General features: G+C 41.3%; 1 protein-coding gene across 1 annotated transcript; it reads right to left on the reverse strand.

The window, feature by feature from the left end:
* Window positions 1–3,221: 3,221 nt before the first annotated feature.
* On the reverse strand, window positions 3,222–59,414 carry LOC149447892 (protein phosphatase 1 regulatory subunit 14A-like). The gene is made up of 5 exons (XM_089652018.1): window positions 59,186–59,414; window positions 58,674–58,908; window positions 31,521–31,601; window positions 23,945–23,977; window positions 3,222–8,432 (listed from the first exon to the last, which is right to left on the reverse strand). Exons 2-5 carry the CDS (start codon window positions 58,863–58,865, stop codon window positions 8,322–8,324), a joined length of 417 nt encoding a protein of 138 aa, XP_089508144.1. The 5' UTR covers window positions 58,866–58,908; window positions 59,186–59,414; the 3' UTR covers window positions 3,222–8,321.
* Between the last annotated feature and the right edge of the window lie 12,675 nt (window positions 59,415–72,089).

Raw genomic sequence — 72,089 nt, forward strand, 5'->3', positions numbered from 1 at the left:
ATGGCTGCAACAGGTGATGTCATTGATTGATAGGATGCCAGCAACTAGAAGTTTGTAATGGTGCACAATGAAAACCTGTGGCTTTGTGTAACTGAAAGACAGACTCCCAGATTCTACTGCTGGGAAAAGCTGATTATTTAGAGGCAAATCAATATGTTAAGCTATTCATCTTCTATGCACAAAGGGGAATCTTGCTTCCCTGGAAATTGGCCAACCTTCCTACCCTAGCTGCTTGGAAAACCACCATCAGTAGAGTCCTCCCCCCCTATATAAATTGACCTATGAGGGTAGGAATTGCCCAATTATTATTATTATTATTATACAGGATTTATATAGCGCCAGCAGTTTACTCAATGAAATGCAATAAAATTTGATCAGCATGTATAGTCCAGAATACTTAGATATGTGACATAGGAGCATCCTTTGGGATATTCATCAGTCGTCCTTTTGCTGTACTCTGGTCAATTCCTTTGGGCCTGGCTCAGTGGATTCACCAGAGTATATTTTCAAAATATTCTCTTTCTCCTATCGCCTCTGCTCCCCCCTTATTCATAGTACATTTCTCTTTACGTAAATGATTGAGATCTCCTTAGTCCTACTGAGATCACCCGAATGTGCCTTAGCCCCCTTCATGAACTAAAACTTTGATGAAATGTCATAACAAGCTGTTTTCCCTTGATCTATGGTACATTGTTACACTCAGCATGCAGTATTGTTTGTATACTTTGCTGTACATATCAATAAATTTTTTTCTGGGGGTAAAAAAAAAAAAAGCAAAAGGGGACACAATGCTGGATGAAATCATTTCCCAAAATATGTCAGTGCCTGATGGGGAACCAGTCTCAGTGCTCCCTATCAGACTTCACCAACCCAACTCCACACTCGCCCACTACCATGCACTGTCAATCACAGGCAAATTGGATCTGTTTGAAAATTACTTGCTTAGTTTCCAATCAGGTTCTGCCTATCCCACTACTAAACCCCTCAACTATAAGCCTGTGTGATGGGCACAGTAGCTGGGGATAGAGCCTAGTCATACACTCCAGCCTGAGTGTCACCACTTAAGACATATTCATGTACCTGTTCCTGGTACATGCAGTGTGTCTATGACACTCTTTTTGAATTAATTCCACTATGTTCTTTCTGCAATAAAGTATTCTTTATTTTACACTGTACACTGAACTGCACATGCACATGGACATGTACTGGGAACAAGGATGAATTCTCATACGCATGCATTGGAGTTACATCATCCCAACATCACCAATCTAGATGGCCTAAGAGCCTGAACCTGAAGGAAGCAGGTGAAAAGATGTTGATGTGATCAAGGGACTTTGCGAATGTTGCATCGCTAGAGCAGAGTTGAATATACTGATTTTAAGTGGAACTAAATCCTCCAATCCTTTACAGCTAAAGAAGCTGCCATCTTATCCTTTTTATGATCTGCAGTTGCCATGGTTTTGCACATGTGATCACCAGCCATTTGATGGTTTAGCAGATCAGTTGAAAGCGAACATAAGCACACTAGTCACTGTGACAATTATCATTCAAAGCATTGTCTTGAATGTACGTAACTGTTTTGGGAAGTGGTAACATTGGTGGGACTAGTTTCTCTCTAAACAAACTTTCAAGCACTCAAATGGTTTGCTGTTGTAGCGGTTCATGCAGCCTAATAGTACATTCAGATCTAAACAGAGGCCAAGATGGTTCTGTATTAAACTGTAAAGGATAGGGAGTTTAGTTCTGCTTTAAGATTGTTCAGTAACTAATTTCCTGGATTTGTCCAGCAAACCGATTTTCTGCACTCAGATTATGGATAAGGGTTAATAAATATAATGCCACAATAAATCAGAATTCAGTTACACAACTGTTCATGGCTATTCAATGCAATGATCTATTGTCTATGGGGCACTATCAGGCACTGTTGGCCAAGTATTGAAGTGCAAAGCAAGCCAGCAAAAGAATGTGTTCTCAGGACCCTTGGGGAAAAAAAAAAAAAGAAATGTCCCTCGGTCCAGCAGTGTCCTCACCACCGCTGGTTTCACCGGCCATCTTCTCTCCCTGGTGCCGGCATCTTCAATGTGGGCACCTGACTGTGACAGCTTGCGGCTTTCTTCATAGCCGGGTGCCCACTGCACATGCGTTTGAAGTGCTGTGATTTGTGAATGGTCCTGTAGTGTTCTGGGACCTGCAACGTGTCCCAGAAGACTACGGGAAAGGAGGGGGCAGGACAACTTCTGATTGCCTAGGCAATTGCAGTGGAAGTGGGAACGGGTACCTGTCAAACTCGGGTAACCACTCCCCCCCGCTCCCCAAAGGTGCCAATTCTTAATGGGGAGCGGGGGACAAAGGCTTAAAGCGGAACTTTTGTGTAGAGCTCTGCTTTAAAGGAGTTCTATGGTCAAAGCATAAAGGTTTCATTTTATAACACCAGTATTGTAATAACAATACAAACAATAATTGCCATTGACAGTTTAATATCATTTTATTTGAAAATCTCCTTTCAATGTTGAGTTCTGCCTGTCTGCTGGCCATCTCTTTCCACAATCTCTTGGATTCCCTGCATGCTTTGCAGCTTCTCCTCTTAAGTTTTCTTTCAATTTCTAAGGACTACATATCCCATGGTACCTTGCTGCCTGCAAGCAATGATTCTTGTACTAACTCTGCCTCCTGAAACTCCTCTCAGCACCTCTGTAGTTCAGAAGGCAGGCTCTGTTTGACACAGCAGTGCCTATTTACAGGGTATAGTGAATACATGTCACAAAATTCAAGACTGTTCTGATGGGGCAAGACTATGTCTCAATTAGCAGGGGATCTACTCAGAGATCCCCTACAGATCAGAGCATAGTGGGTGGATGACACATCCGTTTCTGCACAGTTTATGCAGAGTGGACACGGACAGAGCCTGCTCTGCTCTATGGGAGTATATGGACTTGGCTGTTAATTTACAACCAACTACTACCCTCCGATCCAATCCGCCTAAATAAAACATGTTTTTATTTTAGTGGACTGGATCGGACCTGGAGGTAGGCAGGTGTAAATGGATGCCAGTCTGTTTCCACCTGCATGTCCATTGGAAAAACTGGCAGGTGGAACTGATCGGACCCGCCGTGTAAATGGGGCCTAAAGGGAGTAGGCACGAAATAACTGAAACTCAATGTGGAAATGAATGTAATGGTTTTACATGTTGACCATTGAAACACTTTAACAAACTAAACATGTAACAAGTAAAACATTTTTATTAAGTAAAGCAACAGCATAGCATCCAAGTTATTTCTCACATGAAAAAGTAACAAATGTTATAAATAGTCTGAAAGCTTCAAAGCTGTGTAACAAAACAAGGTGGCAGTATCAGTATGATAAGAACCCTTTGTAATCATGGAACATGCAGATTGGGTGGTGTTCTTATTTTACAAGCTGTCACAAGGTGAGCAAAATAGACAGATAATATTTTACTGCTCAGATGTGAAACTGTGAATTATAAGTGTCTTTAAAAAATGCCAAGATGGTTTAATAACCTTGTTCAAACTTATTTGTATATACAAGTCTGTAAAAAAGAAATGTACAAAAACCTAAAAAAAAGTCAATATAACCTGTTTCTTTAGCTCAGAAAGCCAGAGGGTAAAAGGGGAAATGCCCTCTGGGCCAACACTGGGGTGAAGACAATGCCCTTCAAGATCCACTTGCTTAATAAAGAAGTAATTTAATTGATGTCACTGTCCCTATAGATATCATTTCACTGTTACAGTTCTCACAAAAAGGAATAGTAGACTACCTTCCTTGTGGAAGATAAAACTGATGAATTCTTGCTTCAACCTCTGCATTCTTGCCATATGTTCCTCTTACAAGAAAAATCAGATACACTGCTACTGTGAAGCATTCAGCATTCCTAAAGAAGACTGTTCTACACTGGATTTTATTAGGACTGGTTCATATTAGGAAGTAATTGAGACTTGATGTAAAGAAAACTGTGTATTACATCCATTGATTCGATTGGATGACCTAATCCCTAACCAACTTTACATTTACCTACTGGCATCCAAGCTAGCTGTTGTCGGAAACCTGCTCTGGAAGAAATAAAGAGGCTGCTACTGCTGATCACTTTCTGAGAATGCTAGCTGCCCGGCTGTCTTGCTTTAAGGAATGGTCAGCAATAGAAACCTACATACTTCTCTTAGTGCCTTACAAAAAAGAAACATATTGTAATACTTACTCCCCAACAGCAGCTTTATTAGTTTCCTGCCTATTTCCCCCTTTTTGTCTGGACAAAGCCACTGGCTGTCCTTGCCTGGAAACCAATGCTAGGTTCACATCTGTGTGGGTGATTACTGCTGCACGACCACCCACACAGAAAAATGCAGGAAATGTGTGGCTGCCATTAATCTAAATGGCAGGCCGCACACACTGGAAATCTCTCCTGCACTGGGAGCAGCACTGCACTTGCACTCCTGATTCAATTACTAATTGAATGGATTGTTTATGTTTGTCCTCAAATTTATATAGTTTTTGTAAAACTAAAAGGGGATTGTAAAAGCAGATTGAAGAGAGTATGGCCAGCATAAAGTAGTATTAAACCCTCAGAATTTTTTTTAGTTTAACACACTGAGCACAATAAATCAAACATTCCCCAGCAAACTTTTTGTTGAAATTGTTACCCTGACACTTGCAATTTCAATACTGCTAGCTCCTGCTTATTCAGTGCTGCGTCGCTGAACTTCTGCTCTTCACAGGAAAGAGTTAACTGTGGACAGAGCGGTCTTGTGCCAATCTGTTAGTTTGGAAAATGAAAGGGGGGGGGGGGGGAGCAGGGGGTATCTTGCCATCTAAGGTTACAGGGCTGTGTGTTTCTATTGATGCACACAGTGTAGGGTGACACAGCTCTAGTACCAGCTTAAACAATAACATAGGTGAGGATTAAAAAATAAAGAAGCTTGCCGAAATTGTTATATTATTTTCGCACCCTCCCAGTGCGGGTTCCCCCTCATTTTCTTCGGTTGCTTCAGGCGAAGTTTATGCGTTTTATCTGGGCCAATAAGCATCCCAGAGTTTCTAGAAATACGCTCTTTGCTCATAGACTCCAAGGTGGTCTTGGGGTACCCAATGTAACTAAGTATTATCAGGCGAGCCAAATTGCCCCGCTGTCTATGTTGCACGCTTCCTCCGACGTTCCTCTCTGGGTCCTGCTGGAACTACCTAATTGTGCCCCTATCGCACTATCGACACTTCTATGGCTTCCCCCTGCCCTGCGTCCTACGGCGCTGAGTCCGATGTTGCTCCATGGCCTACGAGTCTGGGACTCAGTACGTTACTCCAGTGGTCTGATGTCGCCTTTCTTGCCCTTGCTTCCAATCGTTAATAACCCTCTTTTCCCGCCGGGTCTAGATCACCCGAGGGCATTTTCTTGGTGGGTGGCTCAAGGTTTCTCACAGGTGCAACACTTTTTGATTTTTCGGTCCTTTCCCACCTGGAATGTCCTCCGGGAGTCTCGGGATGTTCCCCCAGCGGAATTTTTTCGGTACCTTCAGTTGCGGCACTGGCTACTCTCGCTGAGGGCCACTTCTGCTTTCCCATATCAGAAATCTGCCTTTGAACGGCTTTGCCAGCAGCGTCCGGGCGCCCCAGGCCTTATCTCCCTTCTTTACGCAGCTTTGAACAGATGCTCGTCGCACACTTCTCTTTCATATGTAGTTCAGTGGGAACGCGACCTGGGAGTGGCTGTGGATCCGGAGGACTGGAATAAAGCCTGGTCACTCATAGCTAAATGTTCGTTTAATACGACCACGCTGGAAGCAGCCTATAAGGTATTGTTTCGTTGGTATTGGGTGCCGGCTCGTTTGGCCCAGGCTAACCCTGCCTGTAGTGATCGATGTTTTCGGGGTTGTGGCCATCGTGGCGATGTACTGCATATCTGATGGTCATGCCCGAGGTTGGTTCGTTTTTGGTCTCGTGTGTTTGGCCTCCTTTTCACTTTGTTTCATCTCTCCATACGCCGGGATGCTCGGTATGCTTTGCTTCATTGCCCCATACCGGGCCTCTTGGCTCGTCAGCAGCGGTTGGCTTCCTATTTGTTTTTATCGGCCACTAGGACAATTGCCCAGGCCTGGAAGAGTCCGTTTGTACTTTTTCAGGGGGTGCGGGATCGTATGACTACTATGATGCTCAATGAACAGATGTCGAGTATATGCAACGACTCTCAACATAAATTTTTGACAATATGGGAGCCGTGGTTGCAATATGCCTTTCCCACACTCCCCCCTGCCAGTATAGGGAGGTGAAGGAGTTTTGTATTGGCGCTCATGGACCCTTGCTCTTTGGTGTGTGTTTTTTTTTTTTTTTTTTCTCTTTCTTTCTTCTCTGCTTTTCTTCTTTCCTTTTCTGTTTGTTTTGATGTGACAGTGGACAGCTGTCTTTAGGTGCGATAATCTGGGTTTCACTGATGTTATTGTAACCTATGTGCCACTGATAGCCCCTGCGCGGGCATACGTTTTGCCTTATTGGAATTAGAGCGTTGTCTGCTCTATTATGCATTTTCTATCGGTGCAATTGATAGCCCCTGCGTGGGCGTGTTTTGTTGCCTCTGTTTTATACTGTTTAAAATTAATAAAAACCATTGAAATACAAAAAATAAAGAAGCTGCATACTCAGTACTCAATGAAATCGGCTACTAAAAGTGCTTAAAAAACTGAGGGTTTAACATCATATTACAATATTTGCAAAGCTAGACCTGTGACTCTTGACTTTTAACCTGTCGTTATGTCTTAATGTAACGCTTACAATTAAACTAACCCCAATACCCTAATGCTGAAAAACACTTTTCGGTTGTTTTGTTTTTTAATGTTTATTTAGAAGACTAGGTTATAGGATTAGCTGCTACCCTTCTGACATGCAGCACTTCACAACCTAATACTTTTGACTGGAGTCATTTGTTTTCTAAAAAGTAGATTTTTGCATCTGGCAGAGTTTTAATAAAATGTACAGCATTCGGAAACTTTCCAGACTCCCTTCCTTGTCTTGTCCCAGAAAAATGATAGCCGAGATCTTACTGGCTGCTATAGGTGATAGCTCTACTCCCTTTCACTAAATTTAGGTTTGCAAATATTAATGATCTAAGTAAGTTCACCCCTACATTTAAGACATAGCATTTTCCATTAGCACAAGCAACATTTCACTCACACACTGGAATGATATAGTGTTCCAATGCTCCTGTGTCAAGACATGCTTTTCTGACAGTTTTAAATGGAAGTTCTTCCTTTAAATAGAGGGACCTAGAAAAGAACCCCATTTTGTATAATAGAAAATAAACTGCAGAAATACAATGATATATCAGGTATATCACGTCACATTGTAGCCCTTTAGTGCTCTCCAGTGAAATACAGCTGAAATAGTCATTTGAACAGTTCATCTGCCAAAATATCTGTTTGGATGCTCTTGTGTTTCATTCAGCCCTGCCACTTTGTGAGCCAACCAGGTGAAGCTATCCTTCACTATTGCACTCATGCAGCATCCCTGGTCACCTGCTTGGGTTTATACAAGAGCATCATTATTGTGTCCTTTTATAAAGAAAATGTTTTTTTAATTTATACATAATTGGGATTTTTTTCTATTTGCTGGAGTTTTGCCTGTAAATATGGCTCTTCATGATTCTTTTCTAAATTTGCCAATTGAGCACAATTTACTGTTATGACCAGGATGGCATTATAGTGTATATAACAGTTTACAGATGTTACAGAGGACTAAACAGATCATCAAGAATTGCTAGGGCTGCACCTTCTGTGCAATTCAGGATCAGCTAATTACTAATGGTTTATCACCAATGTCTAAATACTACACCTCCAAGAGGAATAAGGGAGCCACTGGCATAACCCAACCACAACCAGGAACAAGGAATTGACCTAGTTTAATAATACACCAATGGCTGCACCATAATTCTGAGGATTTTCTCTCTGGGAATAGTAGTCCCATGTACAGGCTGAGCTGTTATTTCACATTCAGTATTCATGTTTCATAAACAGTTTTTGTATTGCTGTATAATACAGGAAGCTCTGTGCCATCAAGTCAAAAGAGGGCTTGGTGATGTCATGTCAACTCTAGCTCAAGCTTCAGGCCTATGATAGAAAAATGGTGAGGCCTTTGGTGAAGAAGCATAACAGAAATGTGGCACACAGGTGTGATCCTATCACAAAAATATTCCTTAAGAAATGTCCTCAGGGTTCACATGTCATGAAATGATAATCTAACACACGAAAATTAAAGTCTCTTGCTTCATTTAAAACTTGTGCTCTTTGACCAATGACCGCAGTTGGTGTTGTGTTCTGACAGGGTCACGCGTGCTCTAGAATTGGCTCCTCGTTGCTGACCTCCAGTCCATTCTTCCTTAAAAGTGTCTGTTTCTGAAGCCCTTTTAGCTTTACCAGAAGGTCTTGAATGAATTCCTGTATACAAGAAAAAAAAAGAAAAAGAAAAAATTCACTATTCATGCTGATACTTATTTTAGTGATGTAATCAATAAAATTTCAAAACACTTCTTTAAAAAAATTACTCAAATTAGATGCAGCAGTTTGGAGAACAGGTGGATAGTAATTGCTTCAAATCTGTAGACTTTGCATAGCTTTCTGTCGGGAATTTTGTCCAGAGATGTATCCATTTCTTACTAAATTCATTTTATAATCATCTCAACACATTTACATAGTGTTTTTTAAGACAGCTTATTCATTTGGTAGAAATTCTAAATGATTCTAGTTTTATTTTATAAGTGATCCATAGGCCCCTTTCGACCAGGCCTTCCGATGCAAATCTCCTGATGATTTTTCAGGTGGACCTGATCGGAAGCTCCATGTTAGATTATAGGTGTGAGGTGGGTCCCTTTTGAGAACATGCGTTTGCACAAAACGCGTCAGTGGGAAGCCTACATGCTGATGTCACGCTGCCAAGTCCATGCGATGGTCCGGCGGCCATCTTTGTGAGTGTTTGTTTTAATATAAAATAGGGTGCAGCGCTATAGTAAACATAATCACATGTGTAAAATATGCATATATAAATACGAATAAAAATGAGAATATCAGTAAAAGTGACTCGTGACAAAATGCTTATCAAATGAATAAAGTGACTCAATGGGGTTTATTTACTAAAGCTGGAGAGTGCAAAATCAGACTCACTTCTGCATAGAAACCAATCAGCTTCCAGGTTTCATTGCCAAAGCTTCATTGGACAAGCTGAGGTTAGAAGCTGATTGGTTTCTATGCAGAAGGGAGTCTGATTTTGGACTCTCCAGCTTTAGTAAATAAACCCGAATGTGTCAAAATAACTTTGTCACTATTTAGTGACCAAAAGTGCATAAATAAAGTGCTGGAAATAGTAATCAAAACATATACTCCATAGTGCGTGTAAGATCCTGGAAGATCAAGTGTGTGGAAGATCATGAAGATTTCCAATAACTGGTGGTCTTATCCAGTAAGGTGGTGATGTGACCAAATGTATAAAGACTGCACACTCACCAGATGCGCAATCAATAAGCGCATTTAGAGATAACACTCTCAGTGGTAAACTGGAGGCCCCTTTAAGGTAGGTATGGTCTGGTCTAATATCCCTCACTGCGCTGTCAGCAATGGCTCTGCCTTTCTCTCATGTAGCTCTGTGGGTGGTGAGAAAGCTCACCAGAAGCACTCAGTGCCGTCAAAGCTGCAGAAGGTTTCCATAATGGGGCAGAGTAGGTTCCCAGCCGGCTCCGGGTACCTCACACACACACACAAGCCGGATCCTCGCTACATAACACTGCATCGCCTGCTACTGCTGTTGCCGGCAAAAAGTGAGCTCAAAAAGGCTTAAAGTTTTTTCACCTTCATGGATTGTATTCATGAAGGTAAAAAACCTTCTGCGTGCAGTGCCCCCCCAGCCCCTCCAACACTCACCTGAGCCTCTGGTTTAAAATGCGGCAGAAAACTAAATGGACATGGAAATCTCAAAAGTCATGTCTATTCGAATCTAATCATGGATCCTATGCTGGTCAGATTGAATTGTGTCCATATAAAAGGAGCCTAAAGGTACCCTTACTCAGACCTTTGCCTTCAGGCTCTACTTTACCTAACACACACTCTTACATACTATTACAGTGTTAGTGAACTGTGATGATGAATGAATGTTATTTGTTCTCTTTTTGTCTGTAGTACACTAATATGTAGTGCCAGCCCCGAAGGAGCCGCTTGGTAACTCTGGGTTCTCTGTTCTGTGCTTGACTTCAAGAACAACCTCGCCCCTCTGGCACACCTGGTTGACTATAAAATCACTGCAAGCATGGATAAATACACAAATGTAAAATACCTTTAACCTGGCTGTGGGTTACTACCAGTAAAAATACACATACCTGTTTAGTGGTAAATGCTCTTAAGTTATTGATACAGGTTAGAATAAATGGCAAATTCAAATTAAAGGAGCACACAGCTGATAGTTTACTCTGTCTAGCAGACTATGTTATAGTCTATGTTAGATTGGCAAAAATTAGATTTTATACCCCTAACTAGATTCAGGTGGGTAAGTCAGTAAATCATCAATAATCAATATTAGTAAACATTAAATGCAATATAAGAGCTGATTCACACATGTGGGGTGTGGATTGAAGCTCAGGTTTCACAGCCAATTGACACAATTTTCACACGACGGAATAGAATTTCAGAACTGATGTATTGTATTGTATTTTCTAACGAAAACTGTATTGATTAAACGAAATTCGTTTCTTCTGGTATTGTATGAGAAAAAATTTTTTGTTCATCCCTTTGGATAATTTCAAATGAACTGTCATGATTGGTTCTCGAAAGTTGTGTACTATGGATCAGAATATTGTACGATTACTTTGAAAGCAGTATTTTTTTGTACAATTATCTGATTGTGTGTATGAGGCATAAATATGTTAAAAAAACACTTGTTGACCCTGCCAGAAAATCCTTTAGGACTGCTAAGCTGTAATATTTTAAATTTTCTTTTGTTTTTAGGTTTAGGTATGCTTTATAGAGACTCTGCTGCTTTGGCCATTCAGGACAAAGTAACAGAGTACCCTTAAAGCCCACCTTTAAACCACTTATACTCATTTTCCTGCACTCCCCTGCAGCTCTGTCAGAGCCGCCAAAGAGTGCTTTTAGTGCTGAATCACTTACCTACTAACAACGCAGCAAGCAACGCCAGAGGTGAGTCAGAACTCATAATCCACATACTTGTTCCAGGTCAGAGATTCAAAAACTACTGAAGCCAGCAGGTCAACACAACCAGGGAACTAGCATTTTATAGATCAAGAAAAGAACAGCAGTGGCCATCTACATATTTCTCAAATGGGTTTCTTTTAAAAGTATTTTTCCTAAAGATCTTTATGTAGCTACATAATACACTTAGCAGTCAGCTTGCTTGTAAAGAAGTGGATAAACAGTTAGAATTTGAAAAATGCTGTCTGGTTGGATCAACTCTTACGGTAAAAAAACAAACGGAAGAATTTTAAATTCCTCTCTACCCTCTAGAAAGGCTACCTTCTTCCCCATACAGCATGACTTGCACATATTCTACAGAAAACGTTTAACTTGAATATTTATAGCAAGTTACATGGTAAAAGTTACAAATCTGGCCATGTGACACCAGCACAACAATGACACCAAAATGAATCAGAGTTGTAAAGAGTAATATTTAGTTCACTGGAAAAATGACATCAGTGGGGGCAGATCCAAATAGAACAGCTCTCAATGAACTGAGTAGGCATTGGATGTGAAGCACTTCTAATAATATGCACTTACTATTGAACAGAGACTTTCCATCAACTTAACACATTTAAATATGAAAAATTGGATTTTTGACTTACCAGTAAAATTGCTTTCTCGAAGTACAGTACAGCGCCCAGAATATTGGTCTTAACCATAGGTTATATGCAGCTACCTTTAGGTGACTGGACACTGGCAGAAAAGATGCAAGAACATCCCCTACGTAACCCACTCTCCCCCACCCCCAGCAAATCTTAGTTTTGTAGTAAGCAATAGGGAGAGTATAAGGAATAGAGGGAGGGACTTGTGTCCTGTACTAAACTCCGAGAAAAGGATTTTACTGGTAACGTACAAAATACCAATTTCTTAGTCATGCAGTATAGGACATGGGTGGGTAAAACGTCAACAGGCCCAAGTAACAAATTTGTCATAAGGGGGTTTGACAGAATTTAGAGAGCAGCTTGCAACACCTTACGTTCAAAAACAGGCATCAAAGGAGTCTTGAGTATCAACCTGGTAGAACAGATGGCTGATGCTGAAAATCCCATGAAGCATTATTTGAACTGGTAGGTTTAGACCATAAATTTGGGTGATGACTTGTCTAATTCACTTTGCAATGATGGCATTAGAAACAGGGAGCAGAGCCCCCCCCCCCCAAAAAAAAAAAACCTTTAGAAAGGACAAAGAAGGTATCCAATTTTCAAAAAGAGGTTGTAGCCAAGAGGTAGATTTTAACAGCATTTGCCATATCAAGACAGTGAAGGAAAACTTCCTTGTAATGTTTCAGAGTCGAAAAAATGAGCAGAAGGCTATATCCTGGCAGAGGTGGCAGTAGCAAACCACCTTAGGGAGTGTTATGCCTACGAAATGTGTTGGTCTTGGACCCTTTGTTTCTTGGGTAATTTTTACAATAAAGCATCATTGCCCAGATGCCAGGAGCATGAGAAGTGACTGATGTCATTTCTCTAGGCTAAAGGAACAGGGTCACCATCAAATCACAAGACATTAGAATGCTTAAAGCAGATAAGAACTTGTTTGTGGGATAGAATGTGTTTGTGACATCTAGAAATGTTACATTAGACTGCTTAAATTAGATAAGAATTGTTTGTGTAATTAAAGATGTCTACTTGCTTGAGAAGTTAGAAATCATTTAGTTTAAGGTAGATACGAAGCTGATCTGAAGCAAAAGGTGTGATATTCTTAGATAACATTGTTTGTTCAATATAGTGGCTGGGTGTTACTCTGTTATCCTCACAGAGCCTTTCTGCTAGCTCCTCCTAGAGTGAGTGTGGCACCCACCCACTTCAGGAAAGCTGCCAGAAAAAGGGTTTAGAAACAGGGAGCTTAAGCGTAATCAATGGGAGCCTTCCTATGCAGACGAGGACGCTCTTGACTCTGGGACTCTTGCCAAGGTTATATGGGCTCATCGATTAGTCGCGTTTATGGCTTCCCTGTGACCCCTTGTGCATTATGGTTCTGATGGGGTCTGTTCCTTCCCGTCTACCCATCGCTTTGGTAATGTATTAATTCTATGCTGTGACACTGTCAAAAAATGTGTCCATTTCATGTTGTAATGCTCACATTATTATTGTTGTGTGTTATTATGCAGATTGTGAGGACTATATATTCTCCTGTGTGTCGAGTGATAATAAAAGTGGAGGTTTTGACAGTGCAAGAATATTGCAGTTGGATTCTGTTATTTCTTGGCGTGCCGAGTGAATGCTATGATGTGCCACGGCAAGTGTTCATTTGGAAGAGGGTCTTTCACATGCTTAGAATAATTAATGGTGTAAATGCTGGTTAAACGTACCTGTGTGTGTATAGGACATACTTTTAGTTACTGCATCCAGCCTTGCATTACAGGGAGTAAAGAGACTTCAGGCCTCAGGACAGCCTCAACCCTCTTGAACACCAGGAAAGGCTCTTTAAAAGGATAATGTTGATAACTCAGAGACCCTTTGCGCAGAGGTGATAGCAATTAAGAGATGAATTGTGAATATAGCGAGCGCTCAGAAAAACCAGCCGCTGGAACACTTCAAGGGATCACTAGACCTCATAACAGAGACATTATACATATATATAGTGCAGCGCTAAAATATGATAAAATTAATATAAATTCATAGAGTCTTTCTTGTGACAATAAAACCAAATATGTGCAGGTCTTCTCCTCATTAGGTGACTGGAAAATAGCAAAAATGCGCACTCACCGACCGCACATTTTAAATGCGCCTGTGTATAATATAATCCAAAAGACCAGCCAGGTATGCAGCTCCAGAGACCACACAGATCCTCCCTCTCCACCACTAACATCCGCCTTGGGTGTAGCAATATCTCCAGATCCAGAGGCCCTCTCGCCTCAGGTAGATAGACAGGGATCCCCCTTCTGGTTCCAGACACCCCAAGAATGGAAGATGTATATCTGCACCCTCCAACAGGAGAGTCAAGAAAAAAGGGGGAACGCCAATAGTGTGGTAGTTTCAAAACTTTATTGGAGCAATAATGCCTGGGTCATGTGCACATACACATCCATACACCATTAGCCAATATCGGACAGGTAGGTATGAAAAAAGAAATTGTACTAACCCGGCAATGGTATAAAACAAAGACCACTGGACTTCCTCGTGGTCTCAGTGGTCAGGAAGTCACACTTGCTAATTGGCTCCTCCTGAGGCCTTTCGTGCAAAAAGCACTTCTTCAGAGGATGGACGCCATCCTCTTCAGAGGATGGTGGCGTCCATCCTCTGAAGAAGTGCTTTTTGCACGAAAGGCCTCAGGAGGAGCCAATTAGCAAGTGTGACTTCCTGACCACTGAGACCACGAGGAAGTCCAGTGGTCTTTGTTTTATACCATTGCCGGGTTAGTACAATTTCTTTTTTCATACCTACCTGTCCGATATTGGCTAATGGTGTATGGATGTGTATGTGCACATGACCCAGGCATTATTGCTCCAATAAAGTTTTGAAACTACCACACTATTGGCGTTCCCCCTTTTTTCTTGACTCTCCTGTTGGAGGGTGCAGATATACATCTTCCATTCTTGGGGTGTCTGGAACCAGAAGGGGGATCCCTGTCTATCTACCTGAGGCGAGAGGGCCTCTGGATCTGGAGATATTGCTACACCCAAGGCGGATGTTAGTGGTGGAGAGGGAGGATCTGTGTGGTCTCTGGAGCTGCATACCTGGCTGGTCTTTTGGATTATATTATACACAGGCGCATTTAAAATGTGCGGTCGGTGAGTGCGCATTTTTGCTATTTTCCAGTCACCTAATGAGGAGAAGACCTGCACATATTTGGTTTTATTGTCACAAGAAAGACTCTATGAATTTATATTAATTTTATCATATTTTAGCGCTGCACTATATATATGTATAATAGCAATTAAGAGAGTCCACCTTGTAAGTGAGGTCAAACAAGGGAATAATTCTAAAGAGTTTAAAGACCTCTGAGAGATAGAATGAAACAGGTTAAGGTCATTAGAGTCACAGGGGATTGTACAGGGTAGAAATGTGTGCAACATCCTGCACAAAGGCCTTAGCAGAGGCCAATGGTCTCTGAAACAGAACAGCCAGGCCCAAGATTTGACCCTTGATGCTACTCAAGGCCAGATACTAGTCCAGACCAGAATGGAGATAGGACAGAATGTGTCCACTGGAGTACTTCTTAGGATACAATTTCTTAGCCTTGCGCCATACAAAGTGTGCCTTTCAGGTGTGATGACAGACTGTGAGAAATCAATTTACTAGCCTTCAGGAGGGTAAAGATGACCATACCTGATAAGCCCCTGTCCCTGTGCTTAACTGCTATGTTATTAAGACCAATGACCGAGAAGCAGGAAGATGTACTGGCCCTTGGGACAGATGGTCCAGAAGGGTGCACAGTGAGTCTGCCTGGAGTCTGTGTACCACATCATCCTGGGTCAGTTTGGTGCAATAATAATTACTGGAATGCCTTCCATTTTGATTCTGTAGGTCAGATGAGAGAAGCTGTAGAGAAGCTTAGATGACGTTAAACCAATCCCATACAGTAGAGTCTCCAGAGCATCCATTGAGAAGGCTCAAGGGTCCCTGGCCCTTGTGACAAAATGGTCCAGTTTGTTGAGTCTGGAAACCAACTGATGCACAACCACCATCCCCCTCTTGTGGCAAAGAGTTTGGATCACCGCAAGTCCCGCAATAAGTTGCTGAGCGCCGCCATTACTAGTATAAAAAAACTAAAACTAAACATTCCAGTATATATTCCACCATTTGTAGACGCTATAACTTTCATGTAAACCAATTAATTTACATGTATTGGGATTTTTGTTTTAGCAAAGACATGTAGTAGATTACATTCTGGTCTAAATTTATGAAGAAATTAGATTTTTTAAATTTTTTTACTGGATAGGTTTTATAGCAAAAAGTCAAAAATATTGTTTTTTTTTATTCAAAATTGTCGGTCTTTTTTTGTTTATAGCACAAAAAATAAAAAAACGCACAGGTGATCAAATACCACCAAAAGAAAGCTCTATTTGTGGGGGAAAAAAAGACATACATTTCATTTGGGTGCAGCATTGCATGACCGCGCAATTGGCAGTTAAAGTAACACAGCTCTGTATCGCAAAAAAATGGCCTGGTCAGGAAGGGGGGTAAATCCTCTGGAGGGCAAGTGGTTAACATTGACAGGGGTGGTTATAATGATCAGCTTTTTATTTATGTAAAACTTTTATCTCGAAAAAAAATGGTTTGCTGTAACTGCCTATAAAGTATTAGTTGGAGTTTGTTAGTGTCTTCAAATCAGCTATTACAGCTAACATTCCCCCCCCCAACTGACAATGCTGCTGTCCAAATGTGCCCCTGCGCTCCTTCATCCAGAGAGATGGCACTCTGTTACAGGAAATGTGTTACTGGCTAGATCACCAGGTGAAAACAGAGGGGAACAGGTGGTGTATAGCATTGAAAGACCTCACTGAATCAAGGGCTGTACACGAAAACTTAGATGGTATTAATGCATAACAAAAAACATTTAATTTCTCTTCTTGTCAGGATATCCTCTTTAACATGTTTAATGGAAACAAGTGATTGTACTGTTCAGAGTACCGTACAGCTGTTCAGTACTTTTCAATGAACCTGTAGTTATAATATGCCCTTACTGAAAATTCTATCGAGTAAGCACGAATTATGCTGACAGTGTGTGATTTTCTGCTCACACAAATTCTGAACAGGAAACATTTGTAATAAGGTAGCAAGGAGGGGCACTGTGGCCCCAAAGAGCCATACAATCTGTGCCCGGAGGAGGAAATGAGATAGGCAGATATCACTGCATTGCTGTATTTCACATGCAAATATGAAATCCTCCGCATGGAATTTTACACAGGCTAGTCATAAACTGTAAAGCTGCCCATACATGGATTAAAATTTAGCCAGTTCAGCAGGGACCTGCTGAATTTCAATCCATGTATGGGCACAGTGGTTTTATAGAAGTTGATCTACTGCACGACTTCTGTACAACCACCCCTCCTAGTAAATTTCCTCTTGATCAGAGCTGCAGATTACAGCCTGCAGCGCTGATCTGTGTATTCTGACTGCGAGGAGGTTTCCCCACTTTCACATTGGGGTTGATTTACTAAAGGCAAATAGACTGTGCACTTTGCAAAGAGCAGTTGCTCCAGAGGTTAGTAAGTAAGCAGAAGCTCTGGTGACTTCCATCATCCAAGCAAGTGCAAGCAAAAATTCTATTTTTTTTTTAACTTGATCGGGTACTTTTTGCAAAGTGAAGCTTTACCTCGTTTACTAAGCTCAGGAGAGTGCAACTACACTTTGAAAAGTGCACAGTCTATTTGCCTTTAGTAAATCAACCCCACTTTATTCTGAGGATTCCCTATCCAACTTGAATGTGTGAATCGGGTCAGTTTTTTCATTCAAGCCACTGGCTGTATGAAAAAAAAACAAACAGACTAACTTGTGGGCTGCTTACCACTGTGCTGCTATACTGTGTAATTCTACCATGCATTTATTTATTATTATTATACAGGATTTATATAGCGCCAACAGTTTGCTCAGCGCTTTACAATATAAAGGGAGACAATACAGCAACAATACAGCTCAATACAAGAGGGATAGGAGGGCCCTGCTCCTCAGAGCTTACAATCTAAGAGCAACATGTGCAAAATCTTTACCTCCTGCTATAATAATTGATATGCCAATGAACTCCAGGGAGGGTATATGGCCAAGATCAGGGCCGATGCTAGACTATTTTACACCCTCCGCATAAGTAAATAAATAAATAGATTTAAAACCAGTAGAAAATAATAAATCAACAATAGATGAAACTGCTAAATTTCTTTTAATTTGTAAAAATAAGTGCCATAAGATGCCACCAGCACAAATATTAAAGACAAAATCAGTGTCACAGACAGATTGTATCTGTGGCTGGCAGTCGCAGGGTGACAGTTGCAGTGAGTGGAGGATGATGGATCCACAGGCTGGAATTCTTCAGGCAAAGGGGGAGATAACACTGTGACAGTAGGCAGCCTAGCCCACACAGAAAGAGAGAACACCTGAACTGAGCGATCCTACACAGTGACAGATCCGACACAATACACCATCACCAACACTGACACAGATCAGCAGGCAGTAGAAGAGCAGGCTGTAGGATTTTGGTGATGTCATCACACATTGCACATGTGATGGATGGCCAGATAGCCGGGTCACACTCACACAGACACAAGACATCAGAGTCAGACATTACCTTCCTCCGCAGGTGCACCCCAGCCTCCGTTGATGAATGGGAAGAGAAGAGCTAGAATTCCACAGTGATCAGCAGTGATCCGGTGGCCAGTGAGCAGAGGGGTGGGGCAGTGATCTTGCTGAGCAGAGGGGTGGGGCAGAGCAGGGATCCAGGTGGCCAGTGAGCAGAGGGGCAGGGCAGTGATTCCGGTGAGCAGAGGGGCGGGGCAGTGATCCCGGTGGCCGGTGAACAGAGGGGCGGGGCAGTGATCCCGGTGGCCGGTGAGCAGAGGGGCGGGGCAGTGATCCCGGTGGCCGGTGAGCAGAGGGGCAGGGCAGTGATCCCGGTGAGCAGAGGGGCGGGACAGTGATCCCGGTGAGCAGAGGGGCGGGGCAGTGATCCTGGTGAGCAGAGGGGCGGGGCAGTGAACAGAGGCTGCTTTGCAGGAACATTTGATGGAGTATGAGCAGTGACCCACAATGGGCAGAGTGACAGAGCCCCTCATGGGGCCCCCTGACCGAATGGTCAGTCTGCCCCGGTATAGAACATGCACTGGCCAGACCCCCTTTTTCATTGATGGGGCCTGGGCCCCCTACAGGAGGCCCAGTGGTACCCCCTTATTGGTGGCCCTGGTGACATGTATGGTAAGCTTAAAAAGTTGTTAAATCATGGAGCAACTGTACCAGCTAAACAGTATAAGTAGCTGACATAGTGCTGCAACTTCATAGCTGTCCTTGCTCATCAATACAATAATCAATAAAGATGTGGGTCCTTTTAGGGTACAGAAAGCAGCTGCTGACAATCTTCCCTGTAGATACAGATCAGGAAGGCTTAATTCAAGACTACAGTTGTGTCCAAAATTATTCAACCCCCAATGCTGTAAAGGGGTTTAGGGACTATAGTGTACATTTGGAATTGTATTCAGAATCAAATCCTACAAGGACGTTGTAACTACCCAAATGCAACTAAAATGACATCAATTGTTTATGTAATACAGTAGTAAATGGTTCTTATGTGGTTTCTTCATTGCCACAATTATTCAACCCCTTAAAGACTACCACTCTGAAGAACAGAGGTTCATACAGGTGCTTTCCATCAGGTATTGAAAACACCTGTGGATGTCACCGAGCAGCAATCAAGCATAATAAGCACCAATTAGGCAGCTTTAAAATGACTGTGATACTCAGCTCCTTCTAGACATTTACTGGTGTGGTTACAAACATGGTGAAGGCAAGAGAATGGTCCAGGAAGACAAGAGAAGAGGTGATTTCTCTTCACAGGAAGGGCAATGGCTATAAGAAGATTGCAAAGATGTTAAACATACCAAGAGACACCTTAGGAAGCATCATTCGCAAATTCAAGGCAAAGGGCACTGTTGAAACGCTACCTGGTCGTGGCAGAAAGAAGATGCTGACTTCGACTGCTGTGCGCTACCTGAAGCGTAGAGTGGAGAGAAGTCCCCGTGTGACTGCTGAGGAACTGAGAAAAGATTTGTCAGATGTGGGTACAGAAGTTTCAGCCCAGACAATAAGACGCACACTGCGTAATGAAGGCCTCCGTGCCAGAACTCCCAGGCGTACCCCCTTGCTGTCTCCAAAGAATAAGAAGAGTCGACTGCAGTATGCCAAAAGCCATGTGGACAAACCACAAAAGTTGTGGGATAGTGTTCTGTGGACTGATGAAACAAAATTAGAACTGTTTGGGCCCATGGATCAACGCTATGTTTGGAGGAGGAAGAACAAGGCCTATGATGAAAAGAACACCTTGCCTACTGTGAAGCATGGTGGAGGGTCAATCATGCTTTGGGGCTGTTTTGCTTCTGCAGGTACAGGGAAGCTTCAGCGTGTGCAAGGTACCATGAATTCTCTTCAGTACCAGGAGATATTGGATGGAAACGTGATGCAGTCCGTCACACACCTGAGGCTTGGGAGACGTTGGACCTTTCAACAGGACAATGATCCCAAGCATACCTCCAAGTCCACTAGAGCATGGTTGCAGAGGAAAGGCTGGAACATTTTGGAGTGGCCATCGCAGTCACCAGACTTAAATCCGATTGAGAACCTCTGGTGGGACTTAAAGAAAGCAGTTGCAGTGCGCAAGCCTAAGAATGTGACTGAACTGGAGGCCTTTGCCCATGAAGAATGGGCGAAGATACCCGTAGATCGCTGCAAGACACTTGTGTCAAGCTATGCTTCACGTTTAAAAGCTGTTATAACTGTAAAAGGATGCTGTACTAAGTACTAAGATTGAATGTCACTTGGGGGTTGAATAAAACTGATAATGCTGTGAGCACAGAAAAGACATTTGTGGTTATTTCATTATAACTGTTATGTTATATTTGTCTGACCTACAAGTGCCTCTTTAATGTAAATGTAAGCAAGATGACTGAATGATCAAAAGCAATGTCAAACTGGCCAAAACACTCAATTTCAGTGGGGGTTGAATAATTTTGGACACGACTGTATATAATGTGCACATTCTTCCATGAAGATTTCTGTACATTTTTTTTGTCTACAATATTTGTAACTACCCATTATACCACAATGATATTTTCCCAGTGTGGGAACATTAGGAATATTAAACCTCTGCATCCTCAGGCATTAGGCTGAAATTACTCAGTAAAACAGAATTTCCCACAAGTCTGAAATAAATTAATAGGACAAGTCTCTGAGCAACACTGAATGCCTGGGTGTTAACATTCTTCCTTCAGCACTGACAAATCACACAGTCATTGACAGTGACAGGGCAGTATACTTGTTCCCAAAGTAGCAGACAAACATGGACTAAGCATGGATTCTCACACATATGCCCTACTGATCCCCTGAGCGATGGGAATCTTTGGGTTGTTCTGGCTTTGCCCATATCAGGAAGAAGCTTAAACTTCAAATGCAGGCTGGATTTGTGACCAAAAAATACAGGCAAAGTCTCCTATACCTTGAAAAAAAAAGCAAAAAAACACTAAAACCGAGATAACAACAACATAGGATTTTAAAGGAGACTTTAGGTCCTTTTTAAACTATATACAGTACAATGTCCAAACTAAATCTTTATATAATATATGTTCTCTTAATGAAGATATTGCGAAATACAAGATAAATTGTACACCAGGCACACAGGCTACTATCCATTTATGACACAGGCCCTTCTAAGTCTTTATATTTGGCTCTTGGGCCACCAATACTGATCAGTTGCTTGTATATGGAAAATAACAGTAAACTATTGCTGCTGCTAAACACTCGGGAAAGAAGAATCAAGATACACCTCACTAGCTGAGCTGCCTTCCCATCCACCATGAAGAGCAATTTTAAATTTTAAAGTGATAATAAAGGCTGTTTTTTTTTTTGTTAAAATAAAAAGATGTTGTACTTACCTGCTCTGTGCACAGAGCACATATTGCACAAAGCAGCCTCTTACCTCCTCTTTGGCAGTCCTCCACCGCCGCTATCCTCCCTGGTCCAGGTGCCTCTTTAGCAAGCTGGGTGCCAAGGAGGCACCCATGTGCATGCAGTCTTAAGCCGGGCTGTGTGCATCTATAGACACACAGCGCTGGTAAGCCACATTCCTGCTCCCTCCTCACAAACGTTTGACAGACAGCAGCAGGAGCCTGTGAGACCAGGAACTGAGAGGAGTGGTGCTGCAGCTAAGACAGCTCTGGAGTGGTGACAGGAGTCAGGTAAGTTTTTATTGATTGGGTGGGCAGGGGAAGTAGTGTTTTTTTTTTACCTTAATGCAGAGAATACATTAAGGGGAAAAAAACAACAACATTTGATTCTGAAAAAATGTTAAACCTTTTAAACACTGTAAGAGGGACAAGTTAAAGCCCAACTGATTCTTCTGTTTAGATCACTTAAGTCAGTAGCTGACCCTTGCTCCCTGTGCGGGAGCTGTGGTCTTTTTGCAATGGTCCAATATGGAGGGAGGTTGCCTACTGTAAGTGAGATAGCATGGCTGCCCGAACAAGGGAGGGAAGGGTTTATGCATTTTCCCACTCTTTTCTGGGCTTTGCCTCTCTCCCTGTGCTGTAAATAAAAAGGGGGGAGGGGCTTTGCACTCAGAAAGCTGTTGCATGGGAAGAAAGCACATACAAGACACAGCATGTAATCTTCAGCTATTACACAAAGAGTCTCACTGCGCTGAGAAAGCCACCAGTGAGAGGGAAGACACCATCAGCATAGATACTGCCATCATGGACTCCACCAGTAATGAACTCACATCCTGTGCAGGTATGCGGGGGCAGCCACATCTACAGTCGGGTTCATTCATTAGAAACCGATTGTTTGCTATGGAACTGTTGCACTGAGGTTTTGCAGTAAAGCTTTGAAATGTTGTTATGCCTGGTCTGAAGTTATTCAAAGGGATGTGTGAAAGTAACTGGCACACCACGCATAGTTTTCTGAAGCTTGGGTCAGTTAAAGCACATTGGGGTTTAAAGACAGCCCTGCAAGTGTTAACTTGGTACAGAGTTAAAACAAGCAGTTGCTACCAGTAATTGAAGTCTAACAACCAGTACAAATAGCCTGTCATGAAGCGTGATACTGGTGATAGGCGGGTGTCCTTTAGCAGAGAGGGCTTTGTTTCTAGGGCTCTCTCCCAGAGTGGTCCACCTTCTGTAGCAGTGGGAGCAAATTAGCACTGCAGAGGTCCTCGGCCTGGCCACTGGGTATGGAAAAGGTAGAATTGATAAAGTGTATGCATAAGGTCATCTCCATGTGCACAGAGGGACCCCATTCTGTCACTGGGACTGAGGTGATGGTGGGCAGAGACTGTTCGTGTCCCTCCAAGCAGTTACAGTCAAGGTGTGCATTGACACAGGACTAGAGAGTTAATTGGAGTCCAGTTTTTTGCTCAGCGTACATGGAGTATGGCCATCTCTAAGTTGGAAGACCGCCTTAACATCGAATCTCGCCGAAAGCCGTCTCTGCCTTATCCTGGGGCATCGATGAGCAGCGCACAGCAAAGGTAACCCATGTGCAGGTCGAGTGACCCAGTTCGTGGTGCCTAGCATAGTCCAGAAGAACCTGGTGTGCTTACAGTCACTTGGAACAACAACACCCAACAGCCCACCACCCAGCCCTGCTCTCGAACACACCGCCTACTGAATCTACCCTAGTTCATGTTCCCTGTTGATTAAAGAGCTCTGCCCAGAGGCAATGTCAGACTGTTAAATAAAGATTACTGCTTTCCCACAAAGAATGGGGTTCCCATTCAACAGCATGCTAGTAGGGAATAGGCTTTTCTACTCATGCTATGGCTGCTTTAGAAAAAATGGGCACAGATGGGCTTTAAAAGAAGTGGACACATGAAAAACTTTGCCCAGAAAGGATTTTTAAGATAAATCCGTGGCACAGAGGCTAGGGTGTTACTAAAAGGGTGCAAGTAATATACCTGTAACAGAAACTATGAATTAAAAGTTACACTACACACAGAGAATTCAGCTCCTCCCCTTTTCTGCCATAATGAGCACCCAAATAATGTAAAATAGATCATAAAGTGAAACTACATACCTCTGTGTTGTTTGCACATAACCTCAGGAGGATCTGAAAAATACAGAAAATATTCAACAATCAGACAAATTTACTACATATTTTATTACGATTAAACATTAGTAACATTTTATGACATCATTCTTTTCATATCAGACACATAGAAACTAACGTCATCCACAGATGGTGCAAATCTCTTTCCTGCAACCAGGAAAGAAATTTGCACGATTCCCCCATCAAAACAACACAGTCTGTGCTGACAGGGGAATCCCTCCTGCGGAGCAATTGTCTTCTCTCGGCAGGGGAAAGTCGTCCCTGGCAGGAAAAGAAAGTGATTAATCGCTAGTGGACCGATCGATCAACTTGGTACATTTAGCCTGCCCATACACAGTTCAAATCTTGGCGGTTCAGCAGGAGCCAGCCGAGATTTGAACCGTCTATGGCCAGCCTAAGAACACCTGAGGCCAAGATAAAGGTTCTGGCCTGCCTTTAATTTTAATCCATGTAAGGCTGCCAAAATTCAGTCCCTGCATGGATCATTCCCTAAATTGAAGTGCAGACCTGCACTGGCTTGTTTTAGGACCTACTCCCAACCCATACCTGTAACCTACAGCCATACCTGTAACTCACTTATGTAAATAATTTGTACCTGCAATTCATAAACAGTACTGTCCAACACTTAACTATACTAACTGGCAAAGGGTACCAAATTAAAAGTATTTTCAACTGTAAATTACAGAGGCCTCTACTGTACCCACAATGACAACAATAATAATACCTTATGAGCTGTGACTTAAGACCCAGTTGAAAAAGAAAGATGCATGTTATAGGAGACTTTCATGTAAGAGAGAGAGGTCATATTAGAAGTGTTAGACTCCTGCAAATTTTCAAGAGCTAAAGACTCCTGCCCATTTGAGAGTTTAACAGATTACTGTAAAGCTCAAACTCTCTTAATTGTTGCCCTATGTGTAAAAACAATGCACATTAGGTACAAGGGCTGCATCTCCATTTGTATGTAATTCTCAAATGACTCTTTCTATTGTTCTATACTAAAGCTGAAAGCCCAGAGCGATTACTCATTCAACAACCTGGACAGCCAAATTTGATTCATAGGTATTGGGCCTCTAAGGACAATACCAAGAAGTGTTGGGTATCCCAGTCTTTTGTAGATGGACAGATTGTTTATGGCTTTTTACAAGAAATGAAAACCTAAATGCCCTGTAATCATCATTCAGCTAAAGCAAATACATCATTTTCTCATGACTCAAGCATCTTGCTTTCTTGATACAAACATGGTGAAGACTTGTTTTCTCTTCTATGATGAATTATCCTTAAATATCCACAGAGATTCGCCCACACTTCCAATGCTAAGAAATCATAGCATTGTCACTTGGTGACCTCAACGCAGACCAGTTATTGGTAGGAATGCTCAAGAATTGCACTGTAAGCTTAAAATGGGTTGCACATAGCTGGGTAAATGTAGGGCATCATAACAGAAAGGAGGAATTATTCTTGTGATCCACAGTTACGATTTAGATTATTTTTTCTTCATACTCCTGCAGTTGTAAAATGAATGGGATAAGCAGACAGCTGACATTTTCAGACACTTTATTTATGGGGCACTGAACCTTTTTGCCTCAAAAGGACAACAGGGCACAGGGCAAAACATCAGCTCCAATGTGGAGGTTTATTGGTATGAGCTGAATTTGGCACCTTTCTCCTGCTCCCCAGACATACAAAAACTGTGGAATGAGGCAGGCAGAAACTCTGAAATACAATACTCCTATAACATAGCCTACATCAGACAGAAAAACAAAAAGGTTTATTTCATATGTCATCCATAGACAAAAGATGATATTTGAATTCTCAGGTTGGATCATGAAATGACCTTGTGTTCATGGAACCTTCAAACAACCTCCTTGACCACTACTGGGAGAAACAATTGTTGGAATACAGTGTTCATGTATTTTGTGCAACAACTATATCAATATTCAGTAGAGATATATTCTTTAACCAGTAGATGGCAGTGTTTATACATTTGTAGCTGCATCTATGGTATACTCTATGTCTTTTCTCTGAATAAAATTTCTGGTTTCCTTGTTGCAGTGAAGCAGAAAAACACATGTGGACTGTGCACTGTGTTCTGTAGGGTTATATACATTAAAATCAGTCCAGTTAGAAAACCTGTCCAACTCACTACTGATAAGCAGTGGTAGCAGTCTCCCTATGTTGCACATCTTATCCCCTTCATTTTTTTGACGCACGTAGAGTATCTTGAGGAGGTTGCATTGTGCCAGGACATCCAACAATATAAATCAAAAGATGCAGCGCTGGAAAAGAGATACTATAAAAATAAATTATAAAATAAACAGTTCATGTGGTGATTTCAAAGTGACTTCAGGTGCTTTCATCTAATCATATCCTCCTGGTGGTAAGGTGCTGTGCGATAAAGTGCAGAAGAAATGCACACTCACCAGAACGCACAGTTTAATGAGCGTTTATAAATATATGTTTCTCCTGAGGTCATCTGCTGGTCAAGGTGAAGTCTGGAATCCAATAGCCTCCCTCCAGTGCTCCTGGATGTTATTACTAGGACATCAAGGTGATCCCTCGGATGGTGGCCTATGGACTGCTCTTTAATGGTTATGAACGCTCCTTCCCCAGTAGTCAGATGAATGGCTGCGGATTAATACTCCCCAGGGGAGTCAAAACAGAGACATCTCCATAGTGTAGTAGATATGTACTTTATTGGAGCAAAAACGAGGATTTTGAAAGGTAAAAAATCAATAAGTATGCAAGTGGTTACATGGACTAACCGTCCAATGTTAAAGATGGCCGCCGGAGCTCCACGATGCTCCGGCGGCGTGACGTCACGGCGTTCCTGGCTCCTCCATCCAACAAGCCTCCAGTAGAGGACTAGCTATGGGTTTGGAGAGCCTGAGTAAATCCAACATATTATGATGGTGGCTCTAACTGGAGATGCATTATAATTTATACCTCCGTCAGAGAAGGACCCGCAGTCAGTGACAGCTGCTGGGTGTAATACAAATATCAGCTCTATTTTCAGAACTGCAATCACAGCGCCTGACACAGGGAAGTCTTTCACCACAGATCTTCTTCTTTGAAGAACTCAATATTGTAAAATGATTTGTACTCAATAGTAAAAGAAATTTGATTGACAAAGATTACTGGTAAAGATGGAATGATAGTTTTTAATATATATTAAGGTGAGTCTTTTATCCTTTTCACAGAGCAGCAGTGATCTTATGCAACTCATAAGGTACTTTCTCCTTTACAATTTATCCTTTACAATCCCTCTTTTTAACAAATTTCCAAAAAGGTGCGTTACCAAAACAAATTTTATCTAACACAATTCCCAATTATTCCCATAGCCACAAATTACTGGGTCATTTTGTGTGGTACACTTCCCTCATGGGAAACAATCCCAACAATGAAAGAGCCAATTGTTTGGTTTTGCATGTCAGGCCAAATGTTCTCAGGTCTCCTCTGATATTTATGGGCACAATAAGGGAAAAGGAACCACAGACTGAGTGTAGAATGACTCCATCATCTTTGTCTGAATTAGGTGTTATGTACTCAAATGCAAAATAAGAAATTCAAACATTAATTTTCTCATGGATAAAGCAATTCTCTTTGAAAAACGAATAATACGATGGGTGTTCTGCAGGGAAAGGAAAATAGCTAACTGGCTACACAGTAGACAGTTTTTTGGATAACCCCTTTATTTGTCACTGCTTCTCCCCTTTTATCTGCCCCAAGCTTGTGGGAATGGATTCAGTTACAGACCACATCAAAGCTGACGCTGGTTCCTAAGAAAATTCCAGTAAGGACAAACAAAGATTACAACTATCAGCACAAATTTACTCATCTATGGACAGATGCCTGTGGTCTATGTCTTTTTTAGTGGATTCTGACCTCTAGCACAGCTAGACTTGCTCAGATCCACAAATAAAACTTGTAATAGCATCTGAAACCAGATCTGGGAAAGAAATAGCTTGAAAGCAATGAAGTGATTTTCTGATATCGCCACTCACAATTAATGAAGAATTACTATCTAATTAAAAAACAGGATATTGTTTTAAAATGAGGAGCGGTTAAAATCATAAAATACAACTGACCATCATATATAAAATACTTTTATGGCAATGGGAGAGCAACTAACTTTAAATTCAACCTTTGAAAATCTCATCAGTGGCAAGAAGAAAATTTTCAATGTATCATGGGAGCTGATTATTTTATTCCTAACTCAGACCTATTGAGCTGTAGCAAGAGGAGAAGTAAAGCGGCAGGGCAGCTATAAACTGTAGAAAATAATTCAAGTGCCTCTGCATGATTCCTAAGAACTAGGGGGAATTATAGAAAGTTAGTTTAGTTTTACTAAAAAGGTATTAATTGCCTAAAATGTAAATAATGTTATGTTAGTTTATTTTTCTGTAAATTTAAACAAGACTCAACAGAATCCCTACATCAAAACTAGATTTTTTTTTTGTTATGAAAATATTATAGAATGTACAGTTGCAAGAAAAAGTCTGTGAACCCCTTGGGATTACGTGGAGTTTTGCATGAATTGGGGATAAAATGTGCTCTGAACATCATCTAAGTCACAACAATAGAAGAACACAGTCTGCTGAACATAATACTACACAAACATTAGATGTTGCCATGGTTTAATTGCACATAACATGTAAACATTCACAGTGCACGGAGGAAAAAGTATGTGAGGCCCTAGCTTAATGACTTCTCCCAGAGCTAATTGGAGCCAGGAGTGAGCCAACCTTGACTCCAATCAGTGTGATGATATTGGATGTGTTGCTGACAGCTGTCCTGCCCTTAAAAAACACACACCTGTTTTGGGTTTACTGATTTCAAGAAGCACTGTCTGATGTGAACCATGCCTCACAGAAAAGAGCTCTCAGAAGACCTATGATCAAGAATTGTTTACTTGCATTAAGCTGGAAAGGGTTACAAAAGTATCTCCAAAAGCCTTGATGTTCATGTTTCCACGGTAAGACAGACTGTTTACAAATGGAGAAAGTTTAGCACTGTTGCTACTCTCCCTAGGCGGGGTTGTCCTGTAAAAATGACTGCAAGAGCACAGCACAGAATGCTGCATGAGGTAAAGAAGAATCCCAGAGTGTCAGCTAAAGACCTACAGAAATCTCTGGCACATGCTAACATTTTTGTTGACACATCTACAATAAGGAAAACATTAAATAAGAATGGAGTACATGGGAGGACACCACGGAGGAAGTCATTGCTGTCCAAAAAGAATATTGCAGCACGTTTGACATTTGCAAAAGAGCACCTGGATGTTCCACAGCACTACGGGCAAAATATACTGTGGACAGATGAAACCAAGATTGAGTTGTTTGGGAAGAACACACAACACTATGTGTGGAGAAAAAAAAGGCACAGCACACCAACATCAAAACCTCATTCCCACTGTAAAACATGGCGGAGGGAGCATCATGGTTTGGGGCTGCTTTGCTGCCTCAGGGCCTGGACGGATTGTTGTCATTGATGGGAAAATGAATTCCAGAGTTTATCAAGACATTTTGCAGGAAAACGTACGACCATCTGTCCGCCAACTGAAGCTCCGCAGAGGATGGGTGATGCAACAGGACAATGACCCAAAGCATACAAGTAATTCAACAAAACAATGGCTGCAACAACACAGAATACGCCTTCTGGAGTGGCCCAGTCAGAGTCCTGACCTCAACCCGATTGAAATGCTGTGGCATGACCTTAAGAGAGCGATTCACACCAGACATCCCAAGAATATTGCTACACTGAAACAGTTTTGTGAAGAGGAGTGGTCCAAAATTACTCCAGATCGTTGTGCAGGTCTGATCTGCAACTCCCTAAGGGGAGGGGCGGTGACATCATCACGCATCCACAGAAGGAACGGCGAGTATATTCAATGAAGACAAACACACCTGCAAGGTTGTTTGTAGTAGGATCTGGACACATTTTATACAAAGCGCTACTTTCATTTATTATTATTATTACTACGAGTTTATATAGCGCCAAAGGGTTTGCTCAGCGCTGTACAATAGGGGGGGACAATACATGGCACAGTACAACAAAGACAGACAGCGTACGAGGGGTAAGAGGGCCCTACTCTTACGAGCTTACAATTTATACCATGTGAGTGGGAGATCAAAGCTTAATAAACAATCGTTATCCCGGATAAGACGCTATGTTTCTTTTCCCTTCTCTGTATGTATCGTATATGGAGGAATAAGCCAAGCAGCCAGTGGAGAAAGTCCTATTGAGAAGGCTGTGTTGAGGAGAGAGGAGAGGAGAAAGGAGAGAGAGGTTCACGCCGTGAACACTGACTCATCACACAGATTAGATTGAACTACAATACCATCTCAACTCTTATGAACTGAACTGTTATTTCCATTTTTATTTTTTACTTATACATTTTAAATTTTTTTTTTAACAATATTTAATTTCAATCCAATAATTTATTTAAAATTTTTTTTTTTTTTTTTAACAATATTTTTTTCACTCCAATAAATTATTTAAAAATATTAATTGATTCTTTTACATTTATTATTATAATTTATTTATATATTTATATTAATTATGGATTTAAGTATAATTGATTCAGATAATTATTGAATTATTGGTGATACACTTAGCAATTTATATATTAAAATTTATAATATCACTCATAGTTGAATATATTGGAGCGCGGTACAATATTGATATATATAGCTAACATCCACACACCTGGAGAGGGTGTAACAAGTACCTGGCGATCTAATATTTTATATAATTTATTTAAGCACGTAATGAATTAATTAGTAATACTTTAGTAGCTCACATATATATTATTCACATTACTTTTTATGCACGCAATTAATTGCTTTAAGAGTAAGAAAACTTCTAGTGGCTCACAAGTATTTATTTAATTTGAATTTCCATAATTTTACAGTTGTCACCATTCACCAGATGGGGAGCTGGTAGGAAGAATTCTTACAGTCGGGACACCAGTTTCAGTGACAACTGTTTATTAGGGGATTTCTCTTTACTTCAAAAAAGATTTTCCTTCACTCTTCATTTTTCAAGAAGTGAGGACAGCAGCATTTTCAATCTGGGGAGAGGGTAGTGTTAGATGCGACAGCATATTTAGACAGACTTGGATAATACATTAAACCTAAACTCATACTGACACTTTTCAAGAAGTTGCAGCAACTGTTTTTTCTTTTTGGATAAAAAACTTCACATAAATGAATAAACTCTAACCATTGTAAGAACCCCTGCCAGCGGTAAATGGTTTGTCTCAACCCTCTACCTGCCACTTTTAATGGACAGCTTGGTCTGTTAATGGAAGATGAAAAATAACAGATTTACTGGAAGGATCATCATCAGGTAAAAATATAGGGGCTACAAAAGCTACAAAAAAAAAGGAAAAAAAAACATATGCAGCCATCACATCCAAGAATGGTAAACTGAAATATATTAAATGTTTGTTTTTGGGTTTATCACTCCTTTAACTCAAGTGTTTCTTGGACAACAAAACATGAACAAAGGAAAGAATGCCAAAAACATCTTCCATTCTCCTAACCTGTAAATTGCTTCTTCTCTGCTCATCTGTTTCCATGTCCAGAAGATCATCAATGTTCACCTCATCCGGCATGTCCACCTCCTGCATCATGGAAAAAGAATCTGATTAGCAAAGAAATGGTTGGTTACCAGAGTTCTTCCTTGGCTGATATCCAGCTTTTTAATATTATCATTTGTGTGGAGGAAGCTATAGAGGAAATGGGAGGTGTATGTATAGTGAGCCTCCAGGATGGCTGCTGGGTCTCACAGGGGCCCTAAACCCACTAATAGGGTTATTATTCAGTAATCACCAGAGCTGCACAGTTACTGGAAGACGTCAGATCTCCAGTGGGAACCAACATGCTGCCATACGTAATTTTTGAGACAGAGGTCACACTGTTGTTTTTATTATTATTTAAGGTGCCAAGTGAAAAAATATATAAAATGTGTAGTATGAAGCTGCCCCTAATAAGGTGGACAACCACGCTTGTGCAAATATATAATATAAATAGACAGGCGCTACATATAAGTTAAAATAAATTGTGCATGTACTTAAGAGGCTAGTGAACACCACCTGCCCCTAAATCAGACCGTAGAATTATACAATTAGAAAATTATATATCACCAAAAGTGGGTACAAAATTGCCACTACCTGTGCAAAAAAACATCAAAACATCAAAAAGAAAAAGCACAAAATTAATGAAAGTCCACAAATGAATTTAGATTTGGGAAATGGTGACAGTCCTTTCAATTTCTTTAAGCTGTGACCCAAACCAAGAAAGTGACATAACTTCACCACATGCCGGCAAGGAATATAAAAATTGCTCACTCACCAGACCTTTTGACCCCAATGAAGGTTGTCAGATGTACTTTTTGGTCATATAGGAGACCATCCTTTCAGGAAATTAATCCCCTCCAGCAGCTCTCCATTTATGGCCATAAGCTAAGGTATAGGAACTCCCAATATGCCTCCAGTACTTCTATGGTGTTTGATATGGACTAATCCTTATAGAGATTTGGTGCCAGACCACTCAGATAAACCAGACAGATAAATAGCCTTCTAAATGCAGTATTTATTAAATAAACATAAAAACCATATGCAAACGATTTTGCACTCACATGGGATGGTGCCTGTAAACCGGCACCAGTATCTGCAGCCTGTGAATATCAAAGATGGCCATCATTATGTTCATTTAATAAATACTGCACTTAGAAGGCTATTTATCTGTGGATAAATAGATATGGATAGGTTTTATAGGAAAAACTCAAAAAATATTGTGTTTTTTTCAAAATTGTCACTTTTTTTGTTTATAGCACAAAAAATAAATGCAGAGGTGATCAAATGCCACCAAAAGAAGGCTCTATTTGTGGGACAAAAATGTCAAAAATTTCATTTATATACAGCATTGCATGACTGCGCAATTGTTAGTTAAAGTAACGCAACAACGTATTGCAAAAAATGGCTGGTCAGGGAAGGGGGGGGGGGGGGGGTAAATCCTCTGGAGGGCAAGTGGTTACTTGAAGTAATTTCAAATGACTTCCATCAAGTCATAGAATGTACTGATGAGAATTTTTGTACAAATATTCGTATTGTTTATACAAAATTCATTAAAAAATCTTCTAGTGTATGGCCAGCTTAGTAAGGCCTGGATTTGCAGAGCGGATGTAGATTAAACGGAATAGCTATGTGAGACTATTTTCAGAGACAGGTCATTAATCCAGACAGTTCATTCATTATACATGGCTATATAAACAGGAAAGCATTACATCTTATTTGCCTTCTTTAAAATGTTTCCATTGAGACTACTGAAACACTACCAGCATATCATTTTACAGGTCAAAATCTATCAAAGATAAAAGTGCAGTTTAGTCCATTATTGTCCATATGTTCTCATTTGTGTCCCGAACTATCCAATTAGCTTTTACAAAAAAGCCAGCTGTGTACAGCACAACACACATTACATTTAACACCCCTTTCGTATCTTTGTCCACTGCAGCCAACGTCCTTAGCATTATACTAAAGTTGGCCATACATGGATCAAAATGTGGCCAGTTGAGCAGTAGAATTTCAATTCATGTATAGACAGAGAGGGTCTACCAATTGAATTCTGTACAACCTCCCTGTAGATCTTTTGCTGCTTAATCACCCCTGCCGGCTATAGCCAGTGGTGCCGATCAGTATTTTTTGATGGTGGGGAAATCTCCATACTGTCAGGATACAAAGGCACAGCGGGAGGATTCCCTCATCCACATTGAATGTGTGGGTGGGAGAATGTTGTTTCAGTCAAGCCAATGATCTATGGCAGTTTAAAGTGGTTGCAAAGAATGAAGTATTTTTTACCTTCAAGCATTCTATAAATAACAGGTTAAGAAAAAAAAAAAACCTTCAGTATGCAGCTCCCCCCCCCCCCCCCTCAGCCCCCATTAATACTTAACTGAGCCTGATCACGATCCAGCACTATACATGAGAGCCTCGGCTCTACCGGGTCACTCTCTCCTCATGGACATTGGCTCCTGCTGCTATCAAACACAGCCTTTGAGGAGGGAGCAGGAGGAGGGGCTGAGCCACGCTCTTATGGCCGTACAGGGCCAGCTTGGGAGCAAGCATACACGAGTGCCCCCAGAGCAAGCAGCTCAGCAGGGGGGAAGTGCCAGGCACGCCAGTGGGGGATCCGAGAAGAGGTGGATTGGAGCTGCTCTGTGCAAAACCACTACACAGAGCAGGTAAGTATGAGGGGTTTGGTATTTTTTAAAAAACAAAGCTTTACAACCAATTTGACTCTTCTGCCACTTTGGCAGGCCATACATTATGCAAATTTATTTTCTTCAACCAGGGGTTGAAAGCAAGAAAATTGCTTGATTCCACCTTCAACATACCCAGTGTTGATGGGGGAATCTAGAGCTATTATGTTCTGCCAGCAAGGAGAGTGGAGAGCCTTCCTCAGCGGCAGAATACAATGATCATTGCTGGTGGCTATAGCTGCCAGCACTGATTGGGCAAAAAACCCTGACAGGCTGATTGTACTGCAGTCGATCAATGGACCAGCCTGCCCATAGTCTGTTTGAAATTCAGCTGTTTCCTGCTGAATTTAAATTGTCCATGGCCAGATTTACTCACATTCCTAAGACCCTGACCCTAGCCTGCCTGTGTACTGCTTACAATTGTATGTTGTAATATTAATCAGAAACCTATGTAAGCTTGTTTATTAAAAAAAGAAAAAAAAACAGATGGAATAAACAGAATAGTTATTTGGAAAGATGATGGGTGTATCTTTTTGTGTCTGTTACCTACTGCAGTAGTCATGATTTGGGAACAACTGATCAATACTAGGATAGGAGTTGTCCATCTATAAAATTTCCAAGTCAAATCTGTATAATAATAAACACCAACCAAATCTACAATCACAAAGGCCATGCATCCAGGTACAGATCAATAAACTGCTGGACCAGAACAGCAGTCCTCCATTTAATTAAATTATTTTATAGGTTTACAAGGATCTAGGCTACTTACATCAACAATGTACACAAGCAACTGAGCAGTTCTGAATACTGTCATGGTCTGGTAGTGCATAGGTTAAAGTATAACTCCAGTTAAACTGTATCCATTGAAAAAAAAGAAGCTGTTCCAGATCAATCATAAAGATTATCAAACATACTGATAAAAAGTTCTGTGAGTTATATTGAGCATTTCTGAGGTGCACGTGTGCTTGTTATCTCAGAGGGGTAAAATATAACTTCAGTTAAAACCCATTTTCTGTTTTGTATAGAATGGGAATATTTAGAACATATTTCAGGTTTTTATTGGTAGCTGTGACCTCATCGAGGAGATTTCCTCCAGAGACACCGCAGTAAATAAATACAAATCTCTCACATATAAAGTAGAAATCCCACTTGACAGCTATGCCCTTTGTTCTTGGTCTGGTGAAAACTGTAAAACTACAACGGATAAAAAAATGAGGTCAGATCTATCCCTGGGGATACAGAAAAATGGGCATAGAGAAAAATCTGACAGAGGCTTTAAACCGTCCTGTCTGTCCAAAACTTAAAGCTGAATTATAAAGGGTAGGTTCACGTAAAAAAAATAAATACATGCACATATTTTGCAATTGAAAAAAAATGTGCATTTATTATTTTTTTCTTTTCTGCAGACCATCGCAGCCACGATCAGCAGAACATGGGAGCAATGTCAGGCTCCTGCAGACTCTCCATACAGTTCCCACCCACCGTCACAATGGGGGATGAGGGGGGAGGTGCGAGGCTACTGCTTTAGCATCATGTTACACCCTGAACATGGATGTAATATGTAACATGTTAATAAAGGTGAACTTACCGTTAAATCTGCTTATATCTTGCCTATCTTGGTCCCTCCTTTCCCCCACCTTCAACATGCTAAATATATTTTTTAATTAAAATCTGTTTTAATTGAATACCTTATTTTGATTCCAGTGGCATCTTTACTGGGTCTCTGTGCTTCTCTATACACTCTTCCTCAGTACTACTCTCAAAATTTCTAGCCCCGATGCAAGCAATGGGATGGCTCTTGGGAGGAATTAAGCACATATCAAAATGCTTTGATGAATGGATGTCATGCTGGAGGAGTGGGTGTTCCTAGGCAGGCTAGACCAGGGGCATATCTACCACGAGGCAAACAAGGCGTTTGCCTAGGGTGGCAATTTTTAGTGGGATGTCATGGCCCCCCCCAAAAGAAGGGACCTGGTGAGCAGTGGCGGACAGAGCCATGCAGGGCCACCATCAGAGGGGTGCCACTGGTAGTTCTGTAAGTGGCCCGAACAGCAGGAGGATCGGTGTGGTGGGGGAGAGCAGTTGCAGAAGGATGCACTGTGTATCTATCCCTCCAGCAGCTGAAAGTTGGTTTGAGGTTTCTCCCCCTGGCTTTCTGATGCTGGAGGGAGAGACAGACCTGTCCAGATGGAGGGGGTGCCCTGGTGTTCCTGAGTGGGTGCTCTCCGCAGAGCTCCTTCCCCCGTCCTCACTGAGAGCCAGGACACACACACACACACTGATTACCACCACCTGCCCGGAGATCAGCAGCCCTTTGAGGAGGTGTGTGTGTGTGTGTGGGGGGGGTTATCCTACTGTGTTTGTGTGTACAGTCCGATATGATCTGAATGAGAGAGAAAGAGAAGGGAAAAAGAGAAAGAGAGAGAGAAAAAGAGAAAGACAGAGAGAGAGAAAGTGGAGAGAGAGAGAGAGAGAGAGAAAGAAAGATAAAGAGAGAGAAAGAGAGAGAGAGATAAGGAGGGAGGGAGCGAGAGAGAAAGACAGAGATAAAGAGAGAGCGAGAAAGAAAGAGAGAGAGGGGGGGGGGGGAGAAGAGAAAGGGAAGAGAGAAAATCATATATACACACACTCATTGAACTCTCTCGCTTTCTCATGGGGGGGGCACAATTTTTGTGTAGTCTTCATGATTAAAGCAAATCTCAGAGATGTGTGCTGGAAGGCAGAGCCAACTGTCAGCCAGGCAGCGAGCTGAATCCTTACAATATTGTCGGGATCCTTTCAGAGCCCGGTACAGCTGCTCTGCCCCTTCAGCTGATGGCAGGCAACAACTTGCTTTCAGTTGACTCTAGGTGACGCACTGGAGAAGTATGGAGAAAAAAAAAAAAGTTTGGGCCATACTTTTAACTCCCCTGCAACAACATTTTCGAGTATCTGAAATTTTATATGCGACTTGCAGAATGTTTTCAGCATGGTTGACGTCTGTGAACTGTATCTGGATGTTGGACAGGTCAGTAAAAAAAACTCATAGTAGGTATCATTAATAGCCACTCTAACCAAGAGTGCAGATGACTTGGAGTGCTGCTGTTTTTTAGCCTGCTCATACACATTAACATTCAGCCAAACCATGTGTTTGTGTTTAGTCAAAGGAAAAAAACTTCACCAACTGCGATGATATTGTCAGTCTGTCTAAATAGCCTTCAGGATGCATTAACACTGTTGAATGCACCCACACTCCGATTAGATGCAGATGCGGGAAACAGCCCCACTGAAAGCAATGGGAGGCTGCTGACTTGCACCGCCAACCACGGCCATTTGCATGTAATTGCTCAAGCAGCGATCACATGTGAGTGATCAGCCCACAAGTTTGCATGTGAGTGGCCACGATTAGCTGTGGGAGCTAGCCGTCTCCCATTGCTTTCAATGGGGCTGCCTCTGACCGCTAATTGTGAGAACCCCTACTGGGGTTCCCGCATCCTAAGATCAGATGCATTTACACGTGTGAATGCACCCTAAACCATAAATCAAGGCAAAATAAAAATTAAAAAAAAATATTTGGAACATTCCTGCAACACATCCATATTCCGCCATGTTTTATCCCTTCACATCTACTGCAAGTACAGAAAAATAACTGTTGATGTGCTAGATATAAATGTTGTCCTTCCCTTACTGTTCGAACTCATGCCTTCCAAAGCACATGGTTTCAGCCCTGCCTACTCTGTTTCTGATGAATTACAAAAAGGACACTCTCCTCCCCAGCCCTCATTGTACACAGGGAGTTATCTGCTCACAAGATTTCTGGCACAATCAACATGTTTTTTTTTTTTTAAACTTCTTGAACAGATATAACAAAACACTTTTAATAGTATATTTAGCAGACCAAAAGTGAGCATAAAGGAGAAGTTCATTGTTAGGGTTTACATACACTTTAAGGAAGCAACTGGTATGGCGTGTGGCCAGGTACTGCCATCAGTAATTAACTGTCAAAAAGAGGTATTTAATGTTCACAAAGAATGGCTTAATGACCAGATCTGCCTCAACATATCTCACTGTAAGGCCTCATTCACACGGCCCTAAATATTTTACTGATGTTATTATACATGTTTTCTAGTATAGTTCCTGTGTAACAATCAGTAAAATACTATAGATGTACTTAAATGCGCAAAGACACATATGCGTACATACTTTGTTTTTACAATAATTTATTTTTTCCCATTGTTTAGACTTAATCTACACGCTTACAAATGCATAAGTGTGTACATTGTATGTTCTTAGATGCAGATTTTTGGATTCTGTGTTACGGATCTGAAAGCATTTCATGTTTATGCACCTATTTGAATGGTTTCATTGAAAACAATGCATCTGAATTTAGATCCATAATTAAAAAATGGCTATATATGCATTGGTGTGAATGAGGTCTAAGAGAGTGCGTAATAATAGCTGTGGCACTGGTCACATGATGTCTTTAGGACTGGTAGGTATTATACAGGATCTGTTAGTAAACTTTAGGGTGGGAACATGGATAAAAACAGTTCAGCGTCTGTAGTAGGTGATAGGCATTCTATCTTGGCATGGCTCCACAGGCGATTCTGTGATTTTGCGGCTTTAATAGGATAATAATACAGGTACATGTGTTGCAGGGATCTTCAGTAACAAACTACTGTGCAGTGTCAAGTACTGTCTTAATATACAGGATTTATTTCAAACATAATCAGTAAGTCAAAGAGCAGTGTGCAAAATGGCTATCCATAGCAAGCAGACAGCATTTAAATTTCACTGATCTACTTTCAGTTCCCATTATGTCCTACAATACTTTATTAAATAAGCCTGTTTATAGTAGGTATGTAGTGTGTAGGGTAAGCCAACACTGATCACATTGTCACAATGCAGTTGATAGGATGGACACAGCTGCCCAATTACCAGATAATGACTGGATACCCCCATAGGGAAGAGGTGACACTTGGATGGGGGGGGATGTGCTGTCCCCTGAGACACTGATTAATGTCACCAGCAGACACTATGTCCATTCGTCCTTGCTGGAAAATGAATGATATGTGTCCCAGAGCTGTTCCAGGCTGGTGTTGGATGAATAATTCATACAGCCTGCTTTTATGAGCTGTATTTATGTATGTTGTATGCTTATGTGTGAGTACAGAAACGGCAAAGTGACCTTTTCTATAGGCATGCTAATCCTTGTGTTCTGCAAACAAAGCTATAAATTTAATTTTCATGGTTCAGTAAATTATACAATTTAAAAAAGGACAGGGGTAGCTGCCCCTTCATAGCCATGTGTATTCTAGGACTTTGTGTCCAGAGGAATTGCGGATCAGAACGGGCCATTTCGAACCTTTCAGTGCATAATAAAGGCTTGCGTGGTCAGAGGCACATGTTTTTACAAAACCTGGAAAATGTGAGCAGAACCAATCTATTCTCTAGTGAAAAATCATAAGTGCCATTGCAACGTTGTGGACATCAGGCGATATTTGCGTTGCAACAACCTATTTGGGTGCAAGCAAATCTTTCCTTACTATTCATTCTTGAGGAGATATCAACTTTTCTCCAAACAGCCTAATCCTTGGTTCACACTAGCGCGAATTTCCAGTGACCAGTGACCTGCTGGCATGTAAAATTGCAGGTCAAGTGAAAATACATAGCTTTTATGGACATTTCTCAATAGTTTGTAAAGATAAGCAAAACTGATTGTAGCCAGGTGCTTGGCTAAAGCCCCATACACACAGGACGAATATCGGCTGAAATTAGCCAGTACAGTAGATACCGGGCAACATTCGGCCGTGTGTGCAAGTCCTTGTTTGACAGAAGCTGATCTTACAACCAGCTTCTGTCAAACAAACTTGCTGGAAAACCAGCCACCGATCCGCATCCGATCATCACTCTCAGCCAATGGCTGAGAGTGCTGACCGGTGTGTGCTGGTGGGGGTGCAATCCCCCTGTCAGAACACAAGAGCACAGTGGGGAGATCTTTGTACTAACATTGAACACTTAGTACAGAGGTTTCTTCACTGGGTTGAACGATAAAAAAAAAACAAATCTTACCGTGTAGCACTCTTAAGAATGGAGTGTGGGAGAAACACTGGCTTCAGCTGCTCTCTGTAGCTGCTGCCCTGCAGTGTTCAACTGCTTAATAGCTCTATCAACAAGAGGAAGGAGATGCTGAACAGTAAGAATTCAATAGACTGAGCCAAGCAGCAATGCACTGTGGGAACTATAGTCCAGAGGAGAGAGATTCTACTGTAATCAAAAGTTTTTGCACTTCCCAGAGGGAAAGAGCTGCATTTCTCTTAGGCCCCCTGTTAGAAATTCGATATACAGCCCTACAGAATAGACAGTGCACAGTCCACATGTGTTTATTTGCTGCTTCTCTGCAAACAGGACCCTTTATTATAAAGGAAAAGGTTTATCATAGAGGCAGCTACAAACTTATAAACACTGCCATCTACTGGTTGAAGAATATATCTCTACTGAACACTGAAGTAGTTGTTGCAAAATATATGAGCACTGTGTTCCAACACCCCCACTCAACAACTACTCCATATGTTAGTCCCATTTCAGATCTCAGTTCTCTGAATCTGTTTCTTGTAAGCGGTTTTGTCAAATGCTCTGATCCACTTTTGTTTTGTCATGAGTTAAAAGTTTTTGCTTCTTATCCCATGAATCTGGCTCTGGTTTAATGTTACACGAGTAACGTAGGACAGACCTTTGGCTGGGATGCCTTTATTGCTTTTGGTGGTTTACCTGATTGAAGCCTCTTGTGGCCTGGTTTATTTTACAGTGTTTGGATTGATGGAGTTAATTTGTATTTCTGTTTCACTTTGTTGCTTGTCTTCACTGATACTGACACTAATGTGGAATTTACCTCAGTTTGAAGTGTTTCTGTTAGTTCATGACATTTTGAATACACTGAAGTTTCATTGACAATCACACTTCTACTGATGGTTACTTTGTGTCTTGGTGTAGAATTCTGCATCCCTTTTTGAGATTCACTGTATTCCACAAGTATTCCTTCCTTTGCTCAAGCATTCCAGTTTGTACATTTTTCTTTTGGGATGCGCAGGTATGTTTTGCTTCAAAAATTTTTAGATGGTTCAAATTTAGGGCTTTTTATGCCACAGTTCAAATGGAGTTCTCAGTTGATTTTCCAGTTCCATTGTCTGTGTACAATACACTCGGCATTTTGCCAAATTTGTTGTTTGCTTAAGCCAAACACTATTCAAGTTTCTGTAGTACTTCACTTTTGTTGTGTAACAGATTTTAGTGTAGTATACCTGTAGCAATCATCTGAGAAAATACTTCGGTTTTTAATTTTTCCATTGGGCTATAAAGATCTCAATAAATTAAATCCAGGACGTTTCTTAGCTCTGCTGTTTCTCTGCTTTGGAAAGACTTTTCTTGTAATTTTCCCTTTTATACAGCTGGTGCATTTCATTGTTTGATCACATGGACTAATTTTATTCCACTTGCATTATTATTCATTCAGTTAATTTCTTTAATATTTCAGGACTTCTGTGCCCAAGTCATCTGTGCCATGTGTGAATACAGTTTGAATGTTTTTCCTCCTTGGCAGTATTAATCACCTTATTGCAGTTCAGCTGATACAGTTAATCTGTAATTATAGCCTATGCAAGTAAGATATCCCCTTTTGTGATGGCACAACTGTCACCTTGGAAGGTCACTACATTGCCTTGTTTTGTGAGTGTCTTCACTGACAAAAGATTAGTTTCAAGAGCAGGGAGATACAGGATATTTTTCACAGGTATCTTTCTAGTGACACTCTGGGAAATAGGACAGTAAAGAAAACTTTCTCCTATTCCTTCTATTTCCATTGTTTGTCCATTAGCTGTGGTGATCTTTTCTGTTCTACTCTGACTAAGGTAGATAAAGAAATTTGAATCATTTAGAATGGGCTCAAATTGCATTCCATCGCACCAAAGAAGTGCAAGCACCGTTTTTGGAGCTGCACAGCAACCACATTGCATGGTCATTCTGTACAATGCAATCAGCACTGCATTTGGGGTGTCATTAACTTTGTATCAATGCCTGCAGTGAATCGTATACACAGTGTTATAGCAATTTGGTGCGGGAAACACGCAGGGATCACTGTATTTCCCACAATGTATATGTGTGAACCTAGACTGAAGCTAGGTCTACAAGGTCTACCATCATATTTTAATACTTGCCTAGAAGAACAAGTAGACTGACTGAATGAATGTCAGCTTGATAAAAAGGGAACTCTGACAAAAAAGGAAGTACTGGTGGTGGGTCAGACCACATCTGACAAAACGCATACGTAAACCTGTAGCATTCTGACTGCTGGAGGGGACACCACCTTCACTACTAAGACTTGTTAGTTAGTTAGGGTCATTCTCTATGCAAACTACAATCCCATAGCCCATAGTCCCTAGTCCATCTCGAGAATGAGCAAAAGAGGGTGGCTACATTCCTAAAGTGGGACCATGGAAAATGAGCATAGCCAGACTCTAACAGGAAATCGGATCAAAAAAACAGAGATATGGAGGAGGCTGAAACAATAAAAAGGTATTTTTGAGTTAAGAATACATACTTGAATATATATATATATTTTTTTTTTTTTTTAAATCAGAGTTTAGTGTTAATTTTCACCTTTAGATTTCAAGTGTCTGCTGCTGTTAAATCCTCATTATTCCATCTGAGGAACATATCTAAAGAAACTACCAAATCCATGTATCCTAATCAGATTTCTTTGAGTTATTTGGAAAAGTACTATAGAAATATAGTTACTGATGGCTAATACAATGCTTCCATGCATTTCCAGAAAAAAACAGCACAAAACTTCAAAGTCCTGTCCATTTCCTTTAGGCTAGTTTTAAAAAAAATGTAATATAAACTGAATCAGCAGTTGTGCTTTGGAGCAGCGTAAACCTACTGTACTAATTAGTAAATTTACACCTGAGAGACTTGGGTCCAAAGATGGATATTTCCTCCAAACAGAGATAATTGGGAGGTCCAGGGGCGGACTGACAACTCATGGGGACCCAGGGCAATAGGGGATCATGGGGCCCCTGTGTCCTTGCCCAAACTCAAGAAAGCCTATGAGAAAGGTACCAGGGGCACCTCATAGGGCCCCCTACTGACCCCGGGCCCTCGGGCAGTGCCGGAGTTTCCAAATGGTCAGTCCGCCCCTGGGGAGGTCTATCCACAAACATATCCTCCCACCATGGCTTCCAGAAATCCTCTAGCTTGTGTATGATCAATATTCGACAGCCAAGTTCCATTTAAACCCCCATCTCCTGAAAGCCCATTCTAAAGATCTTTATATTATCCCGAATCCCTCAGGTATTTCTGAGAGAGAGCACAGCTGTACATCAGAAAACCACTCAGAGCATATATAGCTGTAACTTGGAGTCTGTAATTCTAAAATAAACATCCATTTTCATAAGAAATTCAGTACACTTGTCATAAAGGAAATTATTGTACAACAGGGTTCAGGATAATATTCTGGAAGTTATTTTAATACCATACTAAATATGTATTAGCAGCCGCAGCAGCCAAATCCCAGGATTATCCAGCCAAAGTCTACAGACTAACGAGCTGTCTGCCCCTTGGACCTAGATTTTTGTAATAAGAAATATTTTCTGTACAAGAGGCACAGCTCATATCCACGTGCATATGCCAACCATCTCTGCGATGCCTGCAGATTTGTAATTAAAGGCAGGGTTAAAATTGAATTCACTAATTAGGGTTACTTTCACATTGATCTGTGGCAAAAATGCATGTGTTTTTACCGCATTTGCGGTACTTTTCTTTCTTCTTTTTACAGGACATGTCACTCAAAATGCGCACTGCAAATGCACCACGGGTGTGATGCTTTTTGCCATTTTTTCCATTTATTTCAATGGGAATATGCATTTTGGTGCGTTTTTTTTTTTTTTACCACACCAAAATTTAGCAAACAGGATGAAAACTGCACCAGACCTGCAACAGATCAGTGTGAAGAGTTCCATAGAGATACAGGGTCACAGATCAGTGTGAAAGCAGCCTAAAAGCAGGCACCAAAAGTTTTCCTTATGTCTTATCTTTCAAAGCTTCATTTGCCTGTAAGCCTATAGTGCTCAATATGCAATAGCCCTTCAAGCTAGGTAGTTCCTCATTCCCCCATCTTTCATTGCAATGCTCCAACATCCTGCTCCCTCTAACAGCAGAGAGGCACATACTTCAGAGCTTTGACCCAGAAAAGTCAAGTGTATACTAAGCTCTACCTGGACTCCAGGTCAACTGTGAGCTCTTGAAGATACAAAAAGTATCTTTAGATTGTTCTTTGTGCCAATTTTCAACTGTTAAAAAAAAAAAAAAAAAATGATAAAGAAGCTAAACACTGAGTTCTTCTAGTTGTTGACTGCCAAGTTGTAAAGCCTGGACCATTTTTCTTAAAGCAACTGGTCTTCAAACTAATAAGTTAGCTTAAATAATTATTTCACCTTTTTCTCAAAAACAATAAATGCACATTTTTTCCAAGGTAAAAAAATTTTTTACATTTATTAATTTTGTCTGCCTGTAAAGCATTGCACCAGCGATCAGTATATCACTGATGCCATGTAGGTCTCTTGCAGATCTGTCAGCATATCTGCTTGCCCGTATGGGGATGTACTTTGTCTGATCCAGGTTTGCTTCAACCTACTGACTATAGTAAACCAAAACCAGATTTTAAAAAACTAAAGAATACTGGACTATGTACACGGTCATTGCTCTTTCTATTTTCTTACCAAATAAACTCACAAAACTGCCCCCAGGGGTTGAGAAATGATTCCCCTCCACTCCTGCTGATAAATGTGGGAAAAACACAGATAGTATGATAATGGGTACATAGTAGACTTTCCACATAAATTTCTAACCCAAAAACAGGAACTGCTCAGACTATCACTCATCTGTCATTTGTCGCTGAACCTATTTTCACACTCTATAACTATATAACAGATTCTATATATGTATACATGACTCATTTAGAGCAAATACACGTACATTCCTCCTCCACCCCTCCCATATAATGAAAGACTCAATTCTTCCCATCTACCTCCTCGAAGGCTTTTCATTTCTTCCCAACAATCCTATGTGAGGGGTACATATACTATACCAGGGGTAGGCAACCTTAAAGAGGTGGAGATCTACCTGAACAACATGGGAGAAGAAGTCAAAGATCACTGGGTACAGTGTTGCCTCTTTACATCAGATTTAAACCTCTAATTGCCATACTTTTGTATGCTACTGACAGGGTCACTTCATGGCCAATCTGCAGAAAATCATTGACCACCCAATGTAGAGCTGGTCATAGATGGGTAGTTTGTTTTTTCATTCAGCCAGCAACTTGAACGAAAAAAAAAAAAAAAAAAAAAGGCAGGCCATAGATTATGCAATTATATTTCCTTCCATCAAGAGTCCACAGTCAGCGTTGAAGGAATCCCTCCTGCAGCACTCTTGTTTTCTGCTGGCGGGGAGCCTTCCCTGCCAGCAGAACACAATGAATAATATTGCCTGTTATAGCTGGCAGGACTAGTCCTTTGGGGAAAAACCTGACAGGTTGGATGTATGCACATTGATCAAGAGACCCGTCACTGTCAGAATACACCTATCGGATGCAGCCACTGATTGTCAAAAGTTTTTCAGCATGTCCTTTCAACAAAAGTTGATCAAACATTTAACTTCTATCAAGCAGGGATGGCCACAAGCAAATCAAAATTCGCCTAGTTCAGAAGAGATCAGTCTATGATCAGCTTTAGTGAAAGTACCGATTGGCTGATGTAGATTTTTATGGCCAGTGGCTATTGTTACCCCAAAATAATGCCATTGTGCCAACTAAACTCGAGGTAGACATAAAATACCCACATTTTATGCAGCTAAAGTAAATGCAAGCCCATTCACCAAAATTTCCTATAAGCTTTAATTTGTTCGTGTAATGCTAATAGCAATTTTCAAAAGTTTTAAATCCGTAACATATTATAATAATAATAATACTTGGTGATCCTGTCATGAAGATCCTTGTTCAGGCACTTCCTGTTGTAGAGTGACAGAATTTTGTCTTCCAATTGTGCTCCTGCTTTGTGACCCTGTTGCAGTGCATTCTGATGAAGACTGCACAGGCGTGATCCACTGTTGTCACCATCAAGAGACGTACCCTGAGAAGTGTAATGCAACTATCACTCATTTGCACACATGATGGGAAATGGGTAGAGGAAATTAGCAGCACTGATATGAAGAAGATTGTAGTTTGAAGTTTGGCAAAATCCTGCTGAATAGGCTGAAATTTGAGGTGTGGGCAAACCCCACAAGCACCACCTGGCTCAACTAAATCAACTGAGCTGGGTTAAAAATTATAAAACTGAATAGCAACTGCATCTTCTCAGATATATCCACTGTTAGGCGGTGCCAGTGCCACAGCTGCAAACACAATAGCCAGCAATGGAGATGCCCCCTTCAATGCTGAAGTTAAAGAGAGGATGGCTTCTACAAATGGATAATGATCCTAAACACACCTCGAAATCCACGGGGGATTACATCAAGAGGCGTAAACTGAAAGTTTTGTCATGGCCTTCACAATCTCCTGACCTCAACATAATTGAAAATCTATGGATAGACCTTAAAAGAGCAGTGTGTGACAGACAGCCCAGAAATCTCAAGGAACTGGAAGACTTTTGTAAGGAAGAATGGGCAAAGATACCTCAAACAAGAATTGAAAGACTCTTGGCTGGCTACAAAAAGCGTTTACAAGCTGTGATACTTGCCAAAGGGGCAGTACAAGATATTAACTCTGCAGGGTGCCCAAACTTTTGCAGACGCCATTTTTTTGTTTTCTGTTATTTTGAAAGTGTAAATGATGGAAATAAAATCTAATTTTTGTTGACATATTATAAGAATGTCTAATCTGTAATTTGATGCCTTTTGGAGATTTTTCCATCTTTCCTTGGCTTCTTTATGCACATTAATACAAATTTTTAGCTGGGGTGCCCAAACTTTCGATCCCCACTGTAGATGGAGAAATCAATTGATACTCTCCTGTTCAGGTCTGTCAAAATTTGACCCATCAATGAAAAAGATAATCATATACTTGGTAAAACGTGGTAACAATATAATCAGTCTCTAGGTAGAGTGAAGTGATGAAATTAGTTTTTAAGCCTCATTTGCCTGTGATATCCGATGTTCACTCCTCACACTTGTGTTTTGCAGTCAGAAAAATGGCTACCATAAAGGACTATCAGTTGCTGCCACATCGACAAACATAAAGGAGCTGGGCCCACTCACATCACATGAGAGTGATTAGCTTTGAAAACTCTGCTTACAACCTAGTTTAAATCACTCCCACGTGATTGGATGAAGAACCCCCCTTAATGTCCTCATATCGGCACGGTTGCAAGTGAGCAAACACTTTGCCTCTTGAATAACAATGAAATGTGTCTGACCTCAACCTTGAATAATGAATTTGTCTATTCATATTTTATTTGTAGGTGGATCTTTCAATTCCAGTTTGTTACAGAAGATATTTTTGAGTGCTGAACCTTCCAATTAATTCAATAGAAACCAAAGAGAAGCTATAGAAGCATCAATGACATATTATTGGCTCAATATTGATTGATGTGATGTCACTCTAGTTTCTATTCTGTTAATTTACAGCACAGAAAAAGTAAGCAGGAGGTGTAACTTTGGCAGTGGTTGTCAACATATGAGCTAAAGGGGGCCTCAAATGCTGCTCCTGATATCACCAAAGGGTCACACATAATGTTCAATATATGTGATCCTTGAGTGGTCAGGCCTTACCGATTCCCTTAAGAAGCAAAGGCAACCATACCGAATTGTATAGAGAAAAACAGAAGATAAGTGAGCGCTTATGTGATAATATATAATAAGCAGCAGCTGTACACCCAAAAGGCACCGTATCAAACCTTCAATAGCATATATGTTTAGCTGGGCTAGATTTACTTAAGTTTCTAATCACACGGAAAAAGAAGAAACTTATCTATCTAGACACAGAAATCAATAAAGTACGAGAGAAACTCATTCCATTTAAGGATAGGAATGATTATCAATTAGAATCTGAGAAATTGAAACAGTCTTTAGAACATACTGAGAAGGAACAAAAGACAAAAAAATGTAAGAAATACATACGAGATCATAGGGATTATGCTACTAATAAAGTTTTTAAATGGCAAACGGATGAAGATGAACCTGGTATTGCGTCTCCCATACCCATGGAGACTAATTTGCATACATCTAAACCAAAGAAAAATAATAAAGGCGGGAAGGTTTCTAATCACTCTCGCCAGGTTTATCATCATCAATCTCAGTCATCTGGGGATAATAGGGTTACTTACAATAGTAATATACCTACAACTAATCGGTTTGAACCACTGAGGTCTATGTCAGATGAGAATATAGGCTCTAGAAACTATGACTGGTATCCCAATCAAGGGTATAGGGACAATCAATTTAAAAAACCATATCAACAACAAGGTAAAGGACCCTCTAATAATAATTATAACAGAGGATATGGTTATTATAATTCCCCTAGAAGGAATTATGGAGCCCCCTATAGACATGATGAGTTCATGGCACCTATACCCAGAACACCTCAGCAGCCATTTAGGCAACCATCATATGCTCCACCATATAGAAATGAGGTCTATTATCCCCCAACAACTGACTATCCCACATATCATAGTGAGAATCGGAATCCCACCCCGGTTCATTTTTTAGACCAGGGAAACTCACGCAAAAGAAGCGTTCGAGCAGGGGAAAAAGAGGAGGCAAAAGGGTTAACAAACCCAAAAAAGAGGAAACTATAAAGGGTAAGGGGATTTTTAACCTTAGTGGGAAAGTGTTAACCCCCCAAGAGCTGGACTTACTGGATAGAGGATTAAAATTTGCACCAAATAATAAATTGGACAAATTTCATACATATATTGACATACACAGATTTGTAAGGTCAATATCTTTGAAAAAATATTTCTATATGAACCCTATTGTCAAAAATACTACTAATATTAATATCCAGTCAAACTTAAGGAATGCATCTCTATTCAACCCCCCCCCACAGACCAATAGCTATATTAATGTTTTTAAAGAAACAGTACTTAGAGATTTAGCTGCTGTGAAGATAAAGAACTATAGAGATCATCATGGGACTTCCAAAGCTATTGATTCCCTCCTTGACCAGAAAGACCTAGTCATAAGGCCTGCAGATAAAGGAGGGGGTGTTGTGCTAATGAATAAAGATAGCTATAATAAGGAAGTATATAATATTCTGGGAGATGTGGATACATACTGCCGTCTCCCAAAGAATCCTTTGCTTGCATACAAAAAATCTCTAAAGACTATTATCGCTAAAGGTTATTCGGATAACATTATAAATAAAAAAGAGAAGGAGTTTTTATGTCCATCGGCTCCTAGGATACCGGTCATGTATATTCTCCCCAAGGTGCATAAAAATTTAGAGAACCCTCCCGGCAGACCCATCATAAGTGGTATTGGATCTTTATGTTCCCGAGTAGGACAATACATAGATTATTTCCTACAACCACTAGTACGGAAAACGCCATCTTATCTGCGAGACACAAAACAAGTGTTGCAGGATATTCAAGGCCTCCATGTCGATCATGATACAATTTTAGTTACTGCTGACGTGGCTTCTTTGTACACGAGTATTGATCACATAGAGGGTATGCAAGCAGTAGATTTTTATCTTAATGAATCTACTCTGTCTCCTTTACATAAACGGTTTATTCTCACCCTTTTGGATTTTGCTATGACTAGAAATTATTTCTGGTATGATAGTAATTTTTATTTGCAGACTAGGGGCGTGGCAATGGGAGCGAAATTCGCCCCAAGCCTGGCAAATTTGTTCATGGCAAGATGGGAGGAGGATGTTATATATGCCAGAGATTGGCCGGAACTATACTTCTACAGGCGATATATTGATGACATACTGCTTGTCTGGAAAGGGGATGAACAGACACTAATAAATTTCTTTGGCACTCTTAACAATAACACCTTAAATATCAAATTAACTTTTGATTATAGTAGATCTAGTGTAAATTTCTTGGATTTGACAATAATAAACCAAGAAGGTACCATCATAACTTCTTCCTTTTTCAAAGAAACAGACCGCAACGGGTACATTCCCATCAGTAGTTGCCATCACCCGTTATGGCTTTCAAACATACCAAAAGGCCAATGCTTAAGGTTGAGAAGAAATTGCACTTCGGTTGATACCTTTTTTTCACAGGCATCTATATTAAAAAATAGGTTCTTAAAAAAAGGATACGACGATGCAGATCTGACCCGTACTATGCACGAAATAGGGAATATGGATAGGGATTCTTTGCTTGCTAATAATAATGTTTTACAAAAGTCACAAAAAATTTGTCCTTTTGTTACTACATTTTCCAGACAATATAAGACCATCTCGAGGATTATTAATCAGAATTGGAAAATTCTGAAGGCGGATCCAGTGTTAACTAAAATCCTCCCTGATAGACCCGAGATTACTTATAGAAGAGCTCAACCTCTGAGGAATCTTATTGCCCCAAATATTATCAACCCTCCTAGGAACATTTCTTTTTTGAACAATACCACCGGTTTTTTCCCATGCAACAGGTGTATTATATGCACCTGTAATAGTAATAGGAAAAAGAGGACAGATAATTTCACATCGACTAGTACTGGTAGGACATTCAAGATCAATAACTTCATATCATGTCATAGTAAATATGTCGTGTATCTCTTGCAATGTCCGTGCAAAAAACAGTACGTTGGGCGTACCATCAGAAAACTTAAGGATAGACTTCGTGAACATGTTAGCAATATTAAGAAGGGTTTTAAAGATCATTCTTTATCATTACACTACAGAACCCATCATAATAGGGATCCATCTTCATTACAGTTTGTAGGTATTGATATAGTACAGGCCCACTGGAGGGGCGTAAATAAGAAAAGAGCAGTCTCGCAAATGGAAACAAAATGGATATTCCAGATGGACTGTATGCGCCCCAAAGGACTTAACATAGAATTGGATATCAATAGTTTCATTGATAACAGCTAATTGGGACTAGTTAGATATCCTTCTATCTGTACATCTATATTCGAATTCTTTACAACTGATCCTATGTATATCCATCTTATTTTATTTATTTTATAAAACTATAAGAGTTTCCGTTTGCCATTATGATGATACATATTTATTTTAACAAATATGTTATTATATTAATAATTCTACATGCACTAATGACCCACTGGTCTATAGATGCATGTTTTATTCTTACAGTTGTATTAAATATATTTATTGTTGGTCATTACTGGTTTAGAAATGACTTTCATACATAAAGGTATTTATGATGTATTCATCTATTAAAAATTCTCTTGCTTGGCAGATGTTATATGTTTGCCAGTATCTATGTATGCATGATCACCAGGTTTTTATATACATTTTTTATATACGTTTTATATATGTTTTTAAATATGTTTTATTTTATGTTTATATAAATATACCCTTGTATGGGTTTTACATAATCACACTATTTGGGCTAGGATAAACATGGGCTATATACTAGGATTTTGGATCTATTAATTAAGGATCCATCCTGGTTTTTGCCCATAGCCATATCACTTGGGCTTCACTCTGCACAGGTGACCCATAATTTATGGATTGAATTATCCCTGGTGCTCATAGCATTACATTGAACCAGCTATGGTGTTCATAGCATTCGTTCTGCTGTTTGTCTCAGTGCACCTGACGATTGGCGTTTGCGCATGCGCCATCGGGTCGGGCTACAATAAAATGGCGCCCGGAGCGCGGACATCCAGCGTAGGGAAAATGGCGCATGGCGTACTGCGCATGCGCCAATGTCCATATTTAGCCATTGTCACTTGCGTCCACCACTGTAAGCTGCACCCCTATGACTACGAGCCTTCGCTCGAAACGCGTCAGGGATAGCTACAGCAGGTTGGACGCTTCACCGCCGGCGCCACGAGGGGCCCCGGCGGCCATCTTTGATTCATACCTGGGTCAGTATTTTTTTGTAAGTTGGATTTTCTGCTATCCTGTGCCTTCAATAAAGATACCTGAGGATATTACACTATGTGGCCCTTTCTATTTATTTGAGTTCTGGTGAGAACCGGCCAAGTCTACGGAACAGCTGCATCCATCCAGTTACCGGGCCATGAGGGATATGCTGACCAGATCTGACCAGACCAGGATGATGATACAGGAGGTCTAGTGATAATTTTACACAAATGCGCATAAAGATTGCGTATCTGGTGAGTGCGCAGTCTTTATATTTTATCACCCGATGGTCCTGTATATTGGACGTCTGAAGATCACCCTGGATCTTAAGAGCACTCCTTCACTGGACTGTTTTTCACTCTCTTCACCTAGAGCCACCATATAGTGGCATTACTAATTTACAGTCACTGTTCACTATTGTGTAATTATTATTTGTTTGGTTATACAGCGCTGCACCTCCCTGTTCACATATATACCGAATTGTATACTTGCAGCAGCCTAAGTACCGCAGGACATTACCACCTGATGAATATGACCCGCTTAAATGAACAGGGCCATACCACAACTGCATGCAATGGACACAATTGCAGTGTGGTGGCGTCAGCCTTTAGGGGTTAAATTTGACGTTGAGGAGGTGACATAACACCTCTTAACCCCCTGTCAAAAGCCTCTGATAAGTGAGGGATCGCTCTTTAGAGGGCAATTAATGTAAACAAGTCCTTAATCAGAAATTTTCTGCATTGCCTAATTAGAAAGTTGGGATGTCTTGGATAGTGCTGTGCTGCTATTGGTATGAAGGTTGAGGATGCTGCTGTGCTGTCTGGTAGTGGCAATAGTACACGGATGGTTTACAAGGCTAGCCGCACAGAATTACACACCCTTTGACTGAATATATATTCATATTTTAGTATGTAGCTGCTTGCCTGGCGTTCATCTTATAATTGCTAAACTACATTGCTTTTTTGTTTGCAAATGTACTGAGAATAAGAAAACTTTACTCCCAAAGTCCTAGTCCTAGTTGCACCAAAAGAGACCACATGGTCTCTGAATACCAGGAGCATTGTGGGTATTTGCAGTGTTTGTAGACTGCAAACAGTCTATTGTTTCCAATCAGACAAACCTTGTCTGGTAAACTTGCAGTAAGAACAAAAACACAATGCTTGGTCAATCACTGGGCCATTTAACGGTGCTCTTGAGAGGCAATAATCATGTTGGCATCTGTGGTTATCACTCAGCAATTTTCTGCCTCTCCACCTGCCCATTCTAAATGAGAAAAGAGCAGGAAGGGGCTAACATTACAAGCGCCACTTCTGTCCATTGGGCAGGTCCCACTCCAGACGACAGGCTGATGTTTCCGGTCCTGTTGTCCCCATGGAGTGAGCTGCCATTTCGGTTTTTTTATGTTTTTTTCTGTTTTGGAAAAAATAGAAGTTTATAACCTCTGTTGAGTTGTTACTGCTATTGAGGTTCTGCTACAGAGGTTTCCCCTCATATTTGTCCTGCTGGCAATGTTTTAGTGGCAGGAAATAAGGAGAACTCTCCAAATGCAACATGGACCAAAATAAAAATGCCTTTTTTGGTAGAGTAGCGGAAAGACAGAACCTCTGTCAGGTTTTGACTGCTATCCAGGGCATCCTTATTTTCTGTCCTGCTGAAATTTCTGAACAAAGAGAGAAAAAAATAATTAATTATTTATTTACTAAAGGAGGGGGACAGCTAGAATTCCTGTTAGTTTTTTTTTCTGTCTATGCCCCTGCTGCATATTTTGCTTCATTTTCTGCCTGGTATGCATGTTACTTTATCTAATATCGGCTCCATCACACCATTATCACATTTTCAAATTTTGAATTTTTTTTTTAAAACACAAAATAGCGGATTCCCCCTCCTTTCCCACCTAGGCAAGAAAGTCATAGCCTCTGCTACTTCACTCATCCCAGGAAACTTTGTGACAGTTTACACCACACTGCACATGTGCTGCATTGTGTCATCAGCCTGAAACAACTAAGAACAGCCAGCCAGCTCCCTGAAAAATGTAAGAAGAGATGGGGAGCGGGATCTGCTTATCCAGTAATTGGTGTGTGCAGGGGCGGACTGACCATTTGGAAACTCAGGGACCCCATGAGATGCCCCTGGTACCTTTTTCATAGGCTTTTTTGAGTTTGGGCAAGGACACAGGGGCCCCATGATCCCCTATTGCCCGGAGGCCCCATGAGTTGTCAGTCCACCCCTGGGTGTGTGTGTGTATCACAAACAGAGCAAAAACAAGTGGTGGGCCATGAGGGAGCCATGCCAGGCACAGTGCTGGTGGTTGTGGTAATGGTGGAGGGTGCTCCTTCATTGCATGCTCCAGATCACTGGCTGGCAACCACTGGGCAGTGGCTTCAGGGCTGCTTTGATATCTACTGCTGTCACACCATGCTCCAACATGCTCTGTCTCTCTACCCCATTCGCCCGAAGTTGACATGATATACACACTGTGCATGTGCAACTAGTCCATGCTAACCATGGGTAGCCAGAGCAAGAGGTCAGAAAATGGACGCAGGGTGGTGCCCTCATTCTAAGTCATGCATTAACAGCAGGGAAAGGAACCTGTTGCAGAACTGATCACGAAGACTGTTACGATTAACAATACTACTTTGAGATACAGAACCATCAAACATACTAAATGTATGTGACACAAATCGCTTATACACACCATTAGGCGTTTAGTGGTTTCCAGTATAATTCACCTTTCACTCCACTCTTCAGTATAACTCAACTTTCACTCCAATATAGGGTTGCCACCTCATCCCTTTAAAACCGAACACATTAATTACACAGGTTCTGTGGCTGATTAAGGCAGTAATTAAAATGACTTAGTGCCTTATCTGCATTAAGTTAGCATCAGAACCTGTGTAATTAATATGTGTTTGATTTTAAAGGGATGAGGTGGTAACCCTACCCCAATATGGGTGTCAATACATTGTTAACAACACCTCAAATGCAGATTGCAAAAGTTGCATTTGGGGTGATACATTTTTCAAAAGTAGTGTACACACTAGTTTTTGTGCAATCCGCTGTGATTTCAGACCAGGGGTGGACTGACAACTCATGGGGCCCCCGGGCAATAGGGGAGTATGGGGCCCCTGTGTCCTTGCCCAAACTCAAAAAAGCCTATGAAAATGGTACCAGGGGCATCTCATGGGGCCCCCTACTGACCCTAGGCCCTCGGGCGGTGCCCAAGTTTCCAAATGGTCAGTCCGCCCATGTTTCAGACCCATTCACATGAATGGGCTGGAAATCTCACCGCAGAACGAACAGGAATGGGTATTCTAGAGTGAACCAGCAGTAAACAAGCAGCATAACTCCATTGTCCTTTTGGTTTCATGTGAGATGCTGCACTTCATCAACATACTAGCAACCCTAATACAGAAAGCAACCAAATTCTACAAAACCCTTCCCTATGCAAGACAGTAAAGCAAATTGAATTGTATAGAATGCAAAATGTTTTTATGTATGTTAATAAATAAAATAATACATTAAAAACTGTTGAATTTATTGGCCTTTGTAGGAGATGTCAACTGTATAAAGGATAGGCTTCTCTAAATTTTTGGCTTTAGTTTATTCATGTATGTTTAACTAGTTATCTTATCTGTGCTTTTTTTGTGTTATCAGCTCCTAACAGTTCCTTTAAAATGTGAAAAAACTGGTATGACCAGAGCAGCCAGTCAGTCAGTGTCCTCTTTAATTCCTTTAGCACTAGAGTACCGTAGTTGTATGGGAGTGTATGTGGGTTCTCTTGGGCATCTATTCCACTTATTAAACAACAGGCTACCCAAACTCACAGAGTATTTGGTAATTGAAATTATCCAGCTGCTCATTCTCAATTTCCCCAGTACTCCAATAATCTTTGAATTAGGATGCTGCGCTGCCACTCCTAAAACTTGGAAAAATTTGTGATATGTGAGTGTAGTAAATCCCAGTTTAAAAAGGTACGTGTTTAAAAAAGTGTACCGTGCTACAATACACCCCCCTCCTCAATGAATAAATGTGTAGTCACAGCTCTAAAAAAACGAACATAATAATATGTGTATCGTGCTACAATGCACCTCTCTCCTCAATGAGGACACCCGTACAACACTCTTTGATAAATAAATCACTTTGTGATGAAAAACACCTATTAAACAAATATGTTAATATTGAAGGGACTACAATACACCTTCCCCTAATGCAACACACTGAAATATTGTGCTAGATAATGTAATTAAAAAAGGTCAATATATAGCAATCCAGTATGTGTCAGTTTGTCTTTATAAAGTCCCGGTACTACAAAACACCTTCCACATCTTAAAAACAATGGTGACTCAGTGATATAGCTGGTGACCGTAGCAGGTAATTTGTGATTCTTCCCATTTCCTCTCCTGATGACGTCACGATGAAACGCGTTGGGCTGGGCTAATTGTGTAAGTTGCAACCGTGCATTGTAGCACAATACATCATGGAGTGTTGCATGGGTATCCTCAGTGAGGAGAGAGGTGTATTGTTATGTTCGTTTTTTAGAGTTGTGACTACACATTTATTGAGGAGGGAGGTGTATTGTAGCACAATACACTTATTTAATCACGTACCTTTTAAAGTGAGTTTCATACACTCACATATCACTTTAACTAATTTTTCACAGTTTTAGGAGTGGCAGTGCACCATCCTAATTGATTTATCACACTAACTTGTGTTAGTTGCTAGCAGAAGCCTACAGACCTTAAGAAACCCTGCACTACGGGGAGATTAAACAAAATATTACCTCCAATAATCCTGCATGTCTGTATCACATGGTAATAATAGACTTTACTGGGCTTTATCCATGGGAAAACAATAGCGTACATGCTGAAAAATCCAGATATTACCAAAATTTTAACCCAAATGCTCTTCTAAAAATATATGCTACAATGGCAGATACAGTTATGCTCAGACGTTTCATGGATTTTAATTCAGTTTGCTATGGGCACCATTAGATTGGCTGTAAACTCAAAAATTTAATCACCTGACCCATCTCTGTCATGGACAGCCTGATCTTATACAGATTTGATCATATAAGTGCACACTTAACAATCCCTTATCATTTAGAGATGATAAAAAAAAAAAAAAAAAAACTTACATGTTAGCTACATACATGTGCCAATAAGATTATCGGGAGATCAGAACTCGCATTCAGTAGACACTCCTTCTTAACAAAGATCAGGCAGAAATTTCAGGGCAAGTCATGGATGCTTGATTTTTGGAAATTGTTGGTATAAAACTACTTTGTCTGCAGTCACTGTTCAGTTGAATTATTTCCACCCAGCAGGTGGTGTCATCGCAGCCACCCACGGTTCAAATTTTGGCTGATTCCTAAGGATCCGATGAAATTCGAGTTGTATATACTCCTAGATCTAACGAGCAGGGCCCTCTGGTTCCTCTTGTACCAAATTGTATTGTAACTGTAATGTCTACCTTCATTTTGTAAAGCGCTGCGCAAACTGCTGGCACTATATAAAACCTGTATAATAATAATAATATAGCAAGCTTTACAGTTATTGGACTATCCTTTTTACCCCCATGATTTGCTGAAGGCAAAGATGCTCCTTGTAAGATGGAGAATTTCTAACTTATTTCCTCATTCTTCCAGGTAGAAGAGTGAAGAACCACGACTACCGCATGTGCACCATTGTATCCATTGATTAAGTATCTCGGCAGTTCCTGGCATTGTTCAGAGATGTGCAAGAAAAAGCAGATATCTGCTTCTCAATGTTAAGCTTTTAGTTGCCTATAGACAACAGATGACCACTTATTTTTGTTTCAGATCAGGCAAAGAACTATTGTCTATGTGGTACCTGCAGACACCCCAAAGCTGAGGAGTTTCAGGGAAGGGGGTGTAGCGATTGTATGGGTATAAAACCTGATCTGAATGCTATTCTATGATAAGCTTACATTGGAGGTGTCTGCAGTGCGCCGTCGCCACCTCTCTGCAAAGGTTAAGGCCACCATTCATGTTTATGGAACTGGTGACAGCACACATGCCTGGTGGAGTTTGGATCGTGTTTGCACATCTGACAGCCATTTACTGTATATTAGAAAAAAATCATATATAGTAGTAGAAGGAGCATTGGACCAAATGATAAAAAAGTCCAGATTGATTTATTGATTTGCACTAAAAGACAGCCAACACGTTTCAGAGTCAGAAAACACCCCCCCTTCATCAGGGCTACAGCAAATTAAAATATAATATAGATGTAATTGGTATAATCATAGGACAGACAACATTAAAAGATCATGGGTAAAACAAACACAAATATATATAAAAATATGTACACATACACAATAATACAAATATTGGCAGCTTATATCTAGATATTAACATTCGTAACCTTTAGCACTTACCCTGCCCTCATAAAGGCGCTCAATACTTTCATCAATCCACTTCTCCACGTCCAGCCTCTTTTGTAGCTCCTTGCGGTCATATTTGACCGTGACTCGGGCTTGTCTCCTCTGTATGGCTTGTCCTGAGTCTCTGTTCCTGGACGGAGAGTGGGTTTTATTAACCAACCTCTTCCCAACCTTATTTGCTGCCATCCTGGTAAGTCCTGTTCTAGCTGCCAAGGGTTGGTGGTCCTTCCTGCTCAGAGCAACAAAACCATACAATCAAAAATCACAATTGCTCACCCCACTTCAGAAGAACAGTTTCAGGTGTGGAATTCTATTTAGAAATAAAGTTTTAGCTTGACCTAAAAAGTCAACTTATATTTTTTTTTATCTAAATGAATATTGATAATCTGGCATTAACTGCGGATATACACAGTAGCTGGAAAGTATTGATCTCCAGTTTTAGTGATCGATCTTGTGATCCAGTCACTGATTTAATCCTAAATCCATTATCAGATATGCAACCAGACCTCTCAGTGTCGTCTCCACGTGTGCAGGGAATCCTAAGTGTCACAATGGTCCTATTGTGCTGGATGGAGCAGTGGTCCTCCGCTGTGCTCCCAGTGTTGGGTTGCTGTGTTCCTGGGGTGCTCTAGGTCAGCCTCCTCTCTCACATGCTGGTTTTGGAGCTGCACTGTGCTGTAGCAGTGTACACCCCAGCCCAGCCGCTCTCAAACTGACACTGCATAGCCCTGCACAATGTCTCTGAGTCTAAGGGGAGGGGCCCTTGTAAAAAATCACTGTAATGTGCAGCAAATGCTGCTTTTTGTCTCTAGACAGCAGGACACAGACCTCCCTTCTCTTTGTACACAGACAGGATATAGACCTCTCATCTGCACATGTACACCGGTCATAGACATAGAAGACACAGAAAGGCATCACACAAACAACCTTCCATCTGTCACTGCAGTGCAACCGTATATTACTGATATTCTAGGACATCTTGACTACACCCGTACTGATCCTTTTTAGGTTTCCTGTACATGGGTGCATTTTCCAGTACACGATTGTGTTGGTGCTCTGGATGTCCTGTTACTACGTACAGCCGTCCATAGACATGAATGCAGCTATGCGTCACTACTTGTGCAAAGTGACACATGCGCACAGACATAATGTTCCAGACGCAGGTAATGTGCGTCTGGGGCATTACATCTGTGAACACGCGCCACTTTACACAAGTAGAAGTGCACAGTGGCATATAGCCATGTTCATGTGTATGGGCAGCTATACAAAGCACCAGAACATTCTGGGCGTCAAACGCGTTTACACTGTATGGGCAAATATGCCCATGTGCATGAGCCCTAAAGGTAGACATACAGTAAACAATCTGATTGTACACTGACATTACATTACATTGAGTTTATATAGCGCCAAAGGGTTTGCTCAGCGCTGTACAATAGAGGGGGGGACAATACATGAACAGTACAGCAACTACAAACAGCACACGAGGGGTTATAGGGCCCTACTCTTTCGAGCTTACAATCTAGGAGGGAGGGGGTAGTGGTACAGGAGGAAGTGGCTGTGGGGGATTGAGTGGTAGGAGGAATGAAGGAGAGTGGCAGTTAGGTGAGGGTGGGGTAGGCTTCACTGAATAGGTGGGTTTTCAGGGAGCACCTGAAGGTGAGGAGGGAAGGTGACAGTCTGATGGATTGGGGTAGTGAGTTCCAGAGGATGGGGGAGGACCTGGAGAAGTCTTGCAGACGTGCGTGAGAGGAGGAGACCAGGGGGCAAGATAGAAGGAGGTCCTGTGAAGAGCGAAGGGTACAGGTAGGGTGATACCTGGGAATCAGGTTGGTGAGGTAGTTAGGGGCAGTGTTGCGAACGGCTTTGTAGGTCAGAGTGAGTAGTTTGAATTTGATGCGTTGGGCGATAGGGAGCCAGTGGAGGGATAGGCAGAGGGGGGTGGCAGAGGTGGAGCGGTTGGTGAGGTGGATGAGTCTAGCCGCTGAGTTCAAGATGGTCTGAAGCGGGGAGAGCCTGCACTGGGGTAGGCCGGTGAGGAGGGAGTTGCAGTAGTCCAGGCCAATCTACTTCATATTTACCAGAACAATATAATAGGAAGAGACACCCAATGTATCGAATCTGGTAGGCTCTAGGGTAGATCTAAAGGAGATTGTACAATCAGATTATTTAGTGCAGTCTTTTTCACCCAGGGTGCCTTGACGTCTCTTCAGGGGTGCCTTGACGTCTCTTCAGGGGTGCCTTGACAAAATGCCTAAATACTGGCCAAATCTTGTACACAAGTCAGCGGGTGGAACAAGACTGCCTTTTAGTTACACAAATCCACAGGTATTCATTATGCACCATTATGACCTTCTAGCCGCCAGCTTCCTGACAACCAATGACATCATCAGTTGATAAAGAGGATGTCGGTTACCTGCACAGCATCCTTGTTTGACCCTCCCTTGCCCCTCTATGTCAGTGCTGGGGTTACATCAGCTGATTGATGCAGGAAAAACTGGGGAGAAGAGAAACATTGGAATACTGGTCTGTACCAGTGCGCAAAAGTGTATTTGCTTAGGAAGAACAAATCACCTCTAATGTTGGGTGTGCTACATGTATGGATGTTGCTGTGTTATATAAAACTATTAGAATAGTCTTTTACATTTTAGAATGGGGTGCCTTGGGACTGTCCATAATTATACAGGTGCCTTGACGTTGTCCATAATTTTAAAAGGGTGCCCTGATTAAAAAAAGGTTGAGAAACACTGGTTTAGTGTATGGTGAGATTTAGAGCTCGGTTATCTGCCAGAAAGCTGATTGCTAAATGGTGCCTTTCACAGTTCCCAACTTGTCTTGGGAACTGATGGATCCTACCTCCTTCCACCAGTCTTGAGGACTGGTAGACGGAGATACGCCAGCTGCTTGCGTATAAAAAAACAAATGTATTTGGGTCTAGGAAATTGTCTAAATTTAAATAAATCTGGTCTACTGAATTGGAAAAGTAGACCATTCCTTACTAATTGATACTGTGTAGATACCATTCTTATAATTTTACTACAATGCTTTCCAATAGTGAGACCAACACAACCAAGAGAAGCAGCAGGTCAGCAGATACATACTAAGAAGAAGGTCCTGCACCAACAGCTGCAAGGATCATTGCCTGAATCACTCACAAATCAGCCAGACTGGGCAACAAAAATGTTTATGGTCAGTTTCAATGGGTGCAGCTGTGCATAATAACCAATCATCTTTTAACTTCAGCTTGTTCAATTAAGCTTTGACAATAAAACCTGGAAGCTGATTGGTTACTATGCACAGCTGCACCAGATTCTGTGTGCACCAGTTTTAGTAAACCTCCCCCCATGTGTGCACAGGGATAGAGGTATACCACTTATCTGTGCTTGTACACAAGTAAACATTCGGATGTGCAATTACCAGCATACAGCCTCTGCCTGTCATTGATCTATACAGAATGTATGCAATCACCGTTCACTCCCAGACACAGAGATGAGTTCCTTTTTTCATGGTGTATGGCTCTTGGAGCCATGTGAATGAGCCTGAATGGGAAAAAACTCCCAAAAACCTCCTAGAAGGGCAATTGTTGAGCAAGGGTCCTTTCACACAGCGCGGATCTGCTTGCTCAGTGGAGGATCTTTCCGCTGATCCCTGCTGAGCAAGCGGATGACAGGTCTGTGTCTGCTCCGCTGCTGCAGAGCGGGCACAGGGAAGCTCACTGTCCTCAATGGGCAGTCGGATGGAAATGGACCGCCTATCCATTTCCGACAGATGGAAGGGGAATTGGATCCTCATCTGTCTCTTTTTTGTGGGTCGGATCAGATTTGATGTTGGCGGGTGTAAACGGAAACACATGTCCGTTTACACCCACCACTCCATAGAGGAGAATGGGGGTTCCGATCGGGTCTGCCTGAAAAATGGGCAAGCCGGACCCAATCAGCCCAAGTGATCTCCTGCTCTCATCCAAATCTTTGAAGGAGGAGAGAGATTAATCATTAATAGCTTCTGCTAAAAGTATAAATTGCAGAATTGTGCGATTGGGAAAGATCAGTCACTGAGTTGCCCTACTTATTCTCTTATGTAGCAGCTTACATTATGCAAACAAAGAGATCGGTCTCATGACATTTCAGGAGTGTGATTGAGCCACCAAAAGTCTTCTATGTAATCTCAGCCTTTGAGTAATCATGTGAGAAACAGATGTTTGCCTGTGAGTACTTAGGAACACTTCACATACCTTAAAACATATACAAAACACAGGAGTAGAGCAATGCCGGGAGATCCTGGTTGTACAGCGATACAAACAAGAATCTGAATACTGGTTATTCTCAATGGGATGCCTCTCTTCTTTGTGTCCAGCCTTTATCACTGTAATGGTGCATAATCCACCTCCACTGGACTTTTATGAGAGTAAAGGCACATTCACACCAGAAACTGCAAGTAGCTGCTCATTTTTTCCTTGTACCTATGCATGCATTTGATGCGTGTTTTACATACAGTTGATGCTCATTTTTCTAAATGCATTTGTCCTGTGAGGTCACTTTCTTCTTTCTTTCATTGGCCTTCTATGTGCACTGTAATGCATTGCAGTGCATTTGCATGCGTTTTTGCATGTTTGCAATGTGGAAAAATGTTGCATGCTGGACATTTCTACACTGCAGTGCAATGGCGTGAACTATGCTCATAGGATAGCCTGGATATTGGACTGTCTATGCAGTTGGAGTGCAGTCCAAAATGCATCCAACTGCAACCATTCCACTGCATTTGGTGTGAAAGGGCCCTAAAGCTTTCCTAGAAGCAACAGTAGAAAACCTGCACTAAAATAAATATGTGGGGTGCCATTGCTAACCTCTCATTTTGAAAATCACATGTCTGGCTATCATGCTAATCCAGTAGGCAGATAAAACAGACACAGCTATAACCAGCTATGTATTCATTCATTTTTAAATGCAACTAGTGCAAGTACCTGAATTTGGCCTGTTATCAGCCTCTTGCAATGTCCTGTACAGTAGAGCACAGACTGAGAGAGCCATCAGTTGTTTTGCAGTGCTCATTTGCTAACAAGAAACATGCTGATAGGAGGAGAGAGCAGAGTGTCGAAGAGATAAGGTCATCAGTCTGCTGCTTCTTTTTTCACTGTTCATTCACAGACTGGGAGAGGAACATGACCTGAAAGTGTTACTGAACTAAAACAGAGAAATATCAGGTCTCCTGTTCTGATATTCTGCTGTACTGTGTGGCAGAGTTGGGAAAATCTCAGTATTGGATGGAGATAAAAACAAATCCTTCAGCAGGTAAAACAAGTGTCATTCTATGTATTTTGTTGTGTATTTAGCTGTTTCCTGGAGTTCAGATTTATTACTATTTTGAATCATAGACCCAGAACAGGTACTCAGATCAAGATTTCTGACTTCATTTACTGCATACTTTTTCCAGGTCACATAGAAATCAAAGATTGCAAAGTAACTAGCATGTCTGAAAGGAAGTTAGTAAAAGCTGCCCCCATATTTCTATTACTGTGGGTTTTTCAAAGTTGTCCTGAAAGAAAAAAGATATTCCTATTTTTGTCTTACATATTAAAAGAAATGATTCGCCCCTTGAGGAAAAGTGAGTAGAGGCCCTTGACTGTTGGAAGAATGGAAAAAAAGGTTATATTCTGCAATGCTACAATGCAAATGGTACAATTATTAAGCCGCTGACATAAATATATGCAGGCTATTTGCTGTCCCTCTATAAGTTGCTGACTGCTGCTGTTACTAGTATAAAAAAAAATATATACTGCCATTTGTAGACACTATAACTTTCATGTAAACCAATTAATTTACATGTATTGGGATTTTTTTAGCAAAGACATGTAGCAGAATACATTTGTCTAAATTTATGACGAAATTTGATTTTTTTACATTTTATTACTGGATATGTTTAATAGCAAAAAGTAAAAAATATTGTTTTTTTCTCAAAATTGTCGCTCTTTTTTTTTATAGCGTAAAAAAAAAAAGACGTAGAGGTGATCAAATCCCACCAAAAGAAGCCTCTATTAAAGGACATAAATTTCATTAGAGTGCAGCATTGCACGACCGTACAATTGCCAGTTACAGTAATACAGTGTCATATTGCAAAAAATGGCCTGGTCAGGAAGGGGGGTAAATCCTCTGAAGAGCAACTGGATAATTATATTACAAACAAAATGATGGTTGATTGTTGTGTCTGTGCAAATGTTAACGACATCCACATGGCAAATTTTTCATATCTAGACCCCCGAATATGAACATGTTTGTTCCAAGTCAGTGACTTGCCAAGCAAGGAAGCAAGAATGAGAATGATAGCCCTGGAACATGCATCTGAAACGATAGTCAGCAAAAGCTCTCATAGATCTGTTCTGACAGTTTCCATTTGACATACCGTTAGATATTTAGATGACTTTGTCAATCCATGATACATATAGGTTCCTTTTTAAAAAAGAGAAGTCTGTGTTGCCTGCAGCAGCCATATTATAGTTGGCACAAGTTGCAGGACTGGTTTCTATGAGCAATCAGACTTCTCTTTAACTTCCAGGATTGCACCCAGGTGTCAGGACTGGAATATTTACTGAAGCCTTATTAATGATGCAAGCGCACAAAGTATATTCCAATTAACCAAACATGTCATGTTGGGGAATAGGGTGCTTTGTGTTCTGCTGGCTCAGCTACAAGATCTTTCATTAAATTGTTTTAAACATTGGTAACTGTTTATACATTGCATGACACGCAAGTTATCATGAGCAGTAATCTCTTTGGATACAGGAACGTCACAGTTATGCCACTTAGGTTGAAGCCAGAGTCATTTTGTGGAACATTTTTAATTAACGAATATTGAGTTACTTGGCTCAAAAGATTCTCCTTTCCTCTCCTGCTGGCTCAGAAGTGAAATATTAAATATTAATATGTAATATATCAGATTAACACATTTTTTTAAACAGTTTCTTTTATCTGATACTGACTTTTATATAAAGAAAATGTACAAAATCACTGTTCATTCCCTTTAACCCTTTTGCTGCCATAATCATATTTGCATTTTTTTGCAAATGTTGTAAAAATATTTTAGGCCTGAAGATTGCTTAATGGAGAAATATGGCCAAAGCTCCTTTTGCCCTATTTCTCCATTGGATCACAGGAGTACACTTCATTCTGCACCCATGTGATCTGATCAGACAGCGGGCTGACGGCTAATGTCACTTAGCCAGTCCAGGCTCTGGAGAGATCACAACCTTAAAGTTGGGACCTATCCAGATGCCTGGATAAGCAGCTGGCTCAGCCTCTCAGTGAGCCGCTGAGAGCCTCAGCCAGCCATTCCCACCCCCTCCACAGCCCATCGCTTCAATAAAGCGCTGGAGGAGCAGAGCAGAGAGCCGATGCTGCATCCACCTAGGTGAGTACGTTTGTTTTTTTGCATTCCTGAACTTCTCTTCTAAAACCTCCAAAACATGATATATTTTCTGAAAGCAGACACCCTGGAGAATAAAATAGTGGTAGTGCCAATTTTTTTATGTCACATAATATTAATGCAATGGTTTATCAAATGCAAAGTTTCAGGATAAAATACACTAAAGCTAATTTTAGGGCACACAAATGCAAATATTACCCTAATATAAAAGATGAGGTTGCACCAAGCAAATAGATACCCTACATGTCAAGCTTTAAAATTCTGCATGACTCTTGAGCATAGAGACTTATGGAAAAATATTTTTTAAATGAATGGTCTGATGACAGGGTCTCTTTACACTAGGGTTGCCACCTCATCCCTTTAAAACTGAACACCTATTAATGACACAGGTTCTGTGGCTGATTAATGTAGGAATTAAACTTACTTGGTGCATTATTTGCATTAAATTAGCCACAGAAGCTGTGTGTTTGGTTTTAAAGGGATGAGGTGGCAACCCTACTTTATACAAACCCTACACAAAAGTCCATTGTACCTACTGCAGTGAGTCATGTTATAGGGCTTACAGATCTTCAGAAAAGGGATCCCTGCAGCTTTAATCCAGAGACTATGGCTAAAGACTCAATAAAATAACAACTTCCAGGCTATAAACTTCAGCCCACCCATTGTCTGACTAGAGTACTAGCATCAGCACATTCCGCAGTTAATGAAATGTCACTAGGAAAGGAACCCAAACAAAAGCAGCCTGCAAAAGAATATAAGGCCCCTTTTACATGGGGCAGACTCAGAGATCAGCAGGGGATCTGTCTGCTGAACCCCTGCTGATAAGAGCAGAGCAGGCGGGTAAACCATTAATGTCCACTGAGTTTCTGCAGAGTGGACATGGACAGAGCCTGCTCTGCTCTATGGGTGGCTGGGTATAAACGGACTCCACTGAGGTGGCCCAGTGTAAATTGGGACAAGTCAGTTTACACCCACTGGTCCATAGGAGTGAACTGTCCAATCAGGTTCACCTTAAAAACTGACCGGCAGACTTGATCGGACCCTTCATGTGAAAGGAGCCTTTCTCAGTCTCCCAGACCTTGTTCACAGCAAGCATGAGGAATGTAGTGGAAGGTGTGGTGTGTCAGTATGGGCACTTGCTTACTTGGCACCTTCCACAACAGGCAGCCTAAAGCTGGCCATAGAGAGATCAAATTTTAGCCAGTTCAGCAGTGACCGGCCGAGATTCAATTCATGTATGGGCAAGCTAGTTGTGCACTAGTTGATTTATGGATTGACTTCGGTACAACCTGCCTGTCGGATTCCTTACATACAATTACTGCCAGTGGCTATAGCCACTAATAGTAACCATTGTGTTCTGCCAGCCGAGAAGGTTCCCAATGGCAGAGCACAATAGCTATGTGGAAGGGATTTCCCCATCAACACTGACTGTGTTTATGGGGGAAATCAAGTGATTTTATTTCTTCCACCTAGGTGAAAGGAAAAAAAAAAAATCAAATGGGCTGCCTAACTCTTCAGTAAGACAATGAAGTTAAATCCAGTGTAATTTTCTCACTGATAGTGCAGTATAGAGGTTTTTTTTTCCAGTCTTTTAAAGTGCAGGAGGCAATGACTTTCCTAGCCCCTGTCTCTGCAATGACACCTTGAGGCTAACAGAGGAACATGAAAACAACAGGTATGTGCTAGCTAAGACTAATCTAACTAGTATGAAACAGGAGGGAAAAAAGGACATGCCAAATGCAGAAGATAAACAAGCTGTAGTATCACAGCACTGCCACAAGATGTCAATATAGCCCTGAACATCAACAATACAATGAAATCTAACAGCAGTATAGAGACATGATAGGCGGAACAGACCATGGCACATCCCCAGATAGATCCAGTGTTCCAGATGCAAGGTGTGTTGCAGAATGTCTGGAAAAATTATGAATCTGCATTGCTGCCATATCCAGCGACATCCACACAGATAATTATGTTGTCCAATCAGAGATAGCCCCTAAAACATCTGAAATGTATTTTTTATAATTGAATGAAATTGAGTTTTACAACACATAAGCTTGTCATCTATAGCACCCACACAGCTTTTAGAATGCCTTTGGGTATTTCAAGTAACTTTTCCCTTGTTGGCTGAAGCAGCACAATAGGTTAAAGGACATTCCTCAATGCTATGCAGGTGTTTCACACAATATGCTGAATCTGCCAAAGACATAGGATTAATTAAGGGGCTCAAAGGACTGTCCCATAGCCAGTTGTCTGAAACAAAAGCATCATAATTACTAATTTACACTATATTGCCAAAAGTATTGGGACGCCTGCCTTTACATTATTATTATTATACAGGATTTATATAGCGCCAACAGTTTGCGCAGTGCTTTACATAATGAAGGTAGACATAACAGTTACAATCCAATTTGGTACAAGAGGAAACAAAGGGCCCTGCTTGTTAGAGCTTACAGTCTAGGAGTGCATACGAACTTCAATGGCATCCCAGTCTTAGTCCGTAAGGTTCAGTCTTGAGTTGGCCCACTGTTTGCAGCTATAGCAGCTTCAACTCTTCTGGGAAGGCTGTCCACAAGGTTTAGGAGTGTGTCTATGGCAGTGTTTCTCAACTCCAGTCCTCATGGACCCCCAACAGGTCATGTTTTCAGGATTTCCCTCAGATGAAACAGCTGTGGTAATTACTAAGGCAGTGAAACTGATCAAATCACCTGTGCAAAATAATGGAAATCCTGAAAACATGACCTGTTGGGGGTCCATGAGGACTGGAGTTGAGAAACACTGGTCTATGGGAATGTTTGACCATTCTTCCAGGTTTAACGTCTTCCAGAAGAGCATTTGTGAGGTCAGGCACTGATGTCAGATGAGAAGGCTTGGCTCACAGTCTCTGCTCTAATTCATATCAAAGGTGTTCTATCTGGTTGAGGTCAGGACTCTGTACAGCCCATTCAAGTTCCTCCACCCCAAACTCGCTCATTCATGTCTTTATGGACCTTGATTTGTGCACTGGTGCGCAGTCATGTTAGAACAGGAAGGGGCCATCCCCAAAATCTTCCCACAAAGTTAGGAGCATGAAATTGTCCAAAATGTCTTGGTATGCTGACGCCTTAAGGGTTCCCTTCACTGGAACAAAGGGGCGAAGCCCAACCCCTGAAAACAACCCTACACCATAATCCCCCCTCCACCAAACATTTGGTACAATGCAGTCAGGCAAGTATTGTTCTCCTGGCAACCGCCAAACCCAGACATGTCCATCGGATTGCCAGACAGAGAAGCATGATTTGTCACTGCAGAGAACATGTCTCCACTGCTCTAGAGTCCAGTGGCGGCATGCTTTACACCACTACATCCGACACTTTGCAATGTACTTGGTGTTGTAAGGCTTGGATGCAGCTGCTCAGCCATGGAAACCCATTCCATGAAGCTCTCTATGAACTGTTGTTGTGCTAATCTGAAGGCCACATGAGGCTTGGAGGTCTTTAGCTATTGACTTTGCAGACAGTTGGCGACTTCTGTGCACTGTACGCCTCAGCATGCGCTGACCCCGCTCTGTCATTTTAAATGGCCTACTACTTTGTGGCTGATTTGCTGTTGTTCCGGTTGCTTCCACTTTGTTATAATACCACTAACAGTTGACCGTGGAATATTTAGTAGGAAGAAAATTTCATGGATGGACTTGCACAGGTGGCAACCTATCACGGAACCACGCTTGAATTACTGAGCTCTTGAGAGCGACCCATTCCTTCACAAATGTTTGTAGAAGCAGTCTGCATGCCTAGGTGCTTGGTTTTATACACCTGTGGCCATGGAGGTGATTGGAATGCCCGAATCCAATGATTTTTAGGGGTGTCCCAATACATTTGGCAATATAGTGTATCTTTAAAACCCTACATGGAGCAATAGGGCATGTCACCTGGCTGGATTTGAAAGGTCATGTAACTAAAGACATATAAAAGTAGATAGTCCTGAAAGCTTAAAGCTCCAGGCAAACAGCTAAATACACAAACATGAGAGTTGTTTTTTCTGCCAAAGAATCTCTGTCCATCCAGTCCTGAGATTTACACAACTCTGCTCCACAACACAACCCTGTCGAGCAGGGTAAGGGAACTGATCTTCCTCTGCTTCAGCTTCACCCTAGGATCACACATATGTGGATTTCAGTGCATTTTCCAGTTTGCAGAAATGCACTACGGTCCATTTAACATGATTTCCTATGGCTCTAGTTCATATCTGTGCGTTCTGAGCCGCTGCAGATTTTTGAAAGTGTCAGGGACTTTTTTTCCCCGCAGCAGATTGCATTTTGCATGTAATAAACTTCAATGACTGCATCAAAACCGCATGTACGTGCATTTTTGGTGCGTTTCCTGCATGGCAATAGACACCTCCATCTAGCAACATTAAACATCCCAAAAACACATGACTGGATATTGAAAAAAGAAGTAGCACACTGATGAGCTATCTGCAACTCAAGGCATAAAAATCAATTGTTCCCTAATTTACCCTTCAATGTGAAGTTATTTCCAAACTGTATAACTTGTTCAGCTCCCATGGAGATCCCTTTGATCTCCATAATGGATATACAGTATGTTTTAACTTGAAGCAGAATGTAATTCACTTTTCTGGATGTTCTTCCTTTATTTTAACCAGCTAATCCTATGAATAACATACTTCCTGTTCCTGGGTGGCTACACTTCACTGTGTCTATGGAGGAAGTTATGGTTTCCACCCAGGTTAGACTGGGCCGGAGTAATGTAGGTGCTATTGGAGCTGCCGCTCCAGGCCTCTATGTATCAGAGGCCCAGCCAGCCAAAAAGACCAGTCCGCGGTGGGGGCTCATAGGAGGGAAAGTTATCTACAAGCACACTGTAACACAAGCCCAACTCTATGGGGGGTTTTAATAGTCACGTGGCACGCTTCTTCTCTTCCCCTAACCTGCACTATATTTACACCCGAACACAAGCACCTAACTTATACCCACCCAGCGCCCCACTGACGAATCAGGAAGCAGCAAGGCAAAATGTTCGCCCATATTCTGTCCTGGGGCAGTGCTCTGCTCCTACAGGTGAGTGGGGTTGCTAGAGGCAACAGCATGATTGCGCCAGGCTAACAGGGCACATAGCCGGCGCCACATTGATGTCTAATTTGCTGCCTCCCTGCGTCATGTTAGCTCCTGACTTGCGCCCTATCAGCTCATAAGGATTAGTTCACACTGGCTTTGAAAGCAGGAATTTGAGGGGTGTTTTTAACGCTCCTCAAACGCCTATGAAAATTATGCTATGGGCAGCACACAGTGCTGTTCACATTATCAAAACATGAAGTGTTGCTTCAACATTGGAGCCTCATGTCGAGTCAGGAGTTAAAGCCTTTCAATGCCTCCCATTCAAGTCTATAGTGACATTCCTTAAACGCCCTGGCAGGCGTTTGCGGGGCATTCGCAGTACGGTTGTGGCATGTTATTACCATTAGAGTTTATTATAGGCATTTGTGGTGTGGTTTTAATGCTTGTAAAATGCTTATAAAATACCACAAAACTACACATAGGGAGTTTGGGGAGCAATTTTAACGCTTGTAAAATGCCCATACTAAAGCTCATTAACGCCTGTCTAACGCCCATACTAATGCTATAGGGGCGTTTTTGAAGAGTTAGAAATTTAGGCAAGTGTGAACAAGCCCTAACTTGTGCCTCTGATGCCCCTTCTTGCTTCTTTAACTATAGGTGAGAAACCCCACCTACCACCCCTAGAACTGGAGCACTGTCACTTGAATTAAATATGGGCGGAGATTCCTTGCTGCTTCCTGATTTGCTATAAGTCCTTTGGAACAGTGCTCTAGTTCTAGAGGTGGTGGGCGGGATTTGTCAGCTACAGTGAGAGAAGCGGGATGGGACGCCGTAGGGACAAATTAGACACTAATGGGGCACAGGGTGAGTGGAAATTAGCTGCTAATGAGGCGCAGTGTGCCCTATTTGCCCAGTAAGGCCCTGCTTGCTCCTCCATGGTC

This window comes from Staurois parvus, unplaced genomic scaffold (genome assembly GCF_062004578.1).
Source record: "Staurois parvus isolate SC_StPar_1 unplaced genomic scaffold, SC_StPar_1.0 ptg000668l, whole genome shotgun sequence".
Classification (NCBI taxonomy): domain Eukaryota; kingdom Metazoa; phylum Chordata; class Amphibia; order Anura; family Ranidae; genus Staurois; species Staurois parvus.

What these genes read in the sequence shown, in the direction of transcription:
- LOC149447892 (XM_089652018.1), bottom strand. Translation starts at nt 58,865, where the DNA reads ATGGCAGCAAATAAGGTTGGGAAGAGGTTGGTTAATAAAACCCACTCT. An exon ending in AGCGCCTTTATGAGGGCAGG is followed by an intron (nt 31,602 to 58,673) that starts GTAAGTGCTAAA and finishes TCCATGATGCAG; the next exon opens with GAGGTGGACATGCCGGATGA. An exon ending in AGAGAAGAAGCAATTTACAG is followed by an intron (nt 23,978 to 31,520) that starts GTTAGGAGAATG and finishes TGTATTTTTCAG; the next exon opens with ATCCTCCTGAGGTTATGTGC.